This window comes from Micromesistius poutassou (genome assembly GCF_964030765.1).
Source record: "Micromesistius poutassou genome assembly, chromosome: 12".
In the NCBI taxonomy this organism is placed as follows: Eukaryota; Metazoa; Chordata; class Actinopteri; order Gadiformes; family Gadidae; genus Micromesistius; species Micromesistius poutassou.
Genome location: NC_140282.1, coordinates 7179030 through 7251118, shown reverse-complemented (window position 1 = coordinate 7251118; position 72089 = coordinate 7179030).

Here is a 72089-nt window from a genome sequence, read left to right as displayed (position 1 = left end):
TTACAAAAACACAATATATTTACAAGTATGTAAAAACCAAAATACAAGTTACAAATTATAAATTTGTATTTGTGGATAGCAAAACACGTGTGCAAATCAAAAATATTTGTAGATCACCATCTGTGCGTTTACAGATATTAATGAGACAAATTTAAGCCCATAACCGGAGAGCCTCAGGTGCTGCTGGCCTCCCAGTAGGTTTACTGGGAATCACAGATGAACACTAAACAAAACATTACATGATAATATATATATATATGCATATAACAACATATAACATATAATAACATTAGATGGAATGCACTATTTTGGTATGATCACGCAGTACTGCAGTACCCTGTTGGTCCACTACAGAGTACTGCAGTACCCTGTTGGTCCACTACAGAGTACTGCAGTATCTTGTGAGTCCACTACTGAGTACTGCAGTACCCTGTGAGTCCACTACTGAGTACTGCAGTACCCTGTTGGTCCACTACTGAGTACTGCAGTACCCTGTGAGTCCACTACAGAGTACTGAGCTACCTGTAATACTCGGGATGTCCATTAGGTGGCAGCATTTGCCAAACTATATCTTTATCTCCATCGGTTGAGCTATAGGCTACTGCTTCTCTATACAATATGGAAGAGGCTAAAATTTAACATGGATAATTTTAAACAACGCACTTGATGATTAAAGCATGTTATTGGCCGATTTATGAGACACAATATTGACCCATGTGGGACCTCAATGTTGAATAGAGGATGAAGAAAGTCCCCATAATCATCATGAACCTCCACTATTAGAACGATTAGACAAAGTTGTAGTATTAACAATATTCCGGAATGCATCATTCATTGGCCTGTCTTTGTTAGGCTCGTATCTCAGTTTTACAAATGCCGGAGACCTTTCTTCAATACCTGATCATCGTGATGTGGAGGTCTGTGTCTTAGTGTCATCCTCCCGCAAATCTGTTTCGGTTTCCTTGAATCTCAAAGACTATCGCAGGATGGAAACGAGGAGAGATGAATGGGAGGTGTTCTGATGATGGCTGCCCCGTAGCAGCGTAGCAGGGTAGCCTAGCATAGCACTGTAGCATCCTAGAAGCGTAGCAGCCCAGCACCGTAGCACCGTAACAGACTAGCATGGTAGCAGCGTAGCAGCCTAGCACCGTAGCCCAGCGTAGCAGTGCAGCAGCGTAGCACTTTAGCACCTTAGCAGCGTAACCCGGCGGCCCCCTGGCCTCTGGGCTACACCCCCGTTTACAGTGTATGTGAGACAGGCAACAAACACTATAAGACAACAAACAGCGCATGGTGAAAGCAATGTTAAGGCCGTTCTACAACCTCGTGCTCCAATAAAATAATGTCAGTAACTAGAATGAGTTGAGGACTCTTCTGCAGGGGGTGATGCTATCGTCATGACCGTCAGAAAACATCTCAGCAGGAATTTAGATCCTATTCTGTGACGTAATTCTTGCAAACCAGTTTTTATGAATGCCGTCGATTAATTTGTGGCTTCTCTTCACGCTACGATGAAGACCACTTCACATCCCTTGTCTCCAGCGTAGGAGGCCTTGCCTTCAGCCATCCTTCTGGCCACAAAACGCAGCGCTTCAGGAGGGAGAGAAGGTTGAATGGAACCAGCGAAGGAACTGTGCACCACATGCTTTCAGTTTCATGTTTCTGAGTGTGTGTGTACCTCCATAGCCTACATGTACTAGTGTGTGTGTGTACCTCCATAGCCTACATGTACGTGTGTGTGTGTGTGTGTGTGTGTGTACCTCCATAGCCTACATGTACTAGTGTGTGTGTGTGTGTGTGTGTGTGTGTGTACCTCCATAGCCTACATGTACTAGTGTGTGTGTACCTCCATAGCCTACATGTACTAGTGTGTGTGTGTGTGTGTACCTCCATAGCCTACATGTACTAGTGTGTGTGTGTGTGTGTGTGTGTACCTCCATAGCCTACATGTACTAGTGTGTGTGCTTGAGAGAGGCAGGAGGCAGGAGGTAGAGGCAGGAGGTAGAGAGGAAGGAGGCAGGAGGTAGAGAGGCAGGAGGTAGAGGCAGGAGGTAGAGAGGCAGGAGGTAGAGGCAGGAGGTGGTAGAGGCAGGAGGTAGAGAGGCAGGAGGTAGAGAGGCAGGAGGTAGAGAGGCAGGAGGTAGAGGCAGGAGGTAGAGGCAGGAGGTAGAGAGGCAGGAGGTTGAGAGGCAGGAGGCAGGAGGTAGAGAGGTAGGAGGTAGAGATGCAGGAGGCAGGAGGTAGAGGCAGGACGTAGAGGCAGGAGGTAGAGAGGCAGGAGGCAGAGAGGCAGGAGGCAGGAGGTAGGAGGTAGAGAGGCAGGAGGCAGGAGGTAGAGGCAGGATGTAGAGGCAGGAGGTAAAGAGGCAGAGAGGCAGGAGGCAGAGAGGCAGGAGGCAGAGAGGCAGGACGTAGAGGCGGGGTGTGGAGGCTGGGTGCTGGTGGTTCTTCTCTCTCGTGGCCTTTCTGCTGACAGAGTGAAAAATGGATGTGGAATAAATCCCCTCTAATTACACCGGCAGAATTAATCAGGAAGTGTTTAATTAGTCAAGTTGCTCTCTCTCTTTGGGGGGGTGGGGGCATATGGAGGCAGTGGTTGATGTGATCTGGCTGGCAGGAAGCCTTAAACTGATGTTTGCCCGTCACTAGAAACACATAAGGAGCTGTAACAGACAGCTCTGCTCATCGGCTGCAGGAGGACTCAACAACTCTGAGGTTGGTCAAATCCAATCACACATTCATGATTCTGTAATGCTCTCCCCAACCCCCGCAGTCCCACCGCAGACTGATTCAATACATTCAGAGGATTGGGATATCAGTCATGAATAAGCAGAAAAATGTGCTCAGGCATCTGCTCCCATATCCCACATTATATTAGATATATATTCCAAAGCAGGATGGTGCCCAAGGCGGTGTTGCTGTTACACACATTATCGATCAACACGTTCTAAGACCGATTTAATGGCCTCTGGTTTTGATTTGATATGCTCCTCTTGGGAGAGAGGCACATTTATACTTATAGTCATATTTATTTTTTAATGCACAAGTCACCTACAAACGGACAGTTACATGTATATAGTATGTTTATCTTATTCTAATAGTTTTTTATTATATTTTATTTCAAATTGGTAAATTAATTTGTATATATACTCTTGTTTTGCACTCTCTTTTCCCACTGTACTGCTGGTCACTTGTGAACTTGTGAAGGGGGATTAATAAAGGACTATCTTATCTTATCTTAGCTTTAGCAGGGGAGAAGCCGTTGTGATGGGAGGGGGATGAAGGCACGTGATTGGATGAGAAACGGCCAATGGCACTTCAGCATGAACCACTAAATACACAATAATTGAACACAGAATGGAATGGTTTATTAAGGAAAACCACAGAAATAACCAAGGTCCACATGCTTGAAGCCCTTTGTTAGTATCACGTCCCGCACGCAGTGCATTTCATCCAACCACACAGGTGACGACATCACATGGTCCATCACATGGTACTTCACATGGTACTTCACATGGTCCATCACATGGTACTTCACATGGTCCATCACATGGTACTTCACATGGTACTTCACATGGTCCATCACATGGTACTTCACATGGTCCATCACATGGTACATCACATGGTCCATCACATGGTACTTCACATGGTACTTCACATGGTCCATTACATGGTACTTCACATGGTCCATCACATGGTACTTCACATGGTCCATCACATGGTACATCACATGGTCCATCACATGGTACTTCACATGGTACTTCACATGGCCCATCACATGGTACATCACATGGTACTTCACATGGTCCATCACATGGTCCATCACATGGTACATCACATGGTACTTCACATGGTCCATCACATGGTACTTCACATGGTCCATCACATGGTACATCACATGGTACTTCACATGGTACTTCACATGGTCCATCACATGGTACTTCACATGGTCCATCACATGGTACTTCACATGGTCCATCACATGGTACATCACATGGTACTTCACATGGTCCATCACATGGTACATCACATGGTACTTCACATGGTCCATCACATGGTACTTCACATGGTCCATCACATGGTACATCACATGGTACTTCACATGGTACTTCACATGGTCCATCACATGGTACTTCACATGGTCCATCACATGGTACTTCACATGGTCCATGACATGGTACATCACATGGTACTTCACATGGTCCATCACATGGTACATCACATGGTCCATCACATGGTACTTTACATGGTCCATCACATGGTACTTCACATGGTACTTCACATGGTCCATAACATGGTACTTCACATGGTCCATCACATGGTACATCACATGGTACTTCACATGGTACTTCACATGGTCCTTCACATGGTCCATCACATGGTACATCACATGGTACTTCACATGGTCCTTCACATGGTCCATCACATGGTACATCACATGGTACTTCACATGGTACATGACATGGTACTTCACATGGTCCATCACATGGTACTGTACATCACATGGTCCATCACATGGTCCATCACATGGTCCATCACATGGTCATCACATGGTCCATCACATGGTACTTCACATGGTCCATCACATGGTCCATCAAAGACTGTGGTGCTGAATGCAGCATCAGCAGTACAGAGAGGAAGAGTGAACTCCCAGAAGGCCTCTCTGCAGCACTTTGTGTAGAACTCTGCTTCTTACTCACGTTCTGCAGTCAGTTGTTACAATCACACCAGGGCTGAGTTTCTGTCAGCCGTCTGCAGTAAACTATTATTTATAAAACACTAACAACACAACAGCCCTATTCAGTGTGTAGGATACGTGGACCAATTAGAGACTTTGGGTTAACACACCTTACTTATATTGTTCTAGAAAGAATATTCTAGACACAATCTGACATACAAAAGCCAATTACAGTCTTTCCCTTCTGTTTGAAACAAGCATGAGCAGAAACTAAAGTACATTCAACAGCATGTGATGTTGGCTGATTTATGTCTGTATTCTATTCTATTATTTGTGTGTGGTGTGTGTGTGTGTGTGTGTGTGTGTGTGTGTGTGGTTTGGTGTGTGTGTGTGTGTGTGTGTGTGTGTGTGTGTGTGTGTGTGTGTGTGTGTGTGTGGTTTGGTGTGTGGTGTGTGTGTGTGTGTGTGTTCAGAGTTCAGAGTTCAGAAGAGTTCACCTTGTCTGTTGCACTACTGTTTGTTGTACGTCCTGGCACTTAATGAATTCACTTAATGCAGGTTGTATTCATTCATTTTACTTAATTGTGTAGCATGTACTTAATTGTGTTGTGCATGCATGTTGTGTAGCATGTACTTAGTTGTGTAGCATCTGCAGTAGCTAGCTATCACTGCTGTACACTGGGAATGGGGTCAGCCTGGAGATTGTTAGTACTTGCATTTGGTTCTATGAACATCTTTACTGTACCGACGGCGATATATTGTTTCACTTCTTATGACAAATGTACTTATTGTTAGTCGCTTTGGATAAAAGCGTCTGATAAATGCCCTAAATGTAAATGTAAAATGTGTGTGTGTGTGTGTGTGTGTGTGTGTGTGTGTGTGTGGTTTGGTGTGTGTGTGTGTGTGTGTGTGTGTGTGTGTGTGTGTGTGTGTGGTTGGTGTGGTGTGTGTGTGTGTGTGTGTGTGTGTGTGTGTGTGTGTGTGTGTGTGTGTTGTGGTGTGGTGTGTGTTTGTGTGTTCTGTTTTAATGTCTCAATGTTATTTTACTTGTATACATGTGTTATTCTTCTTGCTATGGGCACTAAGAAAGGGTAACCTTAACTACGTCAGACCTTAAATATATAATACAAGCTGAACCCTTCTGGAGAGACATGTGATACGTTTTCATATCAAATCACATTCACGGTTTGGAACCTTGTGGATTTGATGGATGCCGACGTCAAAAAACACACAAACAGAAACAAGCAGCTGTTCAGCTCAGCGCTGTAGAGGCGGAGCGGCAGGGGGTCTGAGTCACAGGATGACGCGTGATGTGTGACCATACGTCACATGATTCTGAATAATGCCCCCGTTTCAGCGTTCGTTCCAAACAAAACCTCTGGAACTCTGAGCTCCCACTAAATGTATTTGTGTACATTGATAATATCCATTCATAAATACTACAATTCTTATCCTTAACATGAAGCAGATGTTCAATACTGCTGGTAAAATAAACCAAAAACTAAATAAAGCGTTAAAACACCTTGAATAACTTAAATAACTAAGATCATGTCTTCCTTTCATAAGATGGGATTCTTTCCCTCCTTTGCGCTCCTCTGAATGATGAACATTGAAATGGAAGCGCTGTTGGATTAGTTAACGTCTGGATATCCTCCCATACAACAGTCACTGGGGTCTGATATCCTCTCATACAACAGTCACTGGGATCTGATATCCTCTCATACAACAGTCACTGGGATCTGACATCCTCTCATGCAACAGTCACTGGGATCTGATATCCTCTCATACAACAGTCACTGGGATCCGCACTGACCTGAAGTGCTTGAAGTTGCTAATTAAATCCCCACAATGCAACACATACCTTTGATCAGGGTTTATCTCCATTTCAGGAATATACCTGCTGCTACAGACTGTAAGAAGACGTTCCATTGTGTAGACATGTTTATACTAGTACTAGTACTAGTACTCAATTATGGAACAGAATACCTCTGAAAACAAATATTAGTAATTGTAAATCTTGACAACTAATGTCTGAGCAGAGTGAAGAGGTCTTTCTTGTATTCATGTACACTTGTGATTTATTGACATGATGGGAAACGGGGACAGAGATTATCAGCGGCTCTCAGGCTGCAGGGCAAACACCAGGCTGTTGTGTGTTTGTGTTTGGGATTTGGATGTCTGTTTGCAGAGTAAGGTCGTGGAATCCTGCTGTGGTGACAACGTATTCCGAGAACAACTTTAGAAGTCAAGCCCAGTGCGGCATGGTTATAGCAACAGTAACATGATGGTTCATACTGTACCTTACCTTTCATAGGTTCTATATTAACATTGGTTATTCTAGAGTTGCGTGTTTGTTTGCTAAGTATGATGCAATGGCACATGACTTAAGACCTACAAATGAAAGACTTCTCTGATAACCCTAACCCTAAGCCTGATGATCCAATGAAGCTCCCAGATTCAACCTGGGACCAGAATAGAATAGATGATTGATTTATTTGATTACCTTTAATCACTCTATTGTTCCTGTTGGGTTTGATTACTGCCTTTAGTGGAGCCATATTTTGCCATTAGGTCTAAATTCCAAATAGTGTGCAACAACCAAGGCTTATTTTCCTCAGGAAGGCCCATAAAATAGTAAAACATTTGTTGGGAACTATAGGTGTTATATTATACATAAGACACCTAAAAGCAATTTGGGCGCTGGTTAATGGAAAGGCTATTTCCAGAAGGGGTATAGGTTCTAACATACAATTCAAAATGTACTTTCATGACAGCTGGGTCTTACGTTTAACATCTTCAACTGTACTTTGTCTTAAGGCGTGGTTTAAGGCTGGTCTAAGTCATTTATGAGCAGCAGCAGCCAGGAGAAAGTTTTCCACTGAATGGTGTCTAACAGAAAGATTGTGATTGCGGCCCGTGGCAGCTCGCTGCCAGCAGCCTCTGCTGTCGTTGGTGAAATGTGACACTGTGTGAGTGAGCTGAGACAACGTTCACACTTATTTTCTCTCTCATCTGGTTTTGGCCAATTTGTCCGCTGGGACTGTAGTTGGGACTGTAAAAAACAATTGTGTCATAGGCCTACTTCAACAAATAAATCAGATTACCGTAACATAATCATATTATAGCTTAAATTACATTTAGAATATGATTAGCGAAGGGAAATGTAGATGCTGAATTGAATTTAGATTCTGAATTCAGGTGATGATTTGGCCAATTAGTTTAGGTTTGGGTTTAGAGCACAATCCTACTCCTGGTCAATGTGTCGGATCACACAGGGTCACAATAGATCAACTCCCCAGCTCCTCAAGGAAACGCTGTTCTGAAAATGACATTTGGATCTTAATCTCTCCTCCTCCTCCTCTGAGCTCCTCCTCCTCTGTGCTCCTCCTCCTCCTCTGTGCTCCTCCTCCTCCTCTGAGCTCCTCCTCCTCTGTGCTCCTCCTCCTCCTCTGTGCTCCTCCTCCTACTCTGAGCTCCTCCTCCTCTGTGCTCCTCCTCCTCTGTGCTCCTCCTCCTCTGTGCTCCTCCTCCTCTGTCTGATAGCTCTGTCCAAACCTTTCCAATCAGCCGCCAGCCTCCACGAGGCAGCATGAGGTCGTGACCCCACCTCCCCCTCACCCCCCCCCCACCCCCCCCTCACCTCCCCCCCACCTCCCCCTCACCTCCCCCTCAGGTGGAGGAGGTGGAGGTGCTGGAGGTGGTGGAGGTGGAGGTGGAGGAGGTGGAGGTGGTGGAGGTGGAGGTGCTGGAGGAGGTGGAGGAGGTGGAGGTGCTGGAGGAGGTGGAGGTGGAGGTGGTGGAGGTGGAGGTGCTGGAGGAGGTGGAGGTGGTGGAGGTGCTGGAGGTGGTGGAGGTGGAGGTGGTGGAGGTACTGGAGGTGCTGGAGGTGGTGGAGGTGGTGGAGCTGGAGGTGCTGGAGGAGGTGGAGGTGGTGGCGGTGCTGGAGGAGGTGGAGGAGGTGGAGGTGGTGGAGGTGGAGGTGGAGGTGCTGGAGGAGGTGGAGGAGGTGGAGGTGGTGGAGGAGGTGCTGGAGGAGGTGGAGGAGGTGGAGGTGGAGGTGGTGGAGGTGCTGGAGGAGGTGGAGGTGGTGGAGGTGGTGGAGGTGCTGGAGGAGGTGGAGGTGGAGGTGGTGGAGGTGGAGGTGGAGGTGGAGGTGGTGGAGGTGGTGGAGTCAGCAGCAGGGACGGACGGTAACAGACGTGGACCTCAGCTTTAGGAACATGGTTTATTTTGTGTATTTTACAGAAAGGCAACACAAGCAAACCTGCATTAATGAATAGATATTTACATCTTTTTTATTATGGTCTTGGAACTCGGAGGCCCAGAACATTACCAAACATTCAAACTGATGTAATTAAGATTTTGATGGAAATCTTTGATATGCTCTCTCCTCATTCCTCCTCATTGAGGAGTTCTGCGTTCAGCCACACTGTGGTGCTGTGACGACGATGTGACAGGCAGGATGAGTCCCCAACCAACCAGGGAAGAGATGGCCTGATTGGTCATGAATTAGCAGGGACCGCCTTTCATCTAATTGTCCTTCTCAGAAGCGCAGTCAACCAGAACAGAGAATTTCACAGAGAATTTCTTCTCTCTACTCATAGTTGACGGATGGCGATCGACTTTTAACGAATTACACTAAAATATTTTTTGATTAACTGATAATCAGCAACAGTTTTCAAAATAAATGTATTACATTCTTAAATGCAGCAATTATACATTTAATAATTTTAATCATTTTACTTGATGTCTGTCTCTGATTTTTGCACATTGTATATACATATCCATATTAATAAAAATAACACCAAGGAAATGTTTTGACTAAATATGGAACAGATTCAACATTTTTATAATAAAAACATGTGCTGCTTCAGCAGCATTAATCTAAAAGGACAAATAACACAGAGAATTAAACATTACTCAATTCATTTTACAAATCCTCAAAATCAATATTGCTATCCTTCTCATTGGTATTCTGTGATTACCTTCCAATCCAACCTACAGAGCAGAGAGCAGTCAGGGACTGGTTAGAGAGAGGGGACCACACTGCAGATATATAACAGATATAAAGCCTGTAGAATGACCATATCCATTAGTGTTGTCATTGGTTACTGAGTGAAGTGGGCATGTAGACACTAAAGACAAAAAGCAGGACGGGGATAAAGCAGGATGGCTGAAGCGCTGTTGGCTGAACATGAGGTTGTGCTCGGTGAGGAGTCAGAAGAGGGTCACAGTCCCACCTTTGGAGCCCACAGAGAAAGCCTCTGGTGGAACGCTGGGGCAGCTTATTTCACGGGCTGCAGGAGACTGTTCAGGACTTCCTACTGACTCGATACTGGATATCATGTGTGTGTGTGAGTGTGTGTGTGTGTGTGTGTGTGTGTGTGTGTGTGTGTGTGTGTGTGTGTGTGTGTGTGTGTGTGTGTGTGTGTGGCTGTCTGTGTGTGGGTGTTTGTGTGAGTGTGTGTGTATCTAGGGGTGTGCATGTGTGGGCGCCTTGTTGCAGTTTGTTCCTCTTGGTTTATTTGTGTCCCAAGCCGGCTGGTGGTGATAAAACTTCATATCTTGTGGTGATAATACTTCATATCTTCTTAGCTTCACAGAAAATTCTATGAGGCTAACATCGACACCATCACCTCTAAACAACACTTGGACTCAGTGCCTGAAATGAGCTGGCTCTCAAATTTGGAAGAAAATATGTAAAGTCAACTGTTTCTTTTATTTGGAAAAGCAATTAATGGCCCGTAGTAATCGAAGATTCAGCAATATACTGTTGCCAGAGCGATAACCTTTTTAATTTTAAGTGATTTCATCCGTGAGAGTTTAAACCCGCAAAGCTTCCCTGAATAAACTTTTGGAATGCAATTCTAAAACTAAAAACAAAAATGAATAAAGCCATCGGAAACAATGGGTTTTTAATGCTTTCTATTGTGTTCAATGAGAAGAACTGCACAAGTTAATTGTGATAGTTATCTCTTCCCCCTGTGATAAAAGGTAATTAGAGTTTCAGAGCAAACTTCCAGTATCATGTTTCATCTATTCTAGTTCTCTCTAAATGAAAGCATTAGAGTCTGTCCATTAGTCTAATAGTAAAGTCAAAATACATGATAAGATAGGCCAGGAGGAACATGGGAGGGGAAGGGATCTTACCGCAATTCATTTTTTCAACCTTTGTTCATTTTCAAACAGCATTTTATACAACGCAAGATTTTATAATTTAACTACGCTAAGGTTCAAGAACAGCAACCAGGCTCTTCTGTCAGTTATCATTCTACACACGTTCTTATGTAAATTATAACATAATTCACAACAAGCAAAGTCATGGACAACATAAATATAATGTAAAGGTCATTAGCTCAGCGCTAACAAAACACACCGTTGATAAGCTCTAAGCTGCCAGGCCTCCAGCTGCACTGAGAGCACGCCGAGGAACATGCTGTCAGTTACAAACACCATATGCAGATTCATCTTCCAGTGAATCATTTAGTGATTCACGGTGAAGAATGTAAAAGCTCAGCCTTTTCCCTCCGTTCCACCCGACATTTTTCTCCCCTCAATTATACCCTTATCTCGTCCATAAGGGATGGCAGGAAAATGAAATTACTTATCTCCAACTTCATTAACTTTCTTATCTTTGCTGGCACACATATCGAATAGGATTTCTATGAAAACGTATTTTCCATCGTTCCATTCTTTCTCTCCCAAGCCAAGCCGACTAATGTACTGGGGGATGAAGCTTCCTAAGCCAAGCCGACTAATGTATTGGGGGATGAAGCTTCCTAAGCCAAGCCGACTAATGTACTGGGGGTGAAGCTTCCTAAGCCAAGCCGACTAATGTACTGGGGGGTGAAGCTTCCTAGGCCAAGCCGACTAATGTACTGGGGGGTGAAGCTTCCTAAGCCAAGCCGACTAATGTACTGGGGGGTGAAGCTTCCTAAGCCAGGCCCAGGATGCAGAAGGATGCTCTTTTTGGATTTTGTTAGATTTTTGTTCCTTGAAACACAAATTTTACAACCGGAGAAAATCTGTCTGACTAATGCATTGAATCAATGAAAATAAGCTGCAGTCAGTCAGCAGATGGAGACGATGTTGGACCTGGAGGACGTCCCATCCCAGTCTCTAACACTTAACTACTTCATGGACTACGCTCCAATTTAATTTATACACCGCAATGGTTCAATTTACAATCAGCCTTTCAGGCCCTCATTTATACAAGTTTATATTAATAACTTAGTATTTTTCCACTAGAAAAGGTAATTTATTCATTTATCCTTGAGCCTATGGCATAAGGACAGGAATACATATTAATTATAGCTGTATTAGCATTGACGATGAATAATGAAATTAACATTGGGGTGTTCCCAAATGAAATGAGTTTCTCTCCACAGACCGGACTAATTATGAGTGTCAGTTAATATTGTCTGAGAATACAGAACTATTAGTTCATCCATTATTATTATCGGAGTTATTCTGAAATGCTTCTGGCAGCTTGCCCGGTTATTTAGACCTCTGTTTCCATTTCTTACCTAAATGCATTCTGCACAAATTAGATTTATTTAAATAAATTTTACTTCATTTTCCTCCAGAGATTGTTTTGTTTGTTTGTTTGTTGTCCATTAAATCCGTCCCTGCAACCTTTTCCACTCACAGAGGAGGATTAACTATACACAGATAGTACTTCTATTACCATCAGCAGCTGCTTATCAGATCACAACAGGCACACTTTCTTTTGTTGATGGGCTGAATGCACGGCACGGTTCTCTATTCAGCTCACCTTAATACCAATAACATCAGACACAACAGACCAACAGACCAATGCACGGCCAACCGTTCTCTATTCAGCTCACCTTAATACCAATAACATCAGACACAACAGACAGAACAGACAGAACAGACAGAACAGACACAACAGACACAACAGACACAACAGAACAGACACAACAGACACAACAGACACAACAGTCCAGACACAACAGACACAACAGACACAACAGTCCAGACACAACAGACACAACAGACACAAGGTCTGCGCTGGCGGCAGAGCGTTATCAACGTTGTGCCAACGCTCACATTTCCATACAAATTGAATTTGTTTCAAGTCATCCGCACCGGAGCAATGAGCTTTGCTGCTATGTAGAACACAACAGGATGGAACTCATTCCAGCTACCTGAACGCAGTCATGAGCAATCCTACATCACATCAGTCTCCCGCAAAAAAAACATTCTGCAAAGTGCAACTAGACAGGGCCTCTGCAGAGCTGGAGAGGGGGGATTCATATGGAGCCACCTGGCAACCCAGGCAGGATTAGTGGCACATGTCTGATAATATATATATATATATATAGTTATATATAGACATACATACATACATACATACATACATACATACATACATATAAATATTGAAGATGCTGTTGGTAAAGCTGTAATCTGACTCAGACGTTGGTCAGATTGTATTAGTGAGTGAAATGCACTTAGAATAGATATAATAATTATATAATACACAGAGCATGCCTCTGTGATTTGAGACAGCTCACAGCTCATTTCTGACCATCACCTTTGATTGGTCAATCGCAGGTGTGTGAGATGCAACACGTCAACCCTTCCCCTTTACAGCTCAAACTAGTTTTAAAGTCACTAAGAGAATATGACAATTGAAATAGAAATCTTCAAGCATCTGTCTTCAAGCCAGGTAATAGTGACTGGTAATAGACATATTTCTGATGTGTACTAATGAAAAAAACGTTCAACTTCACTAAATATTAGTCAGGTATATTGTTATTGATATATTGTTATTATATCCTAGGCATAATTGGCGTCCAAATTCCCAATATGCTTATTTCCTAAATAGTGTACTATAGTGTACTACTATATTCACTAAATAGAGAGTATACTATATGATGTTCACTATATTCACTATAAAGAGAGTATACTATATGATGTTCACTATATTCACTATAAAGAGAATATACTATATGACGTTCACTATATTCACTATAACTATATATATTCACTCCTCTTAGAAAAAAGTGAAGTGAAGTGGAGCAGAGAGATCGCCATGTCTGTACCAGAGTTCCAAGTGCGTGGTGACGTATATCATTCGCGCCGAGAGCAGCGCAGAGCTGTAGTTCACAAAGCGGCCTCACACAAAACCTAACATTATCAAACTTCTTCGAGATAAATTGTAGTTTTCTTTGCATGAAAAATTATCATTTAAATCCACAAACAGCATATGTGTAATCCGGGGCATATAAAGACTGGGACCAGAAAATAATGACTTTCTCTCCATTGAAACCCATTCATATTTTACCATCTCATGACCGCCGGAAGGGGCGGGACTTAGGAGCTCTATAGGGCCATGGTTTGAACGAGCGTCGTGCAGTATTCATACTGCATTTCTTATCCTAAAGAAATACTGCATCTCATGCTGTTTCATCAGCTGCCTCATCAGATCCCAACGAGACAGTGATCCATCCAAACACACACACACACACACACACACACACACACACACACACACACACACACACACACACACACACACACACACACACACACACAAACACACATATATACACACACACACACACACATACCAACACACACTCTTTCTTTCCCTTGGTTCTCTGGTTGACACACTGGTGTATGAGGAGTGGATAAGTGATCCATAATCTGGGATGATGTGTGATGTGATGGCTCATTTCCCTATTCCAGGTCTGCCCATTAATTCTAATTATGCCCAAGCTGTCCCCACTTCTCCTCTAGGAGACGCCTCGCTGTCAGGGATTGTCAGAGCGCACACTCAAAATGAAGTGTGGGGGAATGCACACATTTGTGTTTGTGTCTATGTGTGTGCTTGTGTGTGTGTGTGTGTGTGTGTGTGTGTGTGTGTGTGTGTGTGTATGTTTGGGTGGTTGCGCGTGTTGTGTGTGAGTGTGTGTGTGTGGGTGGGTGGTTGTGTGTGTGTGTGTGTGTGTGTGTATGTTTGGGTGGTTGTGAGTGTGTGTATGTGTGGGTGGGTGGTTGTGTGTGTGTATGTTTGGGTGGTTGTGTGTGAGTGTGTGTATGTGTGGGTGGGTGGTTGTGTGTGTGTGTGTGTGTGTGTGTGTATGTTTGGGTGGTTGTGTGTGAGTGTGTGTATGTGTGGGTGGGTGGTTGTGTGTGTGTGTGTGTGTGTGTGTATGTTTGGGTGGTTGTGCGTGTTGTGTGAGTGTGTGTATGTGTGGGTGGGTGGTTGTGTGTGTGTGTGTGTGTGGGTGCGCGCGCAAGCATCTGGATCCAATTTCACAAGACTTTCATGAGATGTATGAGGATGCATGTGCAAACACTCCTTGTGCTCAGAAGTACTCCTGATAATCACACCGGGAAGCGTCACGTCGGATCTCACCTGTTCTGTGTTTCTGTAATCGTTAGTGGTCCTTCACATCAGCGGCCCAGTGTATTCACACTGACCCTGGCTCTACTGGATCTGTAGACTAAGTTCAACTTCTGTTAAGAGTTCCCAGTTGCCAGGAATTCGAGTCTGTGCCTAAATTTGGTCTGAATATAAATGAGCCTTGTGGTTTTGTTTGAGGCCAGACAGACGGTGAATTGTGTGTTAGGGTTAGGGTTAACCCTTCTATTGGATATATGAACAATGTTACTCAGACTTTAATGTTTAGGATGAGTTAAGAAGACCTGCAGTGGCGGACCAGAGAGCGGCGCCCCTCATTAGTTATAGTTATAGTTATAGTTATAGTTACAGTTATCACCTCCAGCAGTGCAGATAGTGGGATCACCCAGTTGGTTTAGTAAACACAAACGCACAAAATCAATGGAAAACATTACAATATAAAAATATGATGGAACGTCCAAGGCTAAACTAATTTTCTAAACAAAAACAAGCCATCATACTATATTTAATTAACAATATTAATAATTTATTTATTGTCAATAATCAATATCCTTTTTGCAATTATTGTAAAATCCCCCCAGCAGCCTTCAGCCCCCTTAGCACCCTCTAGGACCAACTGGGTGTGCGTATCGCTGGCTGTAAAACACCGGTGTAGTGGATACTTATTCCCTCTGAGAAATATGACTCAATCTGCGGCGTGACAAAGGGTGCCCTTTAAAGGTCATGTAAAAGGAAAGGTATCCCAGAGCAGCAGTGGGAGCCTGCAGCCTCATGTGTGAACTCAGCATCCTGGTGGCCCTCAGCTGACCAACAGTGCTACTCTACTATACTGTAGAGGACTCTTCATCTGTCTCTCAAAACCTTTTGGGGGAGATGTCTGGCATCCCAACACTCCATAAATCACATTTTAACACTTTAATCAATGAGCCTTTTGCAATATTATAATAAGTAATTTTTAACATAGAGCTATACTACATTATCTTTCTCTCGCAAAATAACTTAGTTATTGCCAAAGGAGCTTATCAAACAGTGAAAGCCATTCCCTGGGAGATTAAAATAGAAATGTTATTTTTTATTCTGTTCATGCAATGGAACCTCACTGCTTCTTGGCAAAGGATGAAATTAAATGAAACTTCTACCAAGTTCATATTTGTTTATTTGATGGGCTTTGGATAGAGAGGTAAACAAGAAAGGAAATTACATTCATAGAAGAAATCCTAGAATCCCAAACACCATCACAAACTGTCGCCAACACAACGTCGGCCAGCATTAGTAACTTCTCTAAAGGAGTCACTGTGTAGACGCTGTGTACACTATATACGGTACTATACTGTGTACATACACTATATACAGTACTATACTGTGTACATACACTATATACAGTACTGTGTATAGACACTATATGTGGGGCATCCGTGGCCTACTGGTTAAAGAGTTGGACCGGTAACCGGAGGGTGGCCGGTTCGAATCCTGACCGGTAGGCAAAAATATGGATGGGGGGAGTGGTTGTGCAACACTCTCCTACGTCCTCATCCACGGATGAGGTGCCCTTGAGCAAGGCACCTGAAACCCCCACCTGCTCCCCGGGCGCTGCACTGCGGCTGCCCACTGCTCTGGGTGTTCACCGGCTCCCAGATGGGTCAAAAGCAGAGAAAGAATTTCCCCCAAAAAGGGATAAATAAAGGATAACTTAACTTAACTTATATACAGTACTGTGTACATACGCCTTTCTGCTATGTTGGTGGAACAGCGAATGATATCGCTGTTCCACCAACATAGCAGAAAGGCTGAATACAAACTTTGGTTCAACACAAATATTTATAAAAGCCCTAACCCTTTCATATTAGGTACAATGGGCTGGTTTTCCATTATAAGCAAACAAAAGCAAAGATGAACATAATAAGTGAGAAGTGTATTTCCTGCTGATGTGAGGCCACCGCAGGAAGACACTTCCACCAGACGACATCATAACCACTACTCCCTCCCCTCCGGTGGGGACCAGTTTAGACCAAACCACTGTTGTCATTTCCTTTCTCTCTCTTTTACCAACAACATGGTGTGGAATGAATGCCATTTCACCTGAGTGAGAGAGACCCCAGGGGGTCCTGCCTTCTCCACGGTCATTAAGCCTCACCATGAAGTAAACGTTGTGTTCTTCAGATGGCTGAGCACATGCTTCCAGTGGACGCACACCGCTGGAAGTGTTTATGCTGTTTACTGTCGCTGGTCTCTGGACGCAGGAAGAGATCATATAATCCAACGTTTGGTATGATGTACCAAGAAGTACCCATATGAGTTAGGTAATTAGTAAAATGTGATTAATATGATTAATGAATTAATGAATCTAAAATAACTAAAAGGCAGTTTTGATGATAAAATTATCCAGTCAATTAAGGAGCTTGGCAGCACCTGTTCTTTGCTTTATGTGAAGATTGTTTTCTGCATTTCGAGTCAAGATGCCAAATGTATGAAAGATGCCAGACGTATGAAAGATACCAGACGTATGAAAGGCGCCGTGTGCGTTTCTGCGGATCTGTGGAGCAGCAGGCTGCATTCTGGAGGTCATGGGGCCAGGTCTCTCCACAGCTGGAGTGAGCAGACACTGTTCAGCCACAGATGTGTAGTCTGGCGGAGGGAGTACAGGACAGCGAGTGCTCAACAGCGCGTCTAACAAGCAAATCGAGGACTCTGTACTTGTGGTGTCGGCTGTGTTCGGTCAGTGGTCAGCAGCACAGTTAATAATCCTGGCGCATGCAGTGTGTGTCTTGTGTGTGCGTGTGTGCGTCTTTGTGTGGGGACACATTCGCCACACACATAAGCGTGTGTCTCGAGTGCAAACGGTGAGCGTATTTTCCATTTTGCAGAGTCTATTAACACTCAAATTCTATTAGAATATCTCTAATGGGTGTTGACACTCAATCGACCCCATTCCCAGACTCAGGAAGAGCTTTGCTCCGATCAGTTCAACGTACAGAACCCACCAGGGACAGCAGGCAGCTCAACGTACAGCACCCACCAGGGACAGCAAGGCAGCTCAACGTACAGAACCCACCAGGGACAGCAGGGACAGCAAGGCAGCTCAACGTACAGAACCCACCAGGGACAGCAGGCAGGTCAACTTCAGGACAAGGGGTCAACAGAGGTCTGCCCTTTAGGGGTTAATGCACGTCTCAAGAATGGGGGGGGGGTCAAACTATCAAGTCGTGACAGAAATTGTAAGAACCAAGAACCATTGTCTCTAAGCCCCCCCTCTCCAGGGTGTCCAGCGGCCCTCTGCTGGTAGCACTGGTCTCCTGTGCTGGTAGCACTGGTCTCCTCTGCTGGTAGCACTGGTCTCCTGTGCTGGTATCACTGGTCTCCTTTTGGGAGCTGAAGGGCAGGAGGTGACTGGTTGTCACTGAGATGCTGTTGACACCGCTACTGTCAACAGAATCTATCGCTCAAAGCTCAGTTTTTCTCCCAAAGCTTTTCTGCCAATATTGCAGTGGCAGTGAAGATAGATGTGATGTGACTTACTTTGGTTTGTTGCTATGGTGATAAACTAGGGTGCTGCTGTAAACTGCTAGCTTCCGAGCACCTGCCCTTTTAAAGTTATTCCTGCCAGAAAAGGAAGTCTTTGGTCGACTCGCTGATCACGGCAATCATAGCTATGAGGCTTCTGGTCCATCTCACTTTCAACACATTATAGTAGAGAGAGCATTTAAATACTTCTGGCCCATATAGCTTCAACACATTGTAGTAGAGAGAGCATTTAAATACTTCTGGCCCATGTACCTTCAACACATTGTAGTAGAGAGCATTTAAATACTACTGACCCATGTACCTTCAACACATTGTAGTAGAGAGAGCATTTAAATACTACTGGCCCATATACCTTCAACATATCGAGACGATTCAAATCCAACAATTCCCAATGAATGATCAACAACATCAACACATAAAAAAGTAACACCAACCTTTTCTTTTGAGTTGCAGGCTGCAGGCCAAGGACTTCTGGAAGGTGTAATAATTATTTTGTTAGAAAGTGACGGAAAAGTGAGGCAACTCTTTATCAACTGCAAAAGGAGAAGCAGAGACTTGATTCTCGTTCTTCCAGAATCTTATATTATGTAAACCAAGTATGTGTCTAAAGCTAATCTGTTGCATCAATCCAGGAATTGATCAGTATAGCAGAACTCTCACAACAGGCTTTGTTGTTTACTACGTTATATAGATTCCCTGAAGACTGATTGCTTTCTTTAGTCGTATGTATGATCAATTGAAACTCTGAGCCCAATTGGGACCAATATAACAAAATGCCACGCACAAAAGCGACTGAACTCAACTGAAAAGGCATACAATTACTATCATTTCATGATTTAAAATTTGTCGATAGGAACATTTGTAGAAACATAGATAGATGGTCATGGACACACAACACGTCCTCTTTTGTTGTAAATAAAATCTTTGCTGCTCAATTTATTATTTTCTATTATTGTATTATTAATTTGAATTGTAAATCAAGTTTCAGTATTAAGCTCTAACATTCTACCTGTGTGGTGTGACCACTCTGGATGAAACGTGATGCGAGGAAAGAACCAGTGAAGACACAAAGAGCTGGTGTGGAACGGGAGCCGTGGGCCAGGCATCACAAAGCTCTTTGAACTCTGAACGGCTTCTTTAAAGTATCAGAATACTAATGCTATGTCAGCCACCCTAGGATGCAATGTATGCATAATATATATTAATATCAGTGTCTAATCTCACAGGATTCAATCATTTGAAACTAAGACTATATATATATTTTAGAATATATAGATATATATTCATTGCTACAGCAGGACAGGTTTCTGTAGCATGCTTCAATATTGTTCAAAATATTATTAGTCAGATATAACATTCATGTGGATATAATAGATGAGATTACCTTGTTACCAGTTTCAGCGTGTATGCTACAATATGTAAGGAACATAAGGCTGCTGAAGATGATGACAAAGTGTGGTAAACAAAGCGATCAATCTTTCCTCTAGCCTCTATACACACCCTACACACACTATATACACACACTACACACACTATACACACACTTTGCATTAACAGGATACGACCAGACAATGTGTCCTTCTGCATGTTATTGTCATTAGTCCAACAGTGTTTCCAACAGAGTGGTGTAAACTGTCAGAGCATGTGTTGCTCTTTTGGCAGTCGGAGACACTAACATTTGAATGATGATGTGGACGGACCTCCCGAGAAATGTGAAATAGTGACACATAGGGTGTTTATGATTCCAATCTCCATTGCAACTATAATGAGTGATCATGATTATTTTATGATTTCCTAGTATTATTATTATATATTCTTATTTTGAGAGAGTAGTAATTCAACATCAATCCTTCACTCTGTTGGTCGACTAACGGTGCTTTTCATTGTTCCAGTGTTATCTGCTGAAGGAGCTGCCAGCGTTCCCACCGAGCCACATTGATTGGTCGTTGTCGTGCTTAGCTGCCGCTGTAATCAACCCTGAACCGTCTCCCCTCTCAATCTCTTTAAATGGTAGTTGGTCACTGACTCCCCTCTACGGTCAATGAGCTGCGTGTGAGAGCTGGGTCAACTAGATGTGTTTCCATTAAGTCTCTGGGCCCCATGCCTCACTGCCAGGTCGCAGGGCTCCGGGCGGCCCTCGGTCAGGGCCCCACACCTTACTGCCAGGTCGCAGGTCTCTGGGCGGCCCTCGGTCAGGGCCCCGGGGTGAGCCTGTCGATTTGGCGTTGAATGCTGACGGCGAATTGCAGATGCATGCTTAAGCTCTCCGTTTCCCTCTGCTGGCTTCAGAGCGAGGTCACGAGTGAGCATCCCAATGCACACAGTTGTAGATTATTGTTATGGTTTTAGAACTTTCTTTGAACTGCGTTCATTTTTTCAATTTTTATGACTTGGACACAAATACACAATTGCTGTATAACTATGAGTATTATTATAAAGACAAGTAGCAGATGTATAATAGGTTAAAAAAAACCTCAGTAGTTAATTTTCATGCAGCCAACATAATAACGAGCTGGACTTAGTCTTTTACTCATCATTGATATTCTGAGCAGATTTTCTTGGATGCTGTGATTTTGCAAGCTTTACATTTTTACGTTATTTTCCGTCTTCCCATCAGTGTCCACGGAGAGATCAAAGAGGTCTGGGATCCACGTTCCCCTTGTTCGGATCAGATGTCAGAACCCTTTCTGCATGCTGATGATACACAGGAAACAAGAGGAGGTTCACCCCCTCTGTAGGGCTAGTGGTAGCCCCCCTCTGTAGGGCTAGTGGTAGCCACCCTCTGTAGGGCTAGGGTAGCCCCCCTCTGTGGGGCTAGTGGGCTGTAGGGCTAGTGGTTTGTAGGGCTAGTGGTTTGTAGGGCTAGTGGGCTATAGGGCTAGTGGTGTGTAGGGCTTGTGGGCTGTAGGGCTTGTGGGCTGTAGGGCTAGTGGGCTGTAGCTAGTGGGCTTGTGGGCTGTAGGGCTTGTGGGCTGTAGCTAGTGGGCTTGTGGGCCTCCATAGTGAGAGGGTCTGTCCACGTCCTACACTCCGGCCTTCATCACAGAGCTGCAGCAGTCGGGACAAACAGGTGCAGCACATTAAGTTAATCATGGGTCTGCCAGTACTGATGATTACAGTCATGAGATACGGGCCAGGCCATTAAAGGGGTTAGATACATGTTCCCAAGAGAGCATGTACCATTCTGTATCAAAGACGAGCTAGTAAGAACTGAACACACTGGTACAAGTGAGTAAAGGTGGAGTGTGTGAAGGATTGAGACTGCTTGAGACGTGTTGGAGGACGACAGCCTACAGACTACAGCCTACAGCCTACAGCCTACAGACTACAGCCTACAGCCTACAGACTACAGCCTACAGACTACAGCCTACAGCCGACAGTCTACAGACTACAGCCTACAGACTACAGACTACAGCCCAGTGCAGAGGAGGGCACTGGGCAGAGCTAACCAGTCCACTGGGCAGAGGGGACTAACCAGTCCACTGGGCAGGGGGGACTAACCAGTCCACTGGGCAGGGGGGACTAACCAGTCCACTGGGCAGGAGGGACTAACCAGTCCACTGGGCAGGGGGGACTAACCAGTCCACTGGGCAGGAGGGACTAACCAGTCCACTGGGCAGTTCTGTTCTTTGTTCCAGGGCAACTCAACCGTAACTGCGATGATAACTCCTTATAAAAATGTTTTGTGTTCAGATGCATCACCATCACCATATCGCCATGTGCCCTCAGTCCTCAGAAGAACAATGTGTGTGATTAAGCTGAGTGGCGGCCACAGTCCGTGATTACTGGCTTATTCTGGACATCCAAAATAGTCACAAATTACAGCTTAGGACCTTTCAATTCTCAATGAGTTAAACGGGCTGCTCTTCGTCCGTCACTGAAGGGTTCTTCACCAGCGAGGGCTTTGAGTGAAGATGTTCCAGAAAGGCGTGTGTGTTTCCATGTGTGGACACACACAATGTGTTTCGTTGTGTAGCTGCACCTGCCTGCTTAATCTTTGTATTAATAATCGTCTCCCCATTGAGACTGAAATCAGACTTTATTGCTATGAAGGGTGCTGTAGAGGAACAGCTGTGGTGTAAAATATGGATTTTAGTGTTTTGAATCTGTGTATATTGTTTTATTGGTTGTTTATCTTGGTTTATAGGCATATTTAAAGAACGAAAAACAATGATGATATAGGCTACATTATAAAGGTTATATTTTAAGTGTACGCTCTAAAATATGTCTAAAGGTTGTGTTACGTCATGCAGACGCAACACAACGTCAAACAAAGGACACACATAAAGAACTCTTTTGCATGGTTTCCACAAATAGTATTTGAACAATTCAAAACAATCTTTCAAATATGTGCTAAAGGACATCTTCAGGAGGAAATATGAGTTATGTGTCTTTTTAATGTACTAGCTAAGGAAAGGACAAATAGAGTCTCCAGTGAACAAGCACACAACAGTGTGTGTTGCTGATGTTTCACACCAGGTCCACTCTGCCTCTCTGTTCGTTGGAAGCTATTTGCGGTTGTGCGTTTCGGTTGAGTCCTGTTGAGGTCTCAGAGAGGACAAGTGCAGAGCTTTAGTATCCTTGAGGAAGTTGCTGAGCAAAGCGCAGTGGCTTGTCCTCTGCTGCAGCGCCTAAAGGTTTAAAGACAGATCAGGACACAGCGTCTTGTGAGGCCGTCCCCAGTGTCTTCAACAGACAAAATGCTGCACATCGATATGTTTATAAAAATAAAGGCATTACACAAGTTTAGCTTGTAAGAATTCAATAAGAAAAATCTGTGACTAATCACAAAGGATTAGGAATAGAATTACTACAAGCTAATGTTATCCATACATTCTTTTTTTGTTGACATCATTTGTTGACATGAACGAGATAAACTACTACCAAATAAGATGGAAATGCATCATACTATAATGAAATCACTGTACTAATAGTGATATAGGTTTATGTTCATGTTTTAAAATAACAAGCTATTAATATATGAATAAATACCTCACGTCTCATCCATATTCATACTGGCTATGAGTCTCGTCATGGATAGGTTCTGCCCACCTGTTCCAGCTCCTGCTCTGGTATCGGCTGAAGACACTGCGGTGTACAAGACTAAACTAGCAGAGACAGGTGAGCCCCCACAGCGGGGCAGAGAGGCAGCTGGTTCCTCTATGTGTGTCACCACCTCAGTCTCCTACCGTCACCTGCTACATGAGAAGAGGAGACCATAATGAGCGCTAGGAGCTGAACCAGGCAGGAGCCATGAACATCTGTTTGAGGCAGTAAAGACTCAGCATGTGGCTCCTCTCACGGCCTTCAGATGACCGGCCACCTTTCTTAGTCAACGGAAAATATGGGATTTGATTGTCCTAATTCATCACAAGATTGTCCTAATTCAGTTCATGGCTACAGTTCATCTTCATAATATGTTTATATTTTTAACACATTTTGAATCAACAACTCATTGGCCAATTCAAAAGTAGTAAACAACATCATCTGCACTACACAGTTAACACGTTAACACTCAAACGCAGACGTGAAGCGCCAAGTAGCTTTGTGGGCGGTTCTATGGCGCTGTTGCTATTACGACGGCGAGATAAATTAGCTTTGCGTCCGACGCAAGTCTAAAAAGGGTTGGTAGGTGTGGTTTGGGCGTAATGTGCAATAAACCAATCAGAGCGTCATCTCCCATTCCCTTTAAGAGCGAGGTGCGCTTGTTCCATGGCGTATTGCTACTATGACGGCGGATTTGGGAACGCCAGGAACGGTTCACAGTTGAGGAGACAGATGTGCTCGTCAGGGCCGTAAAAGAAAGAGAGGTAATGTTGTATGGGGATGGGAGAAACCACCCAAAGAAAGAGAGGTCATGTTGTATGAGGATGGGAGAAACCACCCAAAGAAAGAGAGGTCATGTTGTATGAGGATGGGAGAAACCCAAATGATCTTTAGTGAAACAGGCGTGGCATCCCTTGGTCATCGTGCCAGTGCCGTAAGCGCTACGATGTCAGATGAAGGGGTAAGTCCAAGCTTGCTGCAACAAGCGAACACAACTTTTAACTGGAGGTGGATCTGACAGTACCCAGGACCTGACGCCGGCAGAGGACATCGCTGCGTCCACTCTCACCACAGAAAGCGCTGAGGGATTTGGGGGCTTTGAAATCGGAACCCAACGTGATACATCAGCTGCCCAACCCCAAGGTACACAAATAAAGTTCACATACATAGAGATGTCTCGTCAAAATATTTTAATCATTATTGACATGAAATAAATGTAACACAAAATCAAAACAATGTCATGCAGCTTCTCAGGAAGAAGACCCTGGCCTCGGGTTCCGTGTGCACGAGCCCATCAGTGCGCACGAGCCCATCAGTGCGCACGAGCCCATCAGTGCGCATGGGCCAGCTGAGGAGGGAGCCGCGCAACCACCAAGGTGCACGGGATCCAGACCCATGCGTCGTGGCACCACCAGACAGGAGGACCACCAGACAGGAGGACCACCAGACAGGAGGACCACCAGACAGGAGGACCACCAGACAGGAGGACCACCAGACCGGAAAGACATACTCTCACGCTCACTGAATCACAAGGTTATGAATGCATGGTAATAATTTCGCAATGTAGTCAAACAAAAGACCGGAGGTGTCTTTAGTTTGCTTACCTCACTAGGCACGATGCAGCTCTCCTCTCCCGTGCTGCTGCTGGGGCATTCGGGTTTAATGGCAACGGCACATGCAGCCTCACGTCTCCTTAAGTCCTCTATCTATCTATCTAATCTATCCTCATTTATGTCATCGACACATCCATGATTCATGGCAATGAAGTGTAAAACAACATGCCACACAGCTCACACTGCGTGTTTTCTGTTGAATTGTGTTTCACGCACTGTTGATGGCATAATAAATGGGGTCATGAGCCATGTTTTTAACAGATAGCCGTTGTCCCCTAACAGCCACCCACCCAAGGGAGGATTCCCCTCGAGGATGGCAGGAATGGCAGAGTTTGATAATATGAATGAGTCGTGGCTTGAGCCAGGGTAAAAGACATGGGTGATTGTACAAGCAGCATTGCAAATGACTTGTATGTTAATTGTTAAATGAGTTCCCTTGCGGTTGATGTATATCAGTGCATTTACTGGTGGGGCACGTAGCTGCACATGGGTGCAATCTACTGCACTAAGGGCGCCAGGGAACCCATATTTAGCCCAAAACACCTGCTTTGTTCTTTCCTGGCTGTCAGGTGTGACGGGTAATTTGATGAGAAGAACATCAAAGTTCCGATTTTTGGCACTTGTTGTGTTAATTTCTCTGGTTCTGCGTTGTGTGTGTATTTAAAAGGTGTGTGTGTATTTTACGGTGTGTGTGTGTGTGTATTTTAGAGGTGTGTGTGTATTTTAAAGGTGTGTGTATGTGTATTTTAAGGTGTGTGTGTGTATTTTAAAGGTGTGTGTGTATTTTAAGGTGTGTGTGTGTGCGTGTGTATTTTAAGGTGTGTGTGTATTTTAAAGGTGTGTGTATTGAGAGCAGAGGCAGCCAAGACCCTCCACTAAGTAGGAGGAGTTGAGCTCTGTGGGCAGCGACTGCTCGACAGCTCAAGTCATCGTTGATCAATATTATTCATGCAGCTGCTGCTGAACTGGTGGGGAACCTTCCAGAAAACAAGGCCAGAAAAATGTCCTGATAATCATCCTGAATTTCTATTTAATTTCCCTTCATAACTCAGTCTGAATTGTTCCACTATCTGAGACATGTTCAGATTGCCTCCTCCTAAACCAATCACAGAGCAGATAACAGGTGACATTGTTCTCTGTTGATTTAGCAGATATTTCTGAAACTTATTTTCAAAACTGCCCCAGTAGTTATCCCTCTACAGAGTTAGACTTTAAAGGTATTTACAGTACTGAGACCTTATATAAGGAGAGAGATGTGAGTGCATCAGGACGCGTGCTGGACTCCCTGAGGCCGTACCTCCAGGGTCAGGACGTCGAGGTGACCTCTGGAGGAGCCGGGGGCCTGAAGCTTTCAGCAGCTGGGGGCGGCCATTGTTATCCATAGGACCCAGACAGAGCGTCACTCTGGGAACAAGCAATATACTGATTCCCCTGGCCCAGAACATTAACCAATCACATCGGTGTATCTGATATAGGCGGGCCAAAGGTGTTGCTGTTTTACCGATCAGATACGGCAAGAGAGAAATAGAGAGGGAAGTGCGGAGAACATGTAGTATATGTCCCAGGCCGGATTCGATCCTAGGTCTCTATGATTAGGACTGTGCCTATATAGTATGCACCTTAGCCCAGTGCACCACCAGGTTTCTTTGGGCTCTCTGTTGGTTTGGACCTGGGTTGTCATGGCCGAGACTGAGTCTCTGTTACAGTCGTGTGTTCGTGTGTGGAGCTCCAGGGAAACGTGACTGCAGTATAAAGCCTGTCCTTTATTCCTGGTGCCCTTATAATATTATAGAGTCAGAGAAAAAACATTTACACATTTCCAAATGTTTGGACTGCATGAGGTACGATACGATACAACTTTATTAATCACCCGTAGGAGAAATTCATTTGTTGCACCCACACCCGGTTCCTGACGTTCAGAATGCTGCACGTCACCAGAAGGGCATGGGCTCCAGGTATATCAAATATATTGTCAGTTAAATACAATCACACTTTTGAGATAAGAATCAACACATTTATAATGAGCTATTTATATGTTAAAATGCTATAGTTCTTAATATGGAAGTCTCATGTCAGTACTATTTATGTTTATGAAGATTTCAGATTTAAACGTCGGTGAAGTCACTATCTGTTGGTGATGAGGCTGAACATGGGGCTGGAGCCAATGCCCCTCTGGTGATGTGCAGTATTCTGAACGCTGCTGGGATCCAGGGAACAATGAGCTCTCATGGCCAGAGACAACGCCATGGAACACCACGTTGTCTCCATCCATAAACGCCCTCAGCAGACAACAGTGACCAGTGCGAACCCTCTCTGCGTGGACATCAATGATTCACACCATGATGAACTCTCTGATCACCACCCCGCCACACACACTCTGTTATCATACATGAGCAGTGAGTGAGGGGAAGGTTGACTGTATGCAGGGGTTTGATAGGATTTACTTGCAGAATATTTCTTTGCTATTTAAGAATAGTCAGTAATAATTCAAAGCCACTTTGCGCTGTTGTTTGAAGAGAACTATAGGGAAAAGGAGAAAAAGGATGAAAGCTAGATGTTGGCGTAGTTAATTAAATGTAAACCAGGGCTATGATGAGAGGGATAGAAGAAGGAATATATATTTGCACAATCAAAATGGAAAGCAGACTTTAACATGCTTGGAATGTGTAAAAAAATCAATGTTTTATTGATATACATTAGTGTGTGTGTCCTCCACCACCATTTCACTTCTTTTATTTATTATTATTTGAGTGCTTGCATCAATCAAATGAACGGTATATTCTGTGCTATTACTACAAGCTAGTGGGGAAGGCATTGTGCATTGTGATGTTGAAGTGTTTATGAGGGACCAGAGAAACAGACTCTTTAGGGAGTTACAGGGGAAATGTAATTCCATAGTCTGGCATCCAATTTAGAGATCCACTTTGTTCACTTATTCGACTTGACTAAAGTGTTGAAAATACAAATGAATCAGAATATAGAATCCATTAAAGCAGCGTTTCCATTTGTTCCTGGTCTGGGGTCATAGGATGGGTGACGTCTTTCTCCTCAAAGCAGATTAGAACAGAGCATTGGTCCATCGCAGGGAGGTGCTGAAACATAGATCTGGTCTTAAAACGGATATTGATTTATTTTCTAGTTGAACCTGTTTATAGTGAACAGTTCATATAGCAGAGGAGTGGTGTTCAGCACGTCTGCATCTCGTACTCCTAGACAAATATCTCCTACATTCCTCTTATAAAACAAAGACTCGTGCTTGCTTTTGATATTTGATCCAAAAGATATTGAATAGATATATTATGGTTATATATTCTCCTCTACCAACAGAGGCAGCGACCGCCACACACTATGGGACGTTCCCCCTAGTACACCTGCTCACCTCAGACACCTTTGATGTGACCGCGTCACCAGTCCAAGAATCAGCGGTCCAAACATGAATAATATGGATAGCACCATCTGGGCGTGAAGCCATCACACATAATTGGTAGCGACTTTTAAATGCATAATAATGTATTTCCTTTATATCTCCTTTTTATACAGCAGAATCGCAAACGAAACTGAGATCAAACATCGTACTCAGAAATATTCTTTCTGAAACTACATCAAAGGAGTTTGCCAATGGTCACTAGAGTGACCTTTAAGCCTTCTAGTAGCAATCAAAGGACAGATCTTGAGAATTCAAGACAATGTGCAGGTCTAGATTATTAAAGGCTACATCTGTGATTGCCATGCTATGACAGCACTGTGAAAATGGTCCTTGATAGACTCATCTTGTCTAGGACACTAGTCTCCTACCCATGGCTAGGCAGGAATCAAAGAGTGGTAGAGGTTCAAGATGAATCAGAGTGACAAGGTAAACGGTCATGCATGCTGGACCCAGGTGAAGCCTCAGTCTAGATCGGTATGGTAAAAAAGAAGCCACCCCAACAGGGTCTGATTCATCTCAGAACCATATAACTAAATATGGTGTTGTCTTGACAACATCCTGTGGTCCAATGAGGTAATAATGTTAGCTTTAACATCCTGTTTTCCAATGAGGTTATATAATAAATTAAGTAACATCAAGGTACATAATATCAGTAATTAGTGTTATGATCAACACCTGTGTTCGTCCTACAATGACATCACTGAGTAAAAGGTCTAGTACAAGATGCAGAAGAAGTAGAGTAGAAATAGGTTAAATCAAGACAGTTTTAACCCAAAGTTAAAAATAGTTTTCCAGCCCTAACCCTTTTCTGTGTATCTATTCATCTATATATCACTGTAGAGCTGATATATAGTTTGTATGGAGCATATCGTAGGCTTACCGCCAGCTTCTAAAGTACCCAAAAATATTGCACTTTTGGCTTGCATACTAATATGCCAGAACACGTATATACTCCGCTATTATAAAGAAATACCAAGAATACAGAATTCATCAATGCTCCCCCAGCACTCTTCCAGAGCAAGCTACATACAGACAGACAGAGACACACTCAATCTGAGGGACGAGGGATTTGTTACAGTGAGTACTTTGTGGCACGCTGAGAGCAGAAGTTAAGATAGGTGCCCTGCAATGAAAGCACTGAACAGCCATTACGTATCAGAACATCGCTGTCCTCCGAGGCCCTGCTTACATAAAGGACACCGAGCAGTGAGAAATGTTCACGGCCAGAAGAGTGGAGAGTAGACAGAAACTAAACCATGACTCTGCCAATGTGATTCGACAGTGGATGATGCAGGGAAAATGATGACTCTTCCCATTCCAGGGACTAAATTAATCCTGTTCTGTGCAGGATTTACTGCCACATCATGGCATTTCTGAACAAAGCAAGGCATAAAGTAGGTCTGACTGTAGCGAGATGGCAGACATGCTGTTAGAACCAACTTTCTTCAGAAAACACGGCCAGTGATTGGATAGGAGACGTTATTCTCGTCGTAGGCTTTCATTAACAGACACATCTCTTCTACTTTAGGGTCTCCTCCATGCCTGAGGGAGGGCGCCTCAGCTTCGCCCTTGAAGAGGACTTCAGGACTGTGGAGGATGGTTCTGATGGCTACAGGGAAACAGAGGGCCTGTCATAAGCCTGTTGGAGTGTGTAGGGGTCTGTGTGTGCGTTTGTTGTTGAGGAAGATTCTAATCTTATTGTAGTTTCGGAGTCTGTTCCAAACAGACCACAGAGCCAAGACTCAACGTTCACTCATTTATTCGCTGGCTCTCGAAGAATACCGCAGCAGCCCCATCCTTCTGCACGGTTCCTCTGTTGTCTCCTAAACACGTTAGAACATGACAAGGTCCTCCAGGAGGCCTCCCATCGTCACCTGATCTTAGGTTATACAGTACACAACACTGTCATACTGAATAAGATACACTCGCTACCCCTATTCAGTACAAATGTGTTCTTGGATCAATCTCTACATATTCTATTTTGCTGCAGACTTTATGTAAAAACATAGTTTGCTACTGACCTTTTCAAGGTTGCCAGCAAACTATTGGGTTATCCCCAGAACTCAGAGTGATAGAAGATTGTCTTGTTAAGTGTGTGCGCAGTACTTTTGATCCCTGACGAGGATCGTGTGGTGGCAGCCTGTTGGTGTCTGCTGGCGTTTTTGCAGCAGAATGCCTTGCAGCAACACATCTGAACACTACAGTCTTACCAGGCTATAGTTTAGTGTGTATTACATATGCACTTTGTGTTTCACAGGTAGATTAAAGTTTGTAGTGTGCATGGGGAGACAGATGGCAGGTAGAGCCCTGTGGTGGTCATTGAGGATGTTTTCCAGATGTTCTCCAGATGAACACTGGTAGAGAACGCTGCTGCATCATGGACTCAACTGATGAACATGATTTCATTTGTTCACCTTTTTCTTTAATAACGCCGCTCTGTGGAGATCAGGGAATACGACTAAATATAAAATAAAGACTCACTTTTGAAGTATTAGGTGAAGCCTAATAGTAAAAGTGGTCCATGCCAGAGAAGGAACGGGCCAGGTGTCCCATGTCCCAGCGAGGCAGCGTTTGGAGCGCGGAAGTGGTAGTGGTAGTGGTGGTGGTGGTGGTAGTGGTAGTGGTAGTGGTAGTGGTGGTGGTAGTGGTAGTGGTGGTGGTAGTGGTAGTGCAGTGGTAGTGGTAGTGGTTAGTGGTGGTGGTGGTGGTAGTGGTAGTGGTAGTGATAGTGGTAGTGGTTAGTGGTGGTGGTGGTGTTGGTGGTGGTGGTAGTGGTTAGTGGTGGTGGTGGCGGCGGTGGCGGTGGCGGTGGTGGTGGCGGTGGCGGTGGTGGTAGCAGTAGTGGTGGCGGTAGTGGTAGTGGTAGTGAGTGGCGTTCAGTGAAGAGGTGGAGGGATCCTCAGAGTCAGTCCATCCTCTGCTTGACTTCCTACGGGCTGCAGGACACGGTGAACCATTCGTTCACGTGACTTATTTGCCGCTTTTCCACTGACAGTACCTGCTCAACTCGCCACGACTTGGTTTGGTTCCAGGCGCGTCGCGTTTCCATCTAAAAAAGTACCTCTTGTGGGCGGGTCGTAGAAGAGAACCTCTTCAACGTGGGCGGGTCGTCAATAGGTTTTAATCCCGGAGGACGGGATTCCCGGGAAATCTGATCAAGACTTAACTTTGAGTGATTATTCCCCCTGGCCAATCAGTTGCCAGCAGCCTGTTTATATCATACAAAAGTACCTGCTCAGCTTGCTTGGAACCTCGACGGAGGTGCTACTAAAAAAAGTACCTGGTACCTGGTACCAGGTACCAGGTACTTTTTTTGGCGATGGAAACGCAAAAAAAGGCGGGCCAAGTCGAGGCGAGTTGAGCTGGTACTGTCGATGGAAAAGGGGCATTTGTCAGCGCTAGTCGAGCAAAACAAGTCAACACAGGCAACAAACAAAGTCAACAAAACACATAGTCAACAAAACACACCTCCCGGTGATAATCAACACCAGGCTGACTGTGGCCAATCAGACACCAGCAGGACTGTGGCCAATCAGAAACCAGCTGGACTGTGGCCAATCGGACACCAGCTGGACTGTGGCCAATCAGACACTAGCAGCACTGTGGCAGGGATCCAGCCCCCCCCTCCCTTTCGTTTATATTTGAAGGGCGTCTGATAACATTTTCATGAAGCCCTTCCATAATTCATTCAGAGTAATGCACGGGTATCAAAGCAAATTATCCGACACACACACCGATAAAGCTCTGTTTGCCCGCGCTGGATGGACGGCGTGTACTGGTGGAAGTGTGTGGTGGTTGTACATAAATGTCGGAGCCAAGTCGTGTTTATTCTTAGAGCACAAACACTGAATGACAGTGAGAGTTCCACAGAGCCTGCATATGGCAGAGTTTGACCATTATCCTCCGCAGGACTCTGGTATTAAGAATCAAACACTCGCTGGCTGAGGGGAAAGACGAGTTTATCAAGAGAATGAGTCATTCAACGGAGTGGTTCAAGGATGTAACTAGTACTAGAGGGCTAATTAAGGAGCTTTACTATGACCATATACTGCTTCAATGTTCTGCTGTAGCCTTACATTTTGTACTTTTGGCGATTTTTCTATTACTTAAATTCTACCTTAACAATCAGACAAACCTATTCCATACCTAAGTCAAACATCCCTCTTAGGAGGGCTTGTTATCAGTGTGCATGATGTTGATTGATCCCTAACAGGAATCGTGGGACGACTGCAGCCTGCTGGCCTCTATTAGTATTTGTGCACATTGTATCACAGCTACAAAGTCATGACTCGAAATCGCTAAACAAACACGACAAAATGTGCATTGGTGTGTGTTCAAAGGGCGCGTTTGAACTCCTGTTTGAAGTGCGACAGATTCCTGTTTGATCCATTAGCGCTCTGCCTCTCCAGAAGAGACGTGTTCTTCCAAACATAAGAGCAGCGGGCATGAGCAGCCGACGGACATGTTCCTGATTACTGCTTTAATGAGGAGTGCTCTGGAACGCCCCCAGATGAGAAGAGGACTGCTGCAGTTACACCCCAGACTGAGATATATACTTATATACAGTATATATACCTATGTACCTATATATATATATATATATATATATATATATAGGCCTAATAGATATAGATATATATACCTGTGAGGGGAGCTGGACCTGGGGGGGTGAGCCATTGCCGAGCACATTTCCTTTCTGAACCAAAATGTGGACCACATCCTCTCCAGAACACCTGGAAGAACGTTAAACACACAACATGTCTGTCAGACGCACTTTCTTCATCCCAGATGGGAATTCTGGATTATTCAGTCATGAATGAACGGCCCAGTGGTTACGGGGAGCAGCCGTCCTGCAGCACTGCAGTGTGTGGGGGGTAATCCTCCAGCTGGTCTATTGAGTCTATATATCTACCAGGCTCTGCCTAGCATTTTCTTAATGGTTCCATTAAGGCAGCGTTTGGCACTGGTGTTGATATAAGGGCTGCAATTCAAAACAGGGATTAGAAACGGCCCTGGATAACGTGACTCATCCCCAGGTGGAGATTATCACACGTAGCATGTACCATGTAACATGTAGCATGTTGTATGTAGAATGTAGCATGTAGCATGTAGCATGCTCCTGGATCATACATGGGATGCAGATATTGACCTCCCAAACTCGTGTTAAGCCTTTCATCAAAAGTGGAATCAAGTCCTTGCATTCCCTGGGCAGCGGTTGTTTGGAAGATACCTCCAGACACACATGTACAGTAGTGAAGATAACTCCAGACACATGTACAGTAGTGAAGATACCTCCAGACACATGTACAGTAGTGAAGATACCTCCAGACACATGTTCAGTAGTGAACACTTGTTCTATGGTCAGCTTTCATAATTCATAATCGCTGAATTCAAAGAACTGCTGTTGTTCTCTCTCACTGAACAACATAAACCAAGTCGTCCGGTAGGACCCAGCTCATTATTTAATGACCACAGCGTCAACAGAGGAGCTGAAATGTTTCATTCAAGTGTTACCTTGTCGTTTAGCCTCACAAGATGGAGGAGGACTCTGTGTGGACTGAGGGGTCGATACGAGAGAGAGCTAGAGAGAGCTAGAGAGAGAGAGAGAGAGAGAGAGGGAGTGGGAGAGAGTAATATGAGGTATAATAATATAAATATCTTCACCACATCCTGCTGAGGAGGCTTTGAAATGTTTAATGAGTGAAGCTTCCTGCCACAAGTGTGTTCATGTAGGCTCGTAGGCATGTAGCCCTGTAGGTCTACACACACCAAAATATATTTGTGAATTTTCTGAGCCGATCAAAACATAAAACAAGTTGACAACTTTTCCATTTTGACAAGCCAATATTAAATGCTATGAAACATAAATGTCAACTTTCTTCTAAAAGCAATGTTGGCAGTCTTAGTGCCACGCTTCCAGTCAGCAGAACAGTAGCAGCCACTACTGTCAGAGACATGCTGCCAACTGTGCTCTAAACGATGATGCCGACTAAATGAAGCATAAACCAGCTTTAACCGCTGTTTAAATACCGAAAGGCACTTACACTAACACAAGCATGGGTACACAAACACATGGCCCAGGAACAAGACCTTATCAGAAAGGAGATCTGGGCGTGACACCTACAGTGTGGGCAGGCCGACGCATAGGAAACCGTTCATAGCGTGTTGTGATTTGAAAGCTTTCATTTAACATTTACATCCCCCACCATTTTCATTTTATAAAAAGCATGTGCGGTAAAGGATTTTAACATTGCAATTAAATTGAATCACGAAGGGTAATCTCCTATCATTAATACTGGGCGCTCAGGAATTAAAGAGGATTATCTGAGATTATATCCCCTTGACCTGCTTTGCTGACCAACTGCCTTGCTTACCCATATCAGAGCTGCATATCAGCCACCACACTGAGCAGGCACTAGGAGACATTTCATCTTGTTGTTTCTTGCAATCCTTTATCTAATATTATTTTTGTTCATTTTTGTTCATCAATTGTTCATTTATAACACATTTTATATCAAGAAGACCTAACCTCAGAAAGTGGGGACTAATTCAATTAAACAGTGCTGGGCATTTGCATTTTAATATACAGTATAATCACCTCAGTAATATTCAACGTGAGATCCCTAATATTTATTGGGCAGGAAAAGTAAATAAGGTAAAATATTCCTTATTTAGCGGCTTATAGAAGTGGGAGAGGGATAGTAATTAAAACAGTGTAACCCCTTATATGAGGTGATTACATGGCTATGGACTCATTGGGTCATTTTCAACCCAAAGGCAAACTGAAATAGAAATGGACTCTTAATAATTTATTCCTCATATTAAACAATTTTTTGACTGTGAAAATAAAAATTACTTGTTAGTCTAATCCATTAGCGACTTTGAGTTGGAATCGGCACTTCTTAAAAACAGCCTGTTGGTTCTCCGAACTTCAGTCAATTCAAGAGTCCAATCTCTGTTGAGATGCACCTGCCTCATCTGAACACAGCAGGGAGCCACATCTGTTAGGAAGTCAATAGTTGCTGAATGCAAAACCACTCTTTGGCCGTTTTTAGCCTAAATCCCATTTAATTAGTAATCTGTTGCTTCTGCAGCTGCATGCTTGCAAGATGAATCTTGTTCCATATGATCTAGGTCAGCCAAACGGTGCTGAACAACGGGAGAGGCTCCTCTCCCGGGTGTAAACACCAGGTCACTGTTCCCCCTGCCTGCTGCTGGAGTGACTGATTGGATGCAGTTTCCTCCAACGCAGAAAGATAAGGTTTGCCCGCCACTGCTCCGGGTAAAGGGGTCACACTGCTACAGAGAGCTCCATATAGTCCAGCCCTCACAGCACTGGGTCAGCCCTGTGGTCCTCAGTGTATCTAACAGCGTTCAGTCCGCTGTCAGCCTGTTCTCAGGATATTAGCAGACCAGGCGTTCAGAGGCTTTACACTGGGTTTCCACAGGAGGCCTCCTCCTCCTCCTCCTCCTACTCACCTATCTCCTCCTCCTCACCACCACTCTCCTCCTCACCACTCTCCTCCTCCTCACCTCTCTCCTCCTCCTCACTCTCCACCTCCTCCTCCTTCTCACCACTCTCCTCCTCCTCCTCACCACTCTCCTCCTCCTCACTCTCCTCCTCCTCCTCACTCCTCCTCCTTCTTACTCTCCTCCTCCTCCTCACTCTCTTCCTCCTCACTCTCCTCCTCCTCCTCACTCCTCCTCCTCACTCTCCTCCTCCTCACTCTCCTCCTCCTTCTCCTCACTCTCCTCCTCACTCTCCTCCTCCTCACTCTCCTCCTCCTCCTCTTCCTGACCACTCTCCTTCTCCTCCTCCTCACTCTCCTCCTCCTCACTCTCCTCCTCACTCCCCTCCTCCTCCTCCTCACTCTCCTCTTCCTCCTCACTCTTCTCCTCCTCACTCTCCTGCTCCTCCTCACTCTTCTCCTCCTCCTCCTCACTCTCCTCCTCCTCCTCACTCTCCTCCTCCTCCTCCTTCTCACCACTCTCCTCCTCCTCACCACTCTCCTCCTCCTCCTTCTCACCACTCTCCTCCTCCTCACTCTCCTCACTCTCCTCCTCCTCCTCACTCTCCTCCTCCTCCTCCTCCTCCTCACTCTCCTCCTCCTCCTTCTCACCACTCTCCTCCTTCTCACTCTCCTCCTCCTCCTCACTCCTCCTCCTTCTTACTCTCCTCCTCCTCCTCACTCTACTCCTCCTCCTCACTCCTCCTCCTCCTCCTCACTCTCCTCCTCCTCCTCACTCTCCTCCTCCTCCTCACCCTCCTCCACCTCCTCCTCCTCCTCCTCCTCCTCCTCACTCTCCTCCTCACTTGCTTTAATTGCTCTGTGGGTTTATCATAATATTTAGAGGTTACAGTTAACAGGATGGGTAATTAATCCAGAATACTAATCAGGCCTTAATGGGGCGGGGAGCGACTACAGCTGATCCACAAACAATGACAGAGGAGCAGCATTGACTTTGACCCAAATTAGCCTGCTGATTAACTAGGTTAGCGAGCGTTTCATTGGCAGCGCTTTGGGGAGTGTCAGGGGCGTTCCTCCTCCATCAACATCCGGCTCAACCTAAGATGGTCTCGCTGGTTCCAGGCCGTCCTCTGCCATGCCTCGTCTCAGGGTTTTCTGGGCCAACATGTTAGCCAGAAGATTACTGGAACACGAACATTAATTAAACAGGATGAGTTGAAAATGCCATTGAAGCAAAATGATGAACATTTGGAGTGATGAAAGAAGCGCTTATAGTTTGGATAGCGCTCTGATGGGCTGGTTTTAATATTTATGGAGTCATATTTGGGCAGCAAATTCTAACATTTTCATGTTGCGCTGCTCAATGGCCTTAATGTGTCCATTTTCCCTTATTCATTGGTATATTCACCAAAATTATGTTTTGCAATTTGATACTGATTAAACTCTTATAATAATTTGGACACATAATTTGTCCAAATATGTAAATATGATTGAAAGAAAACCAGTTTGAAAGCCATCCCTGTGGCAAGTCGCGTTCTCCAGTCACTGTCTATGTTGCTATAGCGACATCATGTCACTGTCTATATGTTGCTATAGCGACATCATGTCACTGTCTATATGTTGCTATAACGACAAGTCACTGTCTATATGTTGCTATAGCGACATCATGTCACTGTCTATATGTTGCTAGAGCGACAAGTCACTGTCTATAGGTTGCTATAGCGACATGTCACTGTCTATAGGTTGCTATAGCGACAAGTCACTGTCTATATGTTGCTATAGCGACAAGTCACTGTCTATATGTTGCTATAGCGACAAGTCACTGTCTATATATTGCTATAGCGACAAGTCACTGTCTATAGGTTGCTATAGCGACATCATGTCACTGTCTATATGTTGCTATAGCGACATCAAGCCACTGTCTGTGTTGTTATAGCAACATGTCACTGTCTATGTGTTGTTATAGCGACATGTCACTGTCTATATGTTGCTATAGCGACATGTCACTCACATGCCCTGACAGCATCGTACATTGAAGTGTTCAACACAAGAGGAGCTGTCAGTGTTGGCATCGCTGATGTGTTCCTATGGAGTCTGAAGCGTTGCAGCTCAACCAAGCACAGCCGCTATCCTGGATGTAGCGGACTGCTTAGATTCTCTACCTTCACGCTCAAAGTTCAAACAGTTTCAGATTTGACCCGGTTCACTCAAACCTTTTAATGCAGATCCAATCGGATTACAGCTTTGTTTGACGTCATAAAACCAACAGCATTTAAATGCCCACGGCTTTCTTCATTTCTAAACCCAAATACATGTTTCCATGGTTTTATGATAAAAAAGCTCTGAACAGCCTTCAGTGGTCTGGCTGTATTCCAAAAGCCCAACAGAACGTTGCTTTACTGGTCTCTCATCATGTGTTGACCGCGCTGGGGTGTGAGAGAGCTCTGGAAGCAGCGAACTTTAGCTACATGTTTTAAAGCTAAATGTGTAGCTGTAGAAAGTCTGTCGGTTTGTAACTTTCTTCAAGTAAGTCTTAAAGTAGTTCCTCTATAATTGTTTGAATCATTCCTTCGTCTATCAAATGACTATATGCAAAAGGTCTTTAACGATGCATTACATCAAAAGTCAAGTCAATTTAAATAGCTATATTTTTCATTATTTACTTTGGCTGTCAATATTTTTCTACCTAGTTGGTAAGATTTGAAAGCTAGCATTTTAATTTCCATCTCGGTGCTAGAGAGTCTGGGAGAGTGTTCTGATGGTTCATTGTCTCCTCGCCTCCTGCCGAAGACCAGTGGGAGCCCTGCCTCCATGAACTAGATACTTCTGGGGTACATGAGACAACAGGGTTATGGAACTAGATACTTCTGGGGTACATGAGACAACAGGGTTATGGAACTGGATACTTCTGGGGTACATGAGACAACATGGTTATGGAATTGCACCATCAAACAGCAACTATGTTCATAGTCGGTATACTACAGTATGATTGCCACTCAAAAAGTAGTGTTTGTAAGAATCTTTTTATTTGGATAGGTTGGCATTGATGAAATAAATGTAATTTACCATCATGCCTGTATTCAACTGTCATAAAGTATGATACCAACGGTATCATGATAGATCAGGCCTGTATAGGCCGCTTGTTTCAGAGTCTAGCAGTCAAAATCATAGATCTTTGTTTGTAATTTGTCTAAACAATTAACTAGTGTAGGAACTAACAAAGATCAAGATTGACAAGATTGTCAGATTTTAATAATCCGTACTACCACATATGTTATATTTAGTGATTAGTGTAAATTGCACAATGTCTAGTACAATGTGTCGAACATTTATCTACACTATGATGATATTGTGATATAATGACAAAAAACATCAATCAAACCTGCGTAAAGTTACATCTAGGCTTCACCAAACCACAATCCAAATCCGAAACACTGACATTCCAGAGGGCGCTGGCTCCATTTGATCTCCTTGTTCATCCTAGGTTATAATTTATTTATGGTTAACAATTCCTACAGGTCTGAGCGCCAACGCACCATTTCTTCTGTATTTTCAAGAAGAAGCCATTTTTTTTCCTTTTCTTTTTTCTGTTACCTTAGGGGGGAGAACTTGATTGATGCACACTTCCCCTCTCAGATGCTGCTCTCATGTCTTTTACTGGAGCTTTTTTATTCAAGCATTATTTCATTATATGTCTCCTGCTCTGGTATTTGGTGCCATCTGTTTCTCTCACCATGTGCATTGTTATCAAGTGTATTATTTTTTTAATTATATTTGCTGATTACTTAATAATTAATTTAATAAATGTATTAAGCAACTGACTTTATTTCTAGTCAATAAGTAAAACGGAAGTGGATATATAATGGACAAACAAAGAGACGGATAGATATATCGATAGAAACACAGACAGACGGACAGATAGAGGCAGACAGACCGACAGAGGAAGAGATCTCCAAGAGCATCTGTCTCTGAGCTCCAGGACCATTACCAGCTCCAGGTACTGGTCCAGGTACTGTTCTACTCTTCACCTCTGAAGAGTAGCAGTAGAGCCTGTTCTCCATATGAGGGTTCTGCACCCAGCAGTAGAACCTGTTCTCCATACGGGGGTTCTGCACCCAGCAGTAGAACCTGTTCTCCATACGAGGGTTCTGCACCCAGCAGTAGAACCTGTTCTCCATACGAGGGTTCTGAACCCAGCAGTAGAACCTGTTCTCCATACGAGGGTTCTGCACCCAGCAGTAGAACCTGTTCTCCATACGAGGGTTCTGCACCCAGCAGTAGAACCTGTTCTCCATACGGGGGTTCTGCAGAGCGATCCAGAGAGGACGGTGAAGCAGCCGTGAGTCTCTGGTAATTAGGTGACACACACAATTTGGACTGCACGTAAGTGAATGAAGACGTATGTCTTCATAGTAAGAGTGTGGTGTACCTGAGGCCTCACTCTCTAGTGGAACACACAGGAGTGTGTTGTACCTGAGGCCTCACTCTCTATTAGAACACACAGGAGTGTGTTGTACCTGAGGCCTCTCACTCTCTAGTGGAACACACAGGAGTGTGTTGTACCTGAGGCCTCACTCTCTAGTGGAACACACAGGAGTGTGTTGTACCTGAGGCCTCTCACTCTCTAGTGGAACACACAGGAGTGTGTTGTACCTGAGGCCTCACTCTCTAGTGGAACACACAGGAGTGTGTTGTACCTGAGGCCTCACTCTCTAGTGGAACACACAGGAGTGTGTTGTACCTGAGGCCTCTCACTCTCTAGTGGAACACACAGGAGTGTGTTGTACCTGAGGCCTCACTCTCTAGTGGAACACACAGGAGTGTGTTGTCCCTGAGGCCTCACTCTCTCTATTAGAACACACAGGAGTGTGTTGTCCCTGAGGCCTCACTCTCTCTATTAGAACACACAGGAGTGTCTTGTCCCTGAGGCCTCTCACTCTCTAGTGGAACACACAGGAGTGTGTTGTACCTGAGGCCTCTCACTCTCTAGTGGAACACACAGGAGTGTGTTGTACCTGAGGCCTCTCACTCTCTAGTGGAACACACAGGAGTGTGTTGTCCCTGAGGCCTCACTCTCTCTATTAGAACACACAGGAGTGTGTTGTCCCTGAGGCCTCACTCTCTCTATTAGAACACACAGGAGTGTCTTGTCCCTGAGGCCTCTCACTCTCTAATGGAACACACAGGAGTGTGTTGTACCTGAGGCCTCTCACTCTCTAGTGGAACACACAGGAGTGTGTTGTACCTGAGGTACACACTCTCTAGTGGAACACATCGTAGTCTGCAGAGCAAATGTCCTCGTTGTGTTCAGAGTCAGAAAAGCAATCTGGGTAACAAATGGACACACGGACGGAATCGTTATCTTCTCTCTCGCCGGCGTCTGTGGGTGAGTCAGATCCGATGACACATCGATGGTTCGGAAAAAAAGACATTATTCAGACTCCACGCTGTGTATACATAGATACGTGTTCTTTGTACAAGCACACACACACACACACACACACACACACACACACTGAACGCCCACGCAGCTCACAGAGCTGCAGATCCATGTGGGTAGAGCAGGAGAATGCACACACACACACACACACACACACGCAAGTAGTAGAAAAAACGACAAAAAACCAAAAGCCCCCAGGCCTGCCGTCCGCCCGGCCTCACGGCGCCGCTGTATGGCGGCCGGCGGCGCCGAGGACCAGGGCTCTGTTCCAACACTCCGCAGGCTGACAGCTCACAGTCCAACCTGAGGACCTCAGAGGAGCCAGTCAAAGGAATCATCATGACCTTAAAGAGCCTCCTCTACCGCCGCCGGAGCTCAGGGGTCACTCCGCCGTGGAGCATGTTGGACCTTCTAGGGCCGAGCGATACGGGCTTCAGAAGAACCCAAGGGTTCCACTCTTCACACGGTGCTGTAGCGTCAGCTCCCAGGAGGAGCCACTCACACTCACCAGCCTGACGTACGTACAGTGAGCATCATGCTTCACGCCGGGCGCAGCCTGAGATGTGAGACAGGGGGAAGCCTCTTTGTGTGACACACAGAAACCCCAGAATGCACATGCTAAACACAGGCTGCCATGGCTATCTGTCTCTCTCCCTCGATGTCTTCTTGCCGTTGGCTGAAATGATTTGTTTTATTAAGTTACTTTATTGCTGCTTTAGCGTTCATGAGCACTCTGACCACAACCTGATAACTGACTAATAATAACTAATAACTAATAACTGACTAATAACTAATGGTTCCTACAGATGGGAACCTCATGGGGGGAGAGAGGGGGGGGAGACGACTCCTGGTGGAGGAGGAGGGGGGAGACGGAGGGCAGTGGCCCAGAGGAGGCTCTACCCTACATAGTCCACTTCAGCGAGGATACACACACTACACACTACATACTACACACTACACACTACACCCTACACTACACGCTACACACTACATACTTCACACTACATCCTACACTACACTACACCCTACACTACACACTACATCCTACACTACACTACACACTACATCCTACACTACACTACACACTACACTCTACACAATACACACTACACTACACACTACACTACACACTACACTCTACACACTACACACTACACCCTACACTACACACTACACCCTACACTACACACTACACTACACACTACACCCTACACTACACACTACACTACATCCTACACTACACTACACACTACACCCTACACTACACACTACACCCTACACTACACACTACACCCTACACTACACTCTACACACTACACTCTACACACTACACTACACACTACACTCTACACACTACACTCTACACACTACACTACATACTACACTACACACTACACTACACACTACACACTACACTACACTACACACTAGACACTACACACTACACTACACACTACATTCTACACACTACACTACACTACACACTACACTACACCACACAGCGGGCTCCTCACAGAGACCATTACACTAAGTCTATACATATGTTTAGTAGATGTATTTTATTTTGTTATTCTTATTAGGATTCTTATAATGTATTGTTATTTTTTATTACAGATATATATAAATAAATATCCTCATCCTCATCTTCAAAAAACGCTCCGGGGTCAGGTCACGGCTCTAGCACGGGCCCAGACTTCCCTTTACATATACTGTACGTATATATATACTGTATATATATATATATATATATATATATATATATACATATATATATATACATATATATATATACAGTATATGTATATATGTATATGTATATATATATATGTTATTAGGGACTGAGCAGAACCTGCAAGGTCCCTATTGGTTTTGGTCCGATTATTATTATTATTTTTTTAGGCCACTTCGACTGCATTTTTCCCCCCCGAACATATACGAAAACTAATTTTTATTTGGCACATTTGTGGGGACTGGTGAAAAATTTGATATTCTAGCCGTCAAATTCACATTGGCCCCAAGGTGGCGCTATACCAACTGTTCAAAAGTGCAAACTTTGCACAAGCAGCACGCGTCACCGGTTTGACCTACACTCATGAATGTATTTCAACTAACTCCTCCTAGGGAATTTATGTCATCTGCTTCTACAGATGACATAAATTTGCCAAAAATTAAAATTAAAACTGCGCGCAGTGATGAACGGGACCGAGCACCGGCTTGTGGCCGCGTCACGTGCCGTCGTAACATGTGCGCTGACAAGTGCGCACATGTTACGACGGCACGTGACACGGCCGCATGCCGGTACGAGGTCCCGTTCATCACTGCGCGCAGTTTTAATTTTCATTATAGTTCTTATCATCATTACGTGTTGTTCTTTAGTATCATACTACTATTTTATTAATACTTTTTTTATCTTCCTAAGAGAATATGTTGCGGCATTCACAGCTTATATTGTCTAACACCCAGAATGCACTGGGGCTGGTGGTGGTTCCTCATGGCTGATAGGAGCTGGTGTGTGCGTGTGCGTGTGCATGTGCGTGTGTGTGCGTGTGTGCGTGTGTGTGTGTGTTAGAGGTGATGATAAGACCACTAACAGGATTAGCCCCCCGGCCTCTTCCCACAGAGGAGTGAGGCGCGACCATGAATCCATCTGTGATAGCTCCGCTGGTTCATCCACACATTCCCTCTCTGTCCACCTCAGCAGCAGCCAGTGCTTCAGTTCAGTCACTTCTATTTTCATGTCAGGGCACTTGGATACAAGACATGTTCCTATTTACGTTGAATAATGTTTGTTGATATGGTAACAGATCAGGTCTCTACAGAGGATCCACTCTGCTCCTCTGTGTTTCACTGTCTTTCTTAATCAGAGTATCCATTCTAAAGTGAGGATACACTCAACACCTCGAAGACGTCCACACAGTGTGACCGTGCACACTTCAAGGCTATTGTTGTTCTGTTTTTTTCAAGGGAAACGTCTCTGCAAAGTACGCCTGGAGGTCCTGTTTTAATTAGACCTTACCTCCGCGGTCGCTATAGTGATTCAGTAAAACAAATGAAAATATAACTGCATGCAGTAAGGTGGGGGTCAAGCTGAATGGGACTCCATAAACCAATTTGCAGAATAGACCAGAGTAGCCACATCAACAAGATAGATCTACGTCAGACACACGGCCTTCAGCACTTTCGACAAGTTGCACGTGTCCCCGGGATGATGTCATGAGTCTATGTACCAAGTTTGGCTATGATATGTTAAAGGATTGCTGAGAAACAGGCTTACTTCCTGTTTGGCGGCCTCGCTGTCTCGTTGATTGGCTGTCGCGGCCTAACGATTTTGAATTTGAAAAAGCTGTTTGACACATGTGTTCAGCTTGGTCTGAAGACCATATCTGGCAAGTTTCATGAAGATTCGACAGAATTTGTGGCCTGTGGATATGTACTATTGATTTTGACAACTTTCAACATGGCGGCCAAATTCTGATGTTTCCATGAGAAATAATTTATGAGCTATATGGGGAGGTCTGACAGTATCACCAGACATTGAAAATGTGTTTGAAATATACTCATGTGAACAGAGAGGTGGTTAAAACACATTCATTAATAACAGCGTCCCCTAGAGGTCAAATTCATTCATTCATTCATTCAGAGGTCAAATTCATTGAGTGTCCCCATGATGATGTCATGGGTCTATGTACCAAGTTTTGTTATGATATGTCAAAGGGCTGCTGAGAAATTGGCTTATTTCCTGTTTGGCGGCTTCGCAGTCGAATTTGATTGGCTGTCGTGGATATTTCCATGAGAAATCATTTATTAGATATATGGGGAGGTCTCATAGTATCACCAGACATTGGACATTTGTTTGAAATATACTCATGTGAAGAGAGAGGAGTTAAAAGACATTGTTATTAATTATAGTGCCCCCCAGAGGTTAAAGGTCACCAAACCTAATGAGCGTCCCCATGATGATGTCATGGGTCTATGTACCAAGTTTGGTTATGATATGTTAAAGGGCTGCTGGGAATTTGGCATACTTCCTGTTTGGCGGCTTCGTGGTCGAATTTGATTGGCTGTTGCGGCCAAACGGTTTTGAAAAATCTGTTGGATAAGTTTTGTGAGGCATGGTCTGGTCAACATATGCCAAGTTTGGAGATGATTGGACAAAATGTGTGATGTGTGAAACATTTTGAAGGTTTTTGACATAATCCAAGATGGCGGAAAATCCATCATGACGCAATATGACGTCATAGAATGTGTTGAACTCGGCTTGGCCCAAGGATTCCAATGATGCGTTGTTTGTGAATATTGGTTGAATGGGTCAAAAGTTATAAACATGAATGCATGTCCAAATTTGACCTGTTGGTGGCGCTAGAGCTCATGGGCTAGCGATCTCAAATTTGCTGTGAGGGCTTATGGGACTGTCCTGAATCAGTGTGCAAAATTTCACAACTTTTTACCATGGCGTTCTATGGGCTGCCATAGACTCCCATTGAAGGATAATAATAATAGGAAACGGTACGAAAACAATGGGTTGTCTCGCAGCTTCGCTGCTTGACCCCCAATAATAGGAAAACTTACAAAAACAATAGGTTGTCTCACAGCTTCACTGCTTGACCCCCAATTAAAACTGCGAGCAGTGCTGTGGGGGTCAAGCTGAATGGGACTCCATAAACTAATTTGCAGAATAGTCCAGAGTAGCCACATCAACAAGATAGATCTACGTCAGACACACGGCCTTCAGCAATTTCGACAAGTTTCACGTCAAAAAATAAAAGATAGACTGAGATATGATCACACTCGCCCGCCTAGAGGTCAAAGGTCACCAAATTCCTTGGGCATCATCAGGATAGGGTCATAAGTCTATGAGCCAAGTTTGGTTTGGATACATGAAAGCCTTGCAGAGATATGAGCTCACTGCCTGTTTGACGTCCCCCTGATGTCAAAGGTCAAGTTGTTTTGCTGTCCCCGGGATGATGTCATGAGTCTATGTACTTTTAAGTTTGGCTATGATATGTCAAAGGGCTGCTGAGAAATTGGCTTACTTCCTGTTTGGCGGCTTCATGGTCAAATATGATTGGCTGTTGTGGCCAAACGGTTTTGAATTTGAAAAATCTGTTTGATAAGTTTTGTGAGGCATGGGCTGATCAACATATCTGCCAAGTTTCGACTTGATTGGACAAAATTTGTGATGTGTGAAACATTTTTAAGGTTTTTGACATAAACCAAGATGGAGGAAAATCCATCCTGACGCAAAATGACGTCATAGGGTGCGTTGAACTTGGCTTGGCCCAATGATTCCAATGATTTCACAATTAGATGAGATGCTCATCTAATAGTCAAATGAAGCCAGATTAGATGCTCTGTTCATTCATCCGCCTGCCAGCGGTTCCTCTTACCGCCTCTTGTTGGGAGCGGACGTTAGAGGGGCCTTGCATGTCAGAGGAACAAAATATTTGACTATATGTTGTTGGGATTCTTATCCCAAGGTGGCTTCTTATGGCTTCTTATCCCAAGGTGTTTGCATATGTGAAAAGGCACGGATAAACAAATACAATCGATGCACATGTGAGAAGAAGGGTCAGGGTTTAAGTAATGAATATAGACTTCTTGGGGATTGCAGGAAGTGAGATTTTGTTCCTTAATTCTTAATTCTTAAATAATTTTTTTTTTTATTTGTTAATTAAGAATTAAACGATTTGAGTTTTAAAATATTTAATAATGATTGTAGGCTAGACTGCAGACAATGGAGTTTAAACACAAACCCGTTGGCTGTCCAACACCAGGACCACTACTAGACCATCCTGCCCCCCATAGCTCACACTATCAGACGGCCACCCTATTCTCCAGAAACGCTGGGTCCAGAATCGGTACGGGATTTCCAGACCCACATTATTGGCTTCAATCATTGCACTTAAAAGTCCAAGCTCCCCTTTAAAGATCTCCATGTGCTGGCGTGGGACTTTGTTAGAGAAATGCTCTTCAGGGTAGTGGCCAAGGGGCACCTACGACGGCGTATTAGTGACACGCGTGATGCTTTTTTTTTTTTTTTTTACCATAACAAGATTAATGTCAACATTTCGAGAATAAAGTCAACATGTCGACATTAATCTCGACATTTCGAGAATAAAATTGAAATATCATGTAGACTTTATTCTCAAAATGTCGACATTAATGTCGACATGTCAATTAAATCATATGGAGAGAGCGAGACCTTAATTCAGGTTTGGCTAAGGTGTGGATCCAAGTGTGTGAAAAAGAGGCAGCAGGCAGCAAATTGTTTGTAAAACAAAATACTTCTTCACTGAAGTCAGTTCAGACAAAAAGGGGAGACCACACAGAAGGTTAACTTAAGTATTTAGTTAGAAACAATAACCTCTATGAAGAGATGAAGATAAACAATGTACATCAGTATTATCAGTAGTGTCTGGGTGTGTGTGAGTAGTGTAGTGTATCAGATCCAGCTAAAGAACCAAAAGCCCTGCTGTCTGGGTATGATCACAGAGAGAGAGATGGCCTAGCAGCCATCTTAAATAAGTGTGGAGGAGCCTGATTGGAAGGCTGCAGAAGTAAAAACAGCCAGGAATTATGTAGTCTTTTCTGCCATATGCTACAAGAGCCAGGTGGTGGCGGGAATCGGCTACTTCATCAAGGTAGTGACTGAAACAATGGTGTGGAATTTAGATTTTAATTTTGACCTTGTATTTTGATATTTACTGTACGTTCTTTCCCTGAAGGTCCATGTGGGAGACAGTGAGTGCCTCCACCTTCATGTCGTTGCGCCTCTTCCATGTAACGGAGGAGGGATGAGGCTGGAAGGCATTCAGGAGGACAAGGCTCTCAATTGTACCGTTTTAACCTACTGAAAGACATGGCTTATTTTTAGGCTGTAGCCTCAATTAAAACAATGAATTGGTCTTTGAAAAAAAACAGTTTCAATTACAAGGTTTGTCGCCAAATCAATCATCAGTGTTTGTTTTTTTTGTAATCAATTTATCAGTATCTTGAATTAGTATAAAAATCACTATTTTGGTACAATTTGCCATCCATTGTTAATAAAACTGATGATAATAAACAATGCAATTGTCTTGATTTTTATTTTGCACAGAGAGAACCTCTGGTATTAGGAGTGACCGGATATTCGGTCTTGGTTACAGTTTGTGTCCGGTGTCCTGTCCTCTGACCATTTATAATGATTGTTATCCTTGTCTCTTATACGCTTTGCGTTTATTGAGAAAGTTATGATTGCTTGTGTGGACCTTTAATCCAATGTTGCATACATTCGTTCCAGTTTTATACATTCTATGTGTTCACCGGCAACAAGAGCTTCTTCGTTGCTTTGTGAAGCAGATTAGATGCTCTGTTCATTCATCCGCCTGCCAGCGGTTCCTCTTACCGCCTCTTGTTGGGACGTATTATTATTATTATTATTGGGAGCGGGACGTTAGAGGGGCCTTGCATGTCAGAGGAACAAAATATTTGACAATTAGATGAGATGCACATCTAATAGTCAAATGAAGCCAGATTAGATGCTCTGTTCATTCATCCGCCTGCCAGCGGTTCCTCTTACCGCCTATTGTTGGGAGCGGACATTAGAGGGGCCTTCCATGTCAGAGGAACAAAATATTTGACTATATGTTGTTGGGATTCTTATCCCAAGGTGGCTTCTTATGGCTTCTTATCCCGAGGTGTTTGCATATGTGAAAAGGCACGGATAAACAAATACAATCGATGCACATGTGAGAAGAAGGGTCAGGGTTTAAGTAATGAATATAGACTTCTTGGGGATTGCAGGAAGTGAGTTTTTGTTCCTCACATTTAGAAAAATTTAAGAATTTAACAATTTGAGTTTTAAAATATTTAATAATGATTGTAGGCTAGACTGCAGACAATGGAGTTTAAACACAAACCCGTTGGCTGTCCAACACCAGGACCACTACTAGACCATCCTGCACCCCATAGCTCACGCTATCAGACGGCCACGCTATTCTCCAGAAACGCTGGGTCCAGAATCTGTACGGGATTTCCAGACCCACATTATTGGTTTCAATCATTGCACTTAAAAGTCCAAGCTCCCCTTTAAAGATTTCCATGTGCTGGCGTGGGACTTTGTTAGAGAAATGCTCTTCAGGGTAGTGGCCAAGGGGCACCTACGACGGCGTATTAGTGACACGCATGATGCTTTTTTTTTTTTTTTACCATGACGAGATTAATGTTGACATTTCAAGAATAAAGTTGAAATATCATGTAGACTTTATTCTCAAAATATCAACATTAATGTCGACATGTCCATTAAATCATATGGAGAGAGAGAGACCTTAATTTAGGTTTGGCTAAGGTAGGGTTGCCAACCGTCCCGTAAAATACGGGATTGTTCCGTATTTGGCAACTAAAAGACCTGTCCCGTAATGAACTGATAGGGGACACACTTTGTCCCGTATTTTGGGGTCGTAATCGCGTGAACGCGTCTGCCTGCGATCGCGCATAACCCCCCCCCCCGTCAACAATCTCGTCTGCTCGCGAACACGCATATCCGCCCCCCCCCCCCCCGTCAACAATCTCGATCAAGAGGTGTTCCTTATTTGAAACTCTGGGAGTTGGCAACCCTAGGCTAAGGTGTGGATCCAAGTGTGTTAAAAAGAGGCAGCAGGCAGCTAATTGTTTGTAAAACAAAATACTTCTTCACTGAAGTCAGTTCAGACAAAAAGGGGAGACCACACAGAAGAATCCCAACAACATATAGTCAAATATTTTGTTCCTCTGACATGCAAGGCCCCTCTAACATCCGCTCCCAACAAGAGGCGGTAAGAGGAACCGCTGGCAGGCGGTTTGACCTAGAGGTCAAAGGTCACCAAATTCCTTGGGCATCATCAGGATAGGGTCTTAAGTCTATGAGCCAAGTTTGGTTTGGATACATGAAAGCCTTGCAGAGATATGACCTAATTTCCTGTTTGACGCCCCCCTGATGTCAAAGGTCACCAAGTTGTTTGGGTGTCCTCGGGATGATGTCATGAGTCTATGTACTAAGTTTGGCTATGATTTGTCAAAGGGCTGCTGAGAAATTAGCTTACTTCCTGTTTGGTGGCTTCGTGGTCGAATTTGATTGGCTGTTGCGGCCAAACGGTTTTGAATTTTAAAAATCTCTTTGATAAGTTTTGTGAGGCATGGTCTGATCAACATATCTGCCAAGTTTCGACTTGATTGGACAAAATTTGTGATGTGTGAAACATTTTTAAGGTTTTTGACATAAACCAAGATGGCGGAAAATCCATCCTGACGCAAAATGACGTCATAGGGTGCGTTGAACTCGGCTTGGCCCAATGATTCCAAGGATACATTGTTTGTGAATATTGGATGAATGGGTCAAAAGTTATAAACATGAATGCATGTCCAACTTTGACCTGTTGGTGGCGCTAGAGCTCATGGGCTAGCGACCTCAAATTAGCTGTGAGGGCTTATGGGACTGTACTGAATCAGTGTGCCAAATTTCACAACTTTTTACCATGGCGTTCTATGGGCTGCCTTAGACTCCCATGGCAGGATAATAATAATAGGAAACAGTACGAAAACAATAGGTTGTCTAGCTTGACCCCCAAATACGGCACTTGTAATAATATAAATCACAATGAAACTTGAAGTAAAATCCACAACACATACGGTCCACATCATCACAAAACAACTGTTTTTAACATTAGTTATGGGCAGTGGCGTAGCCAGAAATGTCCACATGAGTGGGCACAGAAAAAAACAGGCGGGCAAAGCCAATTTGATTGAACATGAGATAGGCCTACATTAGATGCACCATAGGCCTACAAACACGACACAACACAAAGGTATGTTATATTTATGACATAAAGGTGGAATTCATTAAAGGCATTTGATCACAGCTGACAAATTATGCTGAAAGATTTTAAACTTGCGCAAAACTGCATTAATTGGTTAATTGGGTCCAGAATCGGTACGGGATTTTCAGACCCACATTATTGGCTTCAATCATTGCACTTAAAAGTCCAAGCTCCCCTTTAAAGATCTCCATGTGCTGGCGTGGGACTTTGTTAGAGAAATGCTCTTCAGGGTAGTGGACAAGGGGCACCTACGACGGCGTATTAGTGACACGCGTGATGCTTTTTTTTTTTTTTTACCATGACAAGATTAATGTCAACATTTCGAGAATAAAGTCAACATGTCGACATTAATCTCGACATTTCGAGAATAAAGTTGAAATATCATGTAGACTTTATTCTCAAAATGTCGACATTAATGTCGACATGTCCATTAAATCATATGGAGAGAGCGAGACCTTAATTCAGGTTTGGCTAAGGTGTGGATCCAAGTGTGTGAAAAAGAGGCAGCAGGCAGCGAATTGTTTGTAAAACAAAATACTTCTTCACTGAAGTCAGTTCAGACAAAAAGGGGAGACCACACAGAAGGTTAACTTAAGTATTTAGTTAGAAACAATAACCTCTATGAAGAGATGAAGATAAACAATGTACATCAGTATTATCAGTAGTGTCTGGGTGTGTGTGAGTAGTGTAGTGTATCAGATCCAGCTAAAGAACCAAAAGCCCTGCTGTCTGGGTATGATCACAGAAAGAGAGATGGCCTAGCAGCCATCTTAAATAAGTGTGGAGGAGCCTGATTGGAAGGCTGCAGAAGTAAAAACAGCCAGGAATTATGTAGTCTTTTCTGCCATATGCTACAAGAGCCAGGTGGTGGCGGGAATCGGCTACTTCATCAAGGTAGTGACTGAAACAATGGTGTGGAATTTAGATTTTAATTTTGACCTTGTATTTTGATATTTACTGTATGTTCTTTCCCTGAAGGTCCATGTGGGAGACAGTGAGTGCCTCCACCTTCATGTCGTTGCGCCTCTTCCATGTAACGGAGGAGGGATGAGGCTGGAAGGCATTCAGGAGGACAAGGCTCTCAATTGTATCGTTTTAACCTACTGAAAGACATGGCTTATTTTTAGGCTGTAGCCTCGATTAAAACAATGAATTGGTCTTTGAAAAAAAACTGTTTCAATTACAAGGTTTGTCGCCAAATCAATCATCAGTGTTTGTTTTTTTTTGTAATCAATTTATCAGTATCTTGAATTAGTATAAAAATCACTATTTTGGTACAATTTGCCATCCATTGTTAATAAAATTGATGGTAATAAACAATGCAATTGTCTTGATTTTTATTTTGTACAGAGAGAACCTCTGGTATTAGGAGTGACCGGATATTCTGTCTTGGTTACAGTTTGTGTCCGGTGTCCTGTCCTCTGACCATTTATAATGATTGTCATCCTTGTCTCTTATACGCTTTGCGTTTATTGAGAAAGTTATGATGCTTGTGTGGACCTTTAATCCAATGTCGCATACATTCGTTCCAGTTTTATACATTCTATGTGTTCACCGGCAACCAGAGCTTTTTCGTTGCTTTGTGAAGCAGATGAGATGCTCATCTAATAGTCAAATGAGATGCTCATCTAATAGTCAAATGAAGCCAGATTAGATGCTCTGTTCATTCATCCGCCTGCCAGCGGTTCCTCTTACCGCCTCTTGTTGGGAGCGGACGTTAGAGGGGCCTTGCATGTCAGAGGAACAAAATATTTCACTATATGTTGTTGGGATTCTTATCCCAAGGTGCTTGCATATGTGAAAAGGCACGGATAAACAAACACAATCGATGCACATGTGAGAAGAAGGGTCAGGGTTTAAGTAATGAATATAGACTTCTTGGGGATTGCAGGAAGTGAGTTTTTGTTCCTCACATTTAGAAAAATTTAAGAATTAAACGATTTGAGTTTTAAAATATTTAATAATGATTGTAGGCTAGACTGCAGACAATGGAGTTTAAACACAAACCCGTTGGCTGTCCAACACCAGGACCACTACTAGACCATCCTGCCCCCCATAGCTCACGCTATCAGACGGCCACGCTATTCTCCAGAAACGCTGGGTCCAGAATCTGTACGGGATTTCCAGACCCACATTATTGGCTTCAATCATTGCACTTAAAAGTCCAAGCTCCCCTTTAAAGATCTCCATGTGCTGGCATGGGACTTTGTTAGAGAAATGCTCTTCAGGGTAGTGGCCAAGGGACACCTACGACGGCGTATTAGTGACACGTGTGATGCTTTTTTTTTGACGAGATTAATGTCGACATTTCGAGAATAAAGTTGAATATCATGTAGACTTTATTCTCAAAATATCAACGTTAATGTTGACATGTCTATTAAATCATATGGAGAGAGCGAGACCTTAATTTAGGTTTGGCTAAGGTGTGGATCCAAGTGTGTGAAAAAGAGGCAGCAGGCAGCAAATTGTTTGTAAAACAAAATACTTCTTCACTGAAGTCAGTTCAGACAAAAAGGGGAGACCACACAGAAGAATCCCAACAACATATAGTCAAATATTTTGTTCCTCTGACATGCAAGGCCCCTCTAACATCCGCTCCCAACAAGAGGCGGTAAGAGGAACCGCTGGCAGGCGGTTTGACCTAGAGGTCAATGGTCACCAAATTGACTTTTTTTTAAAATTGAAATTCACTGAGAAATTGGCTTACTTCCTGTTTGGCGGCTTCGTGGTCGAATTTGATTGGCTGTTGCGGCCAAACGGTTTTGAATTTGAAAAATCTGTTTGATAAGTTTTGTGAGGCATGGTCTGATCAACATATCTGCCAAGTTTCGACTTGATTGGACAAAATTTGTGATGTGTGAAACATTTTTAAGGTTTTTGACATAAACCAAGGAAAATCCATCCTGACCCAATGCAACGTCATAGGGTGCGTTGAACTCGGCTTGGCCCAATGATTCCAATGATACCTTGTTTGTGAATATTGGATGAATGGGTCAAAAGTTATAAACATGAATGCATGTCCAACTTTGACCTGTTGGTGGCGCTAGAGCTCATGGGCTAGCGACCTCAAATTAGCTGTGAGGGCTTACGGGACTGTCCTGGATCAGTGTGCCAAATTTCACAACTTTTTACCATGTCGTTCTATGGGCTGCCATAGACTCCCATGGCAGGATAATAATAAAAGGAAACAGTACGAAAACAATAGGTTGTCTAGCAGCTTCGTTGCTTGACCCCCAATTAAAACTGCGAGCAGTGTTGTGAGGGTCAAGCTGAATGGGACTCCATGAACTAATTTGCAGAATAGACCAGAGTAGCCACATCAACAAGATAGATCTACGTCAGACAAACGGCCTTCAGCACTTTCGACAAGTTTCACGTCAAAAAATAAAAGATCGACTGAGATATGATCACACTCGCCCCCCTAGAGGTCAAAGGTCACCAAATTCCTTGGGCATCATCAGGATGGGGTCATAAGTCTATGAGCCAAGTTTGGTTTGGATAAATGAAAGCCTTGCAGAGATATGAGCTCACTTCCTGTTTGACGTCCCCCTGAGGTCAAAGGTCACCAAATTGTTTGGGTGTCCCCGGGATGATGTCATGAGTCTATGTACCAAGTTTGGCTATGATATGTCAAAGGGTTGCTGAGAAACAGGCTTATTTCCTGTTTGGCGGCTTTGCGGTCAAATTTGATTGGCTGTCGCGGATATTTCCATGAAAAATGTATTAGCTATATGGGGAGGTCTCATAGTATCACCAGACATTGGACATTTGTTTGAAATATACTCATGTGAAGAGAGAGGAGTTAAAAGACATTGTCATTAATTATAGCGCCCCCTAGAGGTTAAAGGTCACCAAACCTAATGCACGTCCCCATGATGATGTCATGTATGGAAGCATATATGTAGTAAAATTCAAATGGAAATGCAATTTGCAATTCAAATGGAAATGCAATTTGCAATTCAATAAGTCATTACATTATGCAATTGACAATTCATTATGCAATTTAATAATGTAATTTGTAAATACGTTATTCAAAGTGTATTTTAATATGCAAAGTGAAATCCTAAATAAAATTAGCAAAAGTTATAACAATAAAAATAGAATAACATTTTGTCAATTTTTTTGAGTTCCTTTATTCAAATTGAAAAGCTATAGCGTCCCCGTGATTGCAATGCACTTCGCCACGCTCCGTGTGTTGCAAAATTCAAATGACATTTCAATCCGCAAAACACTTTGCAAATCGTTTTGCAAAATGTTTTGCAAAACGTATCAGCCAATCGCATCTGGGTGGGAACTACGGGAACTACGTCATCCCGCAGCTCTAGAGGAGCAGCGGGATGCAGGGTCCAGAAATTACAAGCAAGTGATGTAGTTCCAGCCCAGACGCGATTGGCTGATATGTTTTGCAAAACGATTTGCAAAGTGTTTTGCGGATTGAAATGTCATTTGAATTTTGCAACACACGGAGCGTGGCGAAGTGCATTGCAATCACGGGGACGCTATAGCTTTTCAATTTGAATAAAGGAACTCAAAAAATTGGACAAAATGTTATTCTATTTTTATTGTTATAACTTTTGAATTTCAATTTGAATTGCAAATTGCAAATTGCATTTCCATTTGAATTTTACTACATATATGCTTCCATAGTCATGGGTCTATGTACTAAGTTTGGCTATGATATGTCAAAGGGCTGCTGAGAATTTGTGGCCAAACGGTTTTGAATTTGAAAAATCTCTTGGATAAGTTTTGTGAGGCATGGTCTGGTCAACATATATTCCAAGTTTGGAAATGATTGGACAAAATGTGTGATGTGTGAAACATTTTTAAGGTTTTTGACATAAACCAAGATGGCGGAAAATCCATCATGACGCAATACAACGTCATAGGGTGCGTTGAACTCGGCTTGGCCCAAGGATTCCAATGATGCCTTGTTTGTGAATATTGGTTGAATGGGTCAAAAGTTATAAACATGAATGCATGTCCAAATCTGACCTGTTGGTGGCACTAGAGCTCATGGGCTAGCGACCTCAAATTTGCTGTGAGGGCTTATGGGACTGTCCTGAATCAGTGTGCAAAATATCACAACTTTTTACCATAGGGTTCTATGGGCTGCCCATTTGAAGGATTCCCATTGAAGGATAATAATAATAGGAAACAGTACGACAACAATAAGTTGTCTCGCAGCTTCGCTGCTTGACCCCCAATAATAATGATAGGAAAACGTAGAATAACAATGGTTGTCTAGCAGCTTTGCTGCTTGACCCCCAATAATAGGAAAACGTAGGAAAACAATAGGTTGTCCAGCAGCTTCGCTGCTTGACCCCCAATAATAGGAAAATGTAGGAAAACAATAGTTTGTCCAGCAGCTTCGCTGCTTGACCCCCAATAATAGGAAACAGTACGAAAACAATAGGTTGTCTCGCAGCTTCGCTGCTTGACCCCCAATAATAGGAAACAGTACGAAAACAATAGGTTGTCTCGCAGCTTCGCTGCCTCGCAGCTTCGCTGCTTGACCCCCAATAAATAAAAGAGGTTACGAGAGCCGGCAGTTAAACCAGTGAACCAGACGCAGTCACATTCAGAGGCCTCGGCTGCGTCTCCATAAAGACACAGAGCCCCTCATGCTCTTCTTTATGCTAATCTGGAGAGAGTAAATCACAGCCCTGCTTCTCTCTGTGGCCAGGGCCCCGTCATTAGCTGTGTTCCTCACTGCTGCTTAATACAGAGCAATGCCCTCCACGACAAGAGGGCAGATCAATCTGCCACACATGGTTGGATGGTGATCAATACGCTCCCAGTTCAACCTTTTCCTTAGGTTGAACTCCAGGGAGGAAGACGCTGCCAGGGCGGCTCAGGAAGATGAAAATGGTAAAGACCTTTTTCTTCATGTGTGTAGGATCTCACGTGTTTGAGAGGGGAGGACTGGTTTCAGCTGGTTTCAGACCACGCCTGGTTTCAGCGGCCTGTCTCTGATGAAGCGTTGTGCACGCGGCTGGGGACCAGGAGACATGAGATGCTGGAGGCTGCAGGCTGCACCTCTCACCACAATGTACTGTTGTTATTAGAGTCTCCATGACTTCAGTCCTAATCACTGGACCACCAGAGGAACCTCCACAAGACTCCAGGCTTTCCTTCGTCTCCAATATCTCCAATATCTCCATTGGACAACAAAACTGTGTACTGTTATTATTATATTATACTAATATATATGTATTATCATAGCGTTTGTTGGTATTCATATTTTTGTCTCCTGCTGTCATTAGGCTGACCTGGAGTCCTGACCTTTGAACCAGACACAGTCCCAACCACACTGAACTCACGTTCCCACGCTGAGTTCTCCCCTCGACTCAACAAGGCCCACGCTGGGCCGCTCAGTCCCCCTGCTGGTGTGGGTTGGGCTAGTTAAGACCTATCTAGTTCCCCCTGCCGGTGTGGGTTGGGCTAGTTAAGACCCTCTCCCAGGCCGAGCCGGGACCCCTCCCTGGTTGAAGTCCCTGGTCAGGCTGGTCCTCCTCCCCTCTGAACCGGTGGGCTGCTGATGCCTTCTGGGGTCTTTAGTGTTCAGGAAACGGGAGGGAGGCCTGAGGGAGGTTTGTAGTTTGATCCTTTCAGAGTCCTATTCTTGCTGCTTTAACCCTAACCCTAACCCAGCTTTAAAACCCTCCACCTCATCACAGGCTGAGAGACGTTCCCTAACCCTAACCCTAACCCTAACCTCATCACAGGCTGAGAGACGTTCCCTAACCCTAACCCTAACCCTCCACCTCATCACAGGCTGAGAGACATTCCCTAACCCTAACCCTAACCCTAACCCTATCCCTAACCCTAACCCTCACCCATCTTCACAGGTTATTGGGTCTAGTATTTGATGCGTCTATCAATTAATCAGAGCTGCTACTTAAAGATTTGATTGCAGTCATATCCTGTTTCACTCTCTCGTAGGATCGTGTCTTGTCGCCTGTTTTCAAGTATCTTAAAAAAAAGGAAGATAATAAAATAAATGTTTTTGTCGAAAGTTCATTAAAGTAATTCCCACAGGTCTGCTGCCCTGTTGTTCTGGTCAGCAGCCTCCATCACTAATAAAGCACAAATGTTTCCTGTAAAAGAACTGATTGGTTCGATTCTGATGGCTTCTCGCCCTCAAGCCACCCGTGGCTCCCGTGCGTCGTGCATAACGCTTTATAGCTGACAACCGATGCACAGTGTGCAACTTTTAGAGCAAACCTTGCTACTCACACTTGTTCACACACACACAGACGCACACACAGACCCAGACTGTGTGTTGTTTGGGTTGTAAAGGCAGTGTTTCTGTAATGAGGCAGGGGGCTCGCCAGAGGTCCTTGTACAAAGCACCCCAACAAAGAGCAGCAGAAATGCGGTAGCAGCAGATATCCCGACCCTCTGGATCTCCGTGTGAATACTGATCGGAAGGGGAAATAGTGGACCAAGTATTCAAGGTATGCATGCACTAGAGAGTCTGTTCTCAGGGGGGAGCCTTTACAAACAGGTTCTGAATGGCTCTCTGCCCAGGCTCTTATGTGAGACAACGACTCGAGTGACATACTTTTAGTCCTACATGAGTGTATACACACGCAGCCACAAACAAGCATTCATGCAGTTATTTCACCACACACTCCATGTACAGTACATGGATTTAATATTCAAAGAACCTCTCAAACTCATTCAGATCTACCTTCTGACCGTGTACTAATGGATCTCTATGCCACAATGTGATACACATGAAACAATATCAATAACCCTGCTATGCTAGAGCACTGACATTTGATTCATTGTTTGAATTTTCTTTTATCCATCATGTTTGGGAAAAACACTTACAACCCTGATGCTATTGGCTGCTGTTCTAGACAGCCCTGATGTGATTGGCTGCTGTTCTAGACAGCCCTGATGTGATTGGCTGCTGTTCTAGACAGCCCTGATGCGATTAGCTGCTGTTCTAGACAGCCCTGATGCGATTGGCTGCTGTTCTAGACAGCCCTGATGTGATTGGCTGCTGTTCTAGACAGCCCTGATGCTATTGGCTGCTGTTCTAGACAGCCCTGATGTGATTGGCTGCTGTTCTAGACAGCCCTGATGCTATTGGCTGCTGTTCTATACAGCCCTGATGTTATTGGCTGCTGTTCTAGACAGCCCTGATGCGATTGGCTGCTGTTCTAGACAGCCCTGATGCGATTGGCTGCTGTTCTAGACAGCCCTGATGCGATTGGCTGCTGTTCTAGACAGCCCTGATGTGATTGGCTGCTGTTCTAGACAGCCCTGATGCTATTGGCTGCTGTTCTAGACAGCCCTGATGTGATTGGCTGCTGTTCTAGACAGCCCTGATGCTATTGGCTGCTGTTCTAGACAGCCCTGATGTGATTGGCTGCTGTTCTAGACAGCCCTGATGCGATTGGCTGCTGTTCTAGACAGCCCTGATGTGATTGGCTGCTGTTCTAGACAGCCCTGATGCGATTGACTGCTGTTCTAGACAGCCCTTATGCGATTGGCTGCTGTTCTAGACAGCCCTGATGCTATTGGCTGCTGTTCTAGACAGCCCTGATGTGATTGGCTGCTGTTCTAGACAGCCCTGATTTGATTGGCTGCTGTTCTAGACAGCCCTGATTTGATTGGCTGCTGTTCTGTCTTTCTCCTTTCCCAGCAGAGACCCAACAGTGGCGTTGTGTGTTCCTGTGTATCGCGTGGCCACACCAGGTCATGTGACACCAGGTCATGTGACACCAGGTCATGTGGGGCAGATGGAACACGGCTTAGATTTTCTCCTCCACAAGGGATCTCTTTTAATCCTGCTCCTCGAGTTGGGCCATCAGCCTTCTTGGTTTCTTCATTATCCAGACGGCCAGCAGGTGTGTGTGTAGGGGGGTCTCTGCTGGCTCCACACGCACACACGCACGCACATACACACACGCACGCACATACACACGCACGCACATACACACACGCACACGCACATACGCACATGCACGCACATACACACATGCACGCACACACGCACGCACATACACACACGCACGCACATACGCACACACACGCACATACACACACACGCACATACACACATGCACGCACATGCACACATGCATGCACAGACATACACACGCAGCACGCACGCACACACACACACCCACGTACGTACACACACACACACACACACACACACACATACACACACACACACACACACACACGTGCACAATCAGTGCGCTAACACCTGCTTTCTGTGAGTTCTGTTGCTGACACCCATATCCTGTCTGTTGCTCAACTTTTAGGAAATTCACCCAGGGCCACGCACCCCTCGGAGACACTCCGTGAGGGAGTAGCAGAGTCTCTACGGCAGCTCCTTCTGTGGCAGTCGGCACTTTTTCTTGGATCAAAACCCAGATCTAAACCCAGATCTAAGCCCAGATCTAAACCAGATCCAAACCCAGCACCTGAACAATGTGATATTTGCTCCTTCCCTTCACGTCCTCCTCCAGGAGAGCTGAGGTTTCCAGATGAGGGCTGCCAGTGGTCTCCTTTACAGTTTCATTCTCCCTCCAGGCCGACGCCACCATGCTAACCTGCCCTTCGTCCCCAACACGTCTCTCTGGGCCGCCACCGGCTCTGCTTGGTTCCACACAATGCCAGTCTTATCTGCAGACCCTTTGATTTCACTTGAAAGGCACAAAGGCGTGGGCTGGTTCGGTGGTTAGTTGCAGATATAGGGGATTTTATAGCTTGCATTCAAAGGGAGTCGCTGTTAAATACTTTCCTTTAGATTAGAAAATCATCCAAAGGCCTTTGTTAAGGACATCCAACAGGCCGTTGAGAAGTGTTCATGGATGATATTAATACTTCTGTTCTCTCCGTGTTCCCCCACATGGGATTCAGCCGAACCCCTGAGTGGAGAAAGCCTAAAACCGAGCGACACTCCAGCCCCCCTCCTCGCACTCCCTGGGCGGGAGGAGGAAAGGTAGAGCGGTCCAAACCACCACAACCATTACAGTCAGAGAGCTCAGGGAACAGCTTACACGCGTTAAAGCTTTATTTCATGTTTCTGGGTAGAAAAATATTATAAATAGGAATTGGCACGAGGTCCCCTGGAGCTTCAGCTTATTCCAGACGCCTGACATTTAAATGCTAAATGGTGTAGCATTTGTGTACTGAAACACAGAAGCAGATTATTTTATTTCCTTTGCTTTCAATTTGTTTTTAATTTTTTTTATTTGAAATGTCTGGAGAATAATCCGTCAGCACACTGACATTCTGAATACTTCATATTGCTCCACTCACCCCCTCCAGCTATCACTCAAATCCTCAGGAATCCTTTTGGAGAAAACTTTAATTGGCAATATGCTGCAAAAACTGAGAGTGGATTGAAATTTTCTAGCTAGAGGCTGGTTTTAATAATTAGATAAATGATATAATATGTCAACATGAAGATGTTGAATAAACATGACATCAACAGACACCGAGTGAGGCTCTGATGGACTTTGGTTCGTTACAAAATGAGTGGACTGAAGCGCCTTTCTATCACTTAATTAATGCATTAAAGTGTACTTTAGTCAAAGTGAGAAGAAAAAGGAAAGAAAATGCCACTGATGGACCACTTCCGTTTAGAACTAATTAGAGACAAAACAATAATAATTTCAGCCTGTCGATCATAAGTAGTTTTTCAGCCTTGATTTTCATTAAGCAGAAATACTTTCTCAAATGGGAACGTTCTGATTCATTTTTGAAACTCATCAAAGCTTAAATGACTCAAGCCATATTGGGAAACTTATTTCACTTTCAACCGAAATCAACTAATTTAATTAAAATATTGAACATAATATTTCCTCTCAAATCTAAAAAAAAGTATCCCTAAGGAAGATTACAGAATGGTAAATAAGCACAGCGAAAGGTAAAATATTCTGTAATCATTTCTGGTCACCTTGTTGCTACCAAATTCATCCGACAAACGGACCAACCTTTTGATTTTAATATTTAAATGATTTGGCCATTGTCACAAATGTCAGCTTTAATGAATACCCTCTGCCATTTTGTCTTTTGGTCTTCATTCTTTTCAGTTCAACAAAAACTAAAGGGTCAAAAATCCTCAGCCATGGTGAGTATTACTAAGTCTAATTAAGTCTAAGTCTACTAATTACTAAGTCTCACAAATCAGACTTCAGACTAAATCCAATTTCTGATGGAATGGTGTGTAAAACAGTCTCTTCCTTCCATTCTTTGACCAATAGTATTGCTGTTAGTATGAGAGCTAACTGCTAACTGCCATAAAGTAAAGGAAGTCTTCTGCCTGTGGAAACACCCATCAGAACATCTTGTGTGTATCGTCAGTACACCACAGAATACTACGAAGTCACTGTCCCCAGACTTCTTAGTATCGTCAGTACACCACAGAGTACTACGAAGTCACTGTCCCCAGACTTCTTAGTATTGTCAGTACACCACAGAGTACTACGAAGTCACTGTCCCCAGACTTCTCAGTATTGTCAGTACACCACAGAGTACTACGAAGTCACTGTCCCCAGACGTCAAACGTCATCAGGTCTGATCCGAGGTATGATTCCACTCCCTGTTTTTGATTAATCTGCTACAAATCAACACCCCAGTTTTCAATCAAACATGTAAATCCTGATTCAAAAGTAAAAGGCAAGTGTGTTGTCCACCCTCTGGATGGGCAGACAGACACACAGACAAACGCACACACACACACACACACACACACACACACACACACACACACACACAAACGCACACACACAAATGCACACACACACACACACACACACACACACACACACACACACACACACACACACACACACAAACTTGTTGTAGGGCATTCATTAATTTAAGATGTTTCAAATGATAGCTTCAGCTTCTCAGCTTCAACACTAATGACAGTGTGGGGCTCCCCAGTGGCGCACTGGGCTAAGGGGCATACCATATAGGCACAGTCCTAATCGCAGAGACCCAGGATTGAATCTGACCTGGGTGATTTACTGCATGTCCTCCCCTCTGTCTCCCACACTTTCCTCTCTATCTCTCTCTATAATGAAGCGGAAAAAAATGCGAAAATAAATCTTAAAAAAACCCCACTAATAACAGTGTTAAACGACATACAAATATATATCTAATATCCAAAATGGCTAATTATTGCAGGGGTTTGTGCAGCTGATTGTCCCCTCGCTGCGCTGCCAACACTGCTGGATGGTTCCTCGTGTTGCGGTGAAGTGGTGGCTGCCTGTGGGCCCACTCATTAATTAAAGGGTTATCAGTTGTCATTTCCTATTTAGAAAGAATACTTTGTGTACACAGTACACAGTGTACACAGTACCAAGTGCACCACAGCGAGGGGCTTTCATTAGTTCTTTACTTGATCTTAGTTTAAATTAATTTCTTTGACACTGCATTTTGTACGCTTTGAGGTTTTCCCCTTTGCCTGATCCATGATTAATATTAATCCACCACGGCTTATGCAGAACTCTGTGAAGCAACATCTTGTTGACTCTGTTTTTTTATTTCATGGCAATGGTTTTCATCATTGGTTTATACAAGGTAAACAAATTTTCCAAAATTCAAAACATGTCTCAATGTTGTCGAAAAATCGATGTTGACTCCAACGTATTCAAGCTGCTATATTGCATTGCCATGTTGGCCTTTTAGCAGTGAATACAAAAACAGTCCTAGCCTTGCACAATCCAGCACTGTACAGAACACTAGTTTCATATAGCATAGATATGGCCGCATATGCAAGCCTCTTGGAGAGTGACCGCAGAGATGAGGAAAGCCTCTACAGTATGGCTGTGGGGTTATCACATTTATTTCAGCCAGAATGAGATATTGGAGCTTAGCTGCTTCACTTGTGTCTTCACAGGTCAAGACTTCAACTGCCCCTATAGACACATTCATTCTACCATTATTGTTCTCCATAAGATTATGACTTTCTATATAAATGATTTTGTTCATTTGATTTGGAGTGCTGGTCTGTTTGCTGAACAATAGGGAGATAAAGCCATGTTTCTACTGGTTTATAGTTTTTAAAGAATGCTTCCCAGTGGTTCCCAGCCCCACTACCCTTAAATTGAATGGGATTGGTTTCTTTGTGGCTGTGTCATCAAATGGTTAGATTTTTATCCACCATTAAGTGGATAGGTTGTTCTGCATGTGGCTCTGAATGACGATAGTGCTGATCTGTATGTGAGAGGTCATCAGAGGTCCCACGGTCACACGCTGCCTCTTCTAAAAGCACACTCTCCTCATTCTCTCTTTCTAGTCCTTTTCAATGGTTTGCTGTGTTTCACACAGACAATAACCCACACCGACCACAGAGCCACTCTGTCAGGGTACCATTGGGATTCTACCATAACAACAGATACAACGTTACTTATTAGAGGAAAATTAAAAAGACGTCAATAGCTGATTTGTTTCCCTGCCCACTAAGCACATCACTCTGACCAGCAGCTCCAACCAGCACACATAAAGTCTTATCTTCCAGCACTACTAGAAGTCATTTGGCTGATCTTATGCTCTGGTCAGCAGACTCTGTCTCTATAATCGTTGAATTATCATACTTTCTCTTCGTCTGTTTCGACTTAAGGCGGTTTGTTGTGTGAAAGAAGAGCCAGGCGCAGCAGATGTTTTAAAGAGCAAAAGTACGATGGCCGAACGTGAAGAAGATTCCTTTGTTGTCTATTCTCTCTGTTGCGATGTCTCTTAGAACGTGGACGTGTCTGCAGTATCTAGTTTGTTTTTAATTGGGTGAAATTAAATTTTCCCTGAATGTTTGTTCCAATAGGAGCTGGGAACTGAGCGGGGATATAATAACCCAGGAGATTGATCACGTTGTCAGTGGTACTCAGAATTCTGTCTGATATGGATATTGGCTTTATTTCACATCTTTGGAAATGTGAATGATGAAAAATCTAAAATCTAAATCTCTCTATCTATCTGTCTCTATTTCTTGTATTTCTATTGTATTTCTATTGTATTGTTGGTGTACATTTTTGGGGTCAAGCTTCGTGATTGAATCACTTAGGGGAGGTTGCTTTGGACAAAAGGGTCTGCTAAATAAATATAATGTAATGACACTCTTCCCAGCATTAATTTTCATTTAAATTAAATTTAACTCATCAGAATACTAAAATATATTTGGGATATCGAAAAGATAATATAATCTCCTTTTGTTTACCTGCAAAGAACTGCTCATATTGAATTGCAATGAACTACAAAACATGTTTAGACTTATTTTAATTTACGCTTACTCTAACCCTAACCCTAACCCTTACTCTAACCCTAACCCTAACCCTAACCTTTACTCTAACCCTAACCCTAACCCTTACTCTCTCAGGCAGCCAAGCAGTTTCCATCGTGTTAATATAAGTTAACTAACTATAACTAACTATAACTATAACTTTTATAGTCTCTGCTCATCCTGAGCAGCACTGCTCTCCCATTGGCCCTCGTTAATAAGTCATAAATCATAAAATGTCATTGGGACGGAGGCTTTGTGTGTTAAATGTCTATAATGTGAGGCTCTGGGCCACGTGGGGCAGGACGCCTCAACCATGAAGGAAATGGCTCCCCGGCCCTCTGAGTTCTCAGAGGGTCGGGGAGCTGCGCTGCGCTCTCCCCGGTCGCGCTCTCCCCGGTCGTCTACTCCCCTACCTGTCAGCAGGGCTGGTGGAGGCAGGGCTGGTGGAGGCAGGGCTGGTGGAGGCAGGGGCTGGTGGAGGCACGGGCTGGTGGAGTCTCTGGTGGAGGCAGGGGCTTGTGGAGGCAGGGGCTGGTGGAGTCTCTGGTGGAGGCAGGGGCTGGTGGAGTCTCTGGTGGAGGCAGGGCTGGTGGAGGCAGGGGCTGGTGGAGTCTCTGGTGGAGGCAGGGGCTGGTGGAGTCTCTGGTGGAGGCAGGGCTGGTGGAGGCAGGGGCTGGTGGAGTCTCTGGTGGAGGCAGGGCTGGTGGAGTCTCTGGTGGAGGCAGGGGCTGGTGGAGTCTCTGGTGGAGGCAGGGCTGGTGGAGGCAGGGGCTGGTGGAGTCTCTGGTGGAGGCAGGGCTGGTGGAGTCTCTGGTGGAGGCAGGGGCTGGTGGAGTCTCTGGTGGAGGCAGGGCTGGTGGAGTCTCTGGTGGAGGCAGGGGCTGGTGGAGTCTCTGGTGGAGGCAGGGCTGGTGGAGGCAGGGGCTGGTGGAGTCTCTGGTGGAGGCAGGGCTGGTGGAGGCAGGGGCTGGTGGAGTCTCTGGTGGAGGCAGGGGCTGGTGGAGTCTCTGGTGGAGGCAGGGCTGGTGGAGTCTCTGGTGGAGGCAGGGCTGGTGGAGTCTCTGGTGGAGGCAGGGGCTGGTGGAGTCTCTGGTGGAGACAGGGGCTGGTGGAGGCAGGGGCTGGTGGAGTCTCTGGTGGAGACAGGGGCTGGTGGAGTCTCTTGTGGAGGCAGGGGCTGGTGGAGGCAGGGGCTGGTAGAGGCAGGGGCTGTGTCCATAACTTCTTCAACCTTATATTCTTCATTTTCTTCTTCATATTCTTCATATTCTTCATTTATTTAGAAGAAAATAAACACGAGGAATACAACGTCAGTCAAGAGTTGGTATTTGGATACACATTGACACCATTATATGCCCATTCACTCCCAAGACATTATGTACTAAAAACCCTCGTAGGAAAGTGCCATATTTATGCATAATTTCTCCTGTTTATGAAGCAATTTTCAGTAACACATATTTGCGCTAATACGTATTACCTTAAAAACGCATAGCAGCTATAAATGACTAAACATCTAATTTCAACAACTCAAGATAACATTTGTAGACACAGCCTAATAAAAGATCTGCGTGTTCTTGTTTGAAAAGGCTGAGGCAGACTTCCAGTTAAGGGGTATGTTCAAATTAAAACCTGCTGGTGCAAGAGATTGGGGCACAATGCATATTCAGATGCTAATGCTAGACATTTGTCTGGGAAGCACTGGGCCAAATAATTTGACTTGTGTGAGCCTGTTGTCAGTGCCAGCTTGGAATGGAGAGAGGAAATTAAATGTTGATGAGATTATGCAATATATACAGTATGTATACACACCATTTGGAGCGCTCTGTGAAACTCAGCATTTCATCTGAATCCCAACACCCACACAATCCATAACAATGATCTGGTGTCGAGGCTGAGGACACCAGGATTAATACCTCTCCCACATATTTCAGTCCATGTCTGTGGAAGTTTACAAACTGGAATTGTTGTGCCAGGATTGTTTCATTACACCACAAGAACAAGGCCAATAAAAGTTGCAAAGAATACACAATATATATATAGAACAAAAAGTGAGAGAGAGAGAGAGAGAGAGAGAGAGAGAGAGAGAGAGAGAGCCTGCACATGGGTTTGTTCTGTTTTACTGGAAATAAAATGAGAGGACATTCATTTACATGTATCACATTGTTGTGTGCACCATACACCGTTGGTGTGTGTGTGTGTGTGTGTGTGTGTGTGTGTGTGTGTGTGTGTGGCTCCAGATGTGTGTAGAGTCTATCTCTGGCAGTGAGGGTCCTCCCCTCATCATGGAGGCCGCTCTGACACAGCCGGTCCAGAGCCGAGTGGGAAGGGTTAGTAGGGTTAGTAGGGTTATGGTTAGTAGGGTTAGGGTTAGTAGGGTTAGTAAAGTTAGGGTTAGTAGGGGTAGGGTTAGTAGGGTTAGGGTTAGTAGGTTAGTAGGGTTAGGGTTATTAGGGGTAGGGTTAGTAGGGTTAGTAGGGTTAGGGTTAGTAGGGTTAGGGTTATTAGGGTTAGTAGGGTTAGGGTTAGTAGGGTTAGTAGGGTTAGGGTTAGTAGGGTTAGGGTTAGTAGCACTAAGGGTCAGGCCGTGAGCCTTCACACCACAGTGAAGCTCTTCATCTCAGTGTGAAGTGTCCTGCTGGGTCTGGTGGTCCTTAGTAAAGGGTTAGGGTTAGTCCTTACTAAAGGGCTGTGGGAAACCACTATGCTTAATTGACTATATGTTCAACAGGCTGTGTTTGTGTGGCAAAGTGTGTGTTTGTGTGTATGTATGGGCATGTTTGCTTGTGTGTGTCCATATTTTCTTGTGTGTGTGTGTGTGTAAATATATATATATATATATATATATATATATATATATTTATATATGAGTTAGTTATAGTGAAAAAGACAAAACTACTCACATTAAAAGGTACTACGGGTAGGATATTTGCATGCATAATCACTTTATCACTTTATGTGGCCAATATATGACCATTTTGTAATTTAACTTAAAAACTCTTGTTAGAACAGGGATTTCCATCACGTTAGAAAATGGTCTGTTTGGTCATGAAAAGTAAGAGAGTGAAGTCTTAGTGTAGATAAAAGTATTTTTTTATATTTTATTTGCATCATATCAGCTCATGGCACTCCTAAAGTCTGTAAACTAATGTTATTCATGATTATAACTAATGATGGTACAATCACGGGGGTGGTAGCGAACCCAAAAGCATGACACAGGTTTGATCAGGCAACTTAGATGGAAGAGGTGTTTATTGAGAATCCGGGGGGGGGGCAGGAGAACGGTGGGAATCTGGTACGGGTCCTGTGAAGTCCTGACGGAGGGGCCGAGGAGCATGGAACAAGGAAACACAGGTTAGAGGTGTTGGACTGGATAGTTCTTCGGAAAGAAAGATTAGACAGAGTCCACAAGAAGTTACAAACTATTCAGGGTTACGATCTGGCGACGATCGTCTGGAGAACCGGGGTTGATATAGAGGGAGGTGATTGGTGATTGCCGGCAGGTGTGTGGAGTTGATGATGCCCGCAGGTGTGTGGAGCTGAATGGAGAGAAGACTGGGAGGAGTTTGTGACAAATGATTGGTATTGGCAGCCCAAAGAGGTCACAGTGCTCTCCATGAGCTGCAGTTCACCTAGCAGCCACAGAGGTCAGTAAAGAGAAGCATCTTCGGATTCTTACACCTCGTTGTTCTCAGCCTATTAGTGCTGTGAATGTTCGTAAGATGATCTCATGCACAACACCTTCATGTGTATGATAATTCATTGTTAATAGTGATCACAGCCCTATTAATATTTTTTTATTTTGTATTAATCTTTTCAAAGCCCCACTGAAAATAGGGAAGCTAAAATGATTCTCTACAATGTACTAGAATTTAACTTTGAAATCTTAATGTCCATTGAGCCCTTATCTTCTGGGTCTTCATTGATACTCATTAAAACATGCATATGGCACTGAATCCCCAGGGTCACGTCAACGCTGCTCAATAGGTAGAGGGCAGGCAACCCCACAAAGCTGAGAGCCAATGAGAGTGTATCGTGTGTTTGTGTGTGGGGGGAGGATCCTCTAACTATACCAGATAACACAATTCAATTCCCCTTTCCTGTGGCCCCAGAGTGGTCATTACGATTCATCTGAATAGAGAGAGTGGGAACCGTATAGAGAGAGTTCTGAACACCGTAAAGTGTTCAGAAGAATACGTCTCAGCTGACGGAGGTAGAAATCCCTGATAAAAGAATGTGTGTGCGAAAACGTCCTTGATGGGACCTTCCGTTTATAAAACTGCTTTAGCACTTTATACACATGTTGTCTAACTCATTCATCAATGGGTGTTTTAGCAAGGACGTTCCAGCAAGGCCGGCAAACATCCCAAAGGAAACCAACTCTCAACAGCGCTTTATTTTTGCCAAATGTGTTGCTTGGGTTACTAGTGCGCTAAATGTATTGCCTAGCAGCAAAATAAGCTGTCTCCACCCCTAACCCCTATTTGTTATAATTGAATTAACCATTTTGAAAATGAAATCAAAAGTGGTCCTTGGTCCACAAAGAGCTGACTTCCTTCCTATTCCAAAGTGATGGGAAATGGGTGAACAGATCACTGCAAGGCTTTACAGCAACAGGGCAGCTGGGGGGGCGGGGCGGGGAGGGGAGGGGCGGGGCGGGGAGGGGAGGGGCGGGGCGGGGAGGGTAGGGGCGGGGAGGGGAGGGGCGGCCCATAAGGTGTGTTGGAGAAAGGTTGAGACCCCCATGGGGAGGACATTGTTCTCATCCTGTTCCCTCTCTGGCCCCAGGCCTCCTCTCTGGGCGTGGCCCCAGGCTCCAGGCCTCCTCTCTGGGCGTGGCCCCAGGCTCCAGGCCTCCTCTCTGGGCATGGCCCCAGGCTCCAGGCCTCCTCTCTGGCCCCAGGCTCCAGGCCTCCTCTCTGGCCCCAGGCCTCCACTCTGGTCCCAGGCTCCAGGCCTCCTCTCTGGCCCAAGGCCTCCTCTCTGGGCGTGGCCCCAGGCTCCAGGCCTCCTCTCTGGCCCCAGGCTCCAGGCCTCCTCTCTGGCCCAAGGCCTCCTCTCTGGGCGTGGCCCCAGGCTCCAGGCCTCCTCTCTGGCCCCAGGCTCCAGGCCTCCTCTCTGGCCCAAGGCCTCCTCTCTGGGTGTGGCCCCAGGCTCCAGGCCTCCTCTCTGGCCCCAGGCCTCCTCTCCGGGCGTGGCCCCTGGGCCCCAGGCCTCCTCTCTGGGCACGGCCCCTGGGCCCCAGGCCTCCTCTCCGGGCGTGGCCCCAGGCCCCAGGCCTCCTCTATGGGCGTGGCCCCTGGGCCTCAGGCCTCCTCTCTGGGCACGGCCCCTGGGCCCCAGGCCTCCTCTCCGGGCGTGGCCCCAGGCCCCAGGCCTCCTCTCCGGGCGTGGCCCCTGGGCCTCAGGCCTCCTCTCCGGGCGTGGCCCCTGGGCCTCAGGCCTCCTCTCCGGGCGTGGCCCCTGGGCCCCAGGCCTCCTCTCCGGGCGTGGCCCCTGGGCCTCAGGCCTCCTCTCTGGGCGTGGCCCCTGGGCCCCAGGCCTCCTCTCCAGGCATGGCCCCTAGGCCCCAGGCCTCCTCTCTGGGCGTGGCCCCTGGGCCCCAGGCCTCCTCTCTGGACGTATGAAGACCCCTTAAAGTGGTCGATTGACAGGAGCTCCAACCAGGTTGATTATCACGTCTCAGTAATAACGACACTGTAGTCACTCGTTTGATCAAAAAAAGCACAGAAATTAGCTTCTCTCTTCCAGCTGTGGCTGCTGCTTCTGTGGCTGCTGCTGCGTCTTTTGTGAGCAAATCAATAATAAGAAAAACAACACAAACATCTGTCTCCCCCCCCCATACCATTAAGGAATGTGCCAAAGAAAATGCATAAATCTAATTTAAATAGCCAAAATATATTCAGAACAACATATCAGTGAACAAGGAACGCACATTCAATCATACATTCCAGTGTAGAGTTCCATTATAGAACAAACCGACACAGGGAGGCACCACTGACCACTGGTACTGCTACTGGTCCACTGACCACTGGGGCTGGTCCACTGACCACTGGGGCTGCTACTGGTCCACTGGGGCTGGTCCACTGACCACTGGGGCTGCTACTGGTCCACTGACCACTGGGGCTGGTCCACTGACCACTGGTACTGCTACTGGTCCACTGACCACTGGGGCTGGTCCACTGACCACTGGGGCTGCTACTGGTCCACTGGGGCTGGTCCACTGACCACTGGGGCTGCTACTGGTCCACTGACCACTGGGGCTGGTCCACTGACCACTGGGGCTGCTATTGGTCCACTGGGGCTGGTCCACTGACCACTGGGGCTGCTACTGGTCCACTGACCACTGATACTGGTCCACTGACCACTGGGGCTGCTACTGGTCCACTGACCACTGGGGCTGCTACTGGTTCACTA